The sequence below is a fragment of the Medicago truncatula genome, chromosome 1 (genome assembly GCF_003473485.1).
Source record: "Medicago truncatula cultivar Jemalong A17 chromosome 1, MtrunA17r5.0-ANR, whole genome shotgun sequence".
NCBI classification, from domain to species: Eukaryota; Viridiplantae; Streptophyta; class Magnoliopsida; order Fabales; family Fabaceae; genus Medicago; species Medicago truncatula.
The window spans coordinates 14,115,930-14,174,191 of NC_053042.1; the positions used below are offsets into that span (position 1 = coordinate 14,115,930).

General features: G+C 33.7%; 3 protein-coding genes and 1 pseudogene across 6 annotated transcripts in view; 1 reads left to right on the top strand and 3 right to left on the bottom strand.

Annotated features, from left to right (window-relative positions):
- Positions 1 to 766, top strand: part of LOC25482819 (uncharacterized) — a 4,340-nt gene extending 3,574 nt beyond the window's left edge. Inside the window, exon 3 of the mRNA XM_013611417.3 lies at positions 1 to 766. This exon is cut by the window's left edge and continues 612 nt beyond it. Within this exon, the coding sequence (XP_013466871.1) occupies positions 1 to 127 (127 nt within the window). The 3' untranslated portion in view covers positions 128 to 766.
- A 2,252-nt stretch (positions 767 to 3,018) lies between these two features.
- LOC25482820 (ENHANCER OF AG-4 protein 2) lies at positions 3,019 to 16,202 on the bottom strand. 4 transcript variants are annotated; one of them, XM_024782543.2, is made up of 12 exons: positions 15,777 to 16,201; positions 14,793 to 14,869; positions 11,158 to 13,689; positions 10,560 to 11,061; positions 9,871 to 9,979; positions 9,581 to 9,702; positions 7,071 to 7,258; positions 4,661 to 5,267; positions 4,349 to 4,574; positions 3,958 to 4,050; positions 3,730 to 3,839; positions 3,019 to 3,434 (listed from the first exon to the last, which is right to left on the bottom strand). In XM_024782543.2, exons 1-11 carry the CDS (start codon positions 15,885 to 15,887, stop codon positions 3,769 to 3,771), a joined length of 4,638 nt encoding a protein of 1,545 aa, XP_024638311.1. In that variant the 5' UTR covers positions 15,888 to 16,201; the 3' UTR covers positions 3,019 to 3,434; positions 3,730 to 3,768. The 4 variants fall into 4 exon arrangements, with proteins under 4 accessions (XP_024638311.1, XP_024638255.1, XP_024638285.1 ...); XM_024782487.2 differs by having other exon boundaries at positions 4,163 to 4,574; positions 15,777 to 16,200; XM_024782517.2 differs by having other exon boundaries at positions 3,726 to 3,839; positions 4,163 to 4,574; positions 15,777 to 16,200.
- A 7,727-nt stretch (positions 16,203 to 23,929) lies between these two features.
- LOC25482823 (myosin-6-like) lies at positions 23,930 to 47,808 on the bottom strand (annotated as a pseudogene).
- Positions 47,809 to 52,332: 4,524 nt separating this feature from the next.
- On the bottom strand, positions 52,333 to 54,243 carry LOC25482825 (uncharacterized protein At5g23160). Its single transcript, XM_013611423.3, has 2 exons — positions 53,713 to 54,243; positions 52,333 to 52,923 (listed from the first exon to the last, which is right to left on the bottom strand). The coding sequence occupies exons 1-2, from the start codon at positions 54,061 to 54,063 to the stop codon at positions 52,510 to 52,512; spliced, it is 765 nt and encodes a 254-aa protein (XP_013466877.1). The 5' UTR covers positions 54,064 to 54,243; the 3' UTR covers positions 52,333 to 52,509.
- Positions 54,244 to 58,262: the final 4,019 nt, after the last annotated feature.

A 58,262-nucleotide genomic window follows, 5' to 3' on the forward strand; every position in this document is an offset into this window, starting at 1 on the left:
GCCATCCAAAATGTGGAATTTGAAACCAGATTTACAGGCCCTTTCAACTGCAGCCATTAAAAAACCAATCTTTGATGGCTTACCTAAGCCACTAACTGGTAGAAGGAATAAAGCTGCACTTGATTAATATATAATAATTTATCAAATCAATTTTGATCCTTTTTTTGTGAGTAAAGGAATCATTAGCTGCCACATCAATGGGTAGGTTGGAAAAGTAAAACAGTGTACAAGAGAAAAAAATATCAAACATCATATTCTCTCTTTGAATAGGGCAATGTTTTTATGCCAGAAAATACTTCCAATTAATTTATTTTTAAAACAGTCTTGGGTGACCTTGTTGTGGTCATAAATGTAGGACTGGGGGACCTTGAACATTATATCATTCAACCATTTTTTTGTATGGTCATAGTGATACTTTTAGGAAATAGATTCCCTGTGTTAAGCAATCAATCATTGTAGCTTTGCCTCGGTTGTTGATAAAGATCATATGATTGAGATTTTGAGTTCTTAATTTTCCAAGATCACAATGTAAGTCATCTGATCTCTATCTAACAACTTAGATTGATCAATAACACAAGGAAATTCCAACCCTTGGTAGTTGGGATCCATTCTTTTAGGGGTTTGGTCACCTTAGACCTTATGGTGACAAGTAAATGTACTAGTTTGAAATGTGTCTAGAACTTGGCGAAAACAAGTTACATGTATTGATATGTATTTGTGTAGTGGTATCTCTTTGCAATTTCACTTCTCAAATCTTATTTTTGAATTTGATTAATGAGGTACTTCATGAAGTTTTCTACTGTTTTATTGTGCTCATCGAACTGCTTTAACTTACATGGTTGCAGTTATGATATTATTTTTGACGAACCAAAACCATAAGATATAACATTTTTTAGGGTTTAAAGTATAAGCATAGTAAATTACCAGCACTATTTATGCAGACATTGGTTTGAGATTAACTAATGAGAAATGATATTTGTACAACCAATTTGTGACAACTTCTGTACAACTTTCTCTCTCATACTCACATGATGGTCTTATCCTCTCTCTTCCTTTTTCTCTCTCCATTGTTTTTGACCAATAAGAAGAGAGAAAAACAAGGTTGTCACTAAAGTTGTTATGGAATGGATGTACAAATATCATTGCTCTTAACTAATCGTTTGTTGTCTCTAAATATATTAACTTTTATTTAATTCCACTAAAAAATTTCATCAAATAATGATATCTTTAAACTTTCTTGTCTTCAAATTTGAGAAAATTTTGATTCCACTACTAAAATCGCTGATCTGGCAGATACACGTTAATTAAATAAGACAAGTTTTTTTTTTTTTTAGAATAAACAAGTTAAAATAATTTGTACCAATAACAAACAAAAAAATTAAAATAATGAATTCAGAATTGAATGTGATATAGATGACAGAAAGTTAATATCAGAGAAAATAACAAATCGTTTCTACTTCATATTTCTTATGTGAAAATACAGACTCCAAGTCTCCAACATTGACATAATAACATGCATTTCAACATTAAAAATGTGCAGTACTGTGGGGCCCAAGGACAATCAAATTCATGACATGTCTATGCCTATCCTATCTACAAGTACTTTTTGCCTCAAAATAAATGGACCGGAAAAAGAAAGGTGCGATGAGCAATAAATAGCAGTTCAATCTCCAAGTACTTAAATCAAGAAAAGAGAAGGAAAATAGCTACTTGAATTGGAAATTACTTAGAATACTTACGACTTACGAGTATACTACTGGAATCTATATGGTAGCTAGTAGGTAATTATCTAGAATATCTTATAGAGCTCAGAATTCTGTTGTCACATCAACTCTCTGTGATATCAGTGTTTGAACTACTACATAAATAAGACATTTCGTTTTCTTTGCATTATCTTTGTTAGATTACCTCTCAGTCTCACTCAGGTCTCTACTCTAGTTTGTAAAAGAGTTGTCTTAGGTTGAACCATAAAGGCACATGTTAAAGGAAATAAAATAGAAATTTTGTATTGGAAAAAGCAATTTTGACTTTAAAAAAGTTGATTGAATGCACAATCTTTAGGAATATTATTAGGGCACATGTTAGCATTTGTCATTGTAAAATTAGACTTGCTGCTGATGTTGTACATTCTTGAGAATTAGATTCCAGGCAGCTACAATGTTTAGGAAGGAGGGGAAATACAATGGGACAGGAAGCAGACAAGTTCAACATCTAGAATCCAAAAAACGAGGAGGGAAACAAATAGTAAAATTACCAGAGTGAGGCGTGAGCTAAAATGTATGAACCTGAGGCCTGATAGTGTTGCATTGAGCTTAATATACTCCATATATTCAGCATTTGACAGTATTCAGTGACATCATTTGACAGATTATTTTGACTGTCATTCTCAAACTCAGTATGTTTTTCACCAATTGAAAATCGGGAGCATGCCACATCAGCTGATTTCTAAGAGAACATAGGATGCATGGCCTTTTCACAATGACAGTATTACTCTGAATAAATAAATAAAATAATGTCAAAACAACTGAACACTAGAAAAAAATCATCAGAGTGTTCATGACCTCTTGAGAGAAGCTGAGATTTAACAGTTAAATTAGAAAATAGAACTCATAGGCTGTCTCGCATGAAACCTAGTTTCCTGCCTGGTTTAATGTTTGACACCATAAGCGGAAAATATTGAATTATTTACACTGTATATTAATGCAAGTAAATAACCACAACTGTATGGCCTCTGTACAAAAGGTGAGTTGCCCTCTACATTAATTTTCATATAACCAGAGCTCTATCGAACAGCCAAAAATAATGTTCATTTTCTTGCTTCCTCCTTACAATTACCTTTCTAGCAACTTTTAGGACAAAGTATAATACATTTAACCTAGTATTAACGTCTACCTCAGTAATCCAATCAGCTACAAGGATCAAGGAAAGCTCAGACAAAATTTAAAATCTTTAACGTAAGAACTCCAATGCAGTTTAGATGTAAGGTCCTCTACAATGGCATTTGCATGGAGCATAGGAGAAAGAGGTAAAAGCACGAATGTATAACTAATTTTATTTATGCAGCAAGGATTCAGCAGTATGAGAAGAACTCAGTTAAACACAATTTTAACCCTATCTGACATCAGTAACATCAACATTCAATTATTGTATTCTAAACTGTAGAGTATAAACTGATTTCTATATATAGATCATTTGTAATAATTACAAGAGGTGAGAGAAACGGGTAAACTAAAAATGTCAAAACTAGGACCTAAACTTGGGATCCGATGTTCTTTGGGATTTGTCGTCAGGAAAAATTAAATATACACACAGTCCTGCTAAAAGCCTCCACAAGTTTTCAAAATTTTCTTTGGGGGTAGTCATACGCACTACACAAGTGAATTAACTTCAGTCCACATTATGTAACTTCATTTGTTGATCCACCAGCAACAGCACTGAAAGATTAAAAGCAGTTACAATTCAGTACTAAAAGAGAATCTTGAAATACGATTTTTTTTCAAAATAAAAATTACCATAAGTATTGAACAAAACAAATTACAAAAGCACACTTGACCACTTTACACTTCAGGTATGTGTAACAACCTAAATCCTTCTAATTATTATAAAAAAAATAAAAAATAATATGACTCCGTGCAGAGGCAAGTTTAATGACCATTGAATCAAAATCAATTTCACTTTGATGTAAACATAACAAATAAGCTATGAATAATAACCAATATCCTTACACACCAATATTGCAGATGAGTTGGAAAAAAAATCCAATCAACATCAGGTAGGCCTCCAACAATTAAGTGCAGGAATGTCTGGTCTAAAGGGGAACATCTGAGGAACACCATATCCTGATGAAGGAAACAAGATTTTGATGCATAAATATAGACTCTTAACATGTGGAATTTCAAAGGGAACTATTCAACTAAGAACTAGGAAATAAACAAATTGTAAAATTGGAGAAAGTACCTGACTTTGAAGGAGGAACAGGTATACTGACGTTCGCATGCTGAAAACCTATGTTGCTCATTGGTGGTCTTTCAAGTGGTGGCCGAAAATAATCTGTCATCGCCACCATCAAAACAAACATTCAGAATTAACTCAAACAACACAAATATGTGCGGAGGATTTATCCCTCTCCATAAACAATGCTGATTGTTTATTTTAAACTCACTTGTTGACATCCTCCACTGCTCATTGGCAACAAATTGCCTCTGGCCATCTGGAACGGATGTCAATACGTGCGGTGGACAGAAAGAATGTGGATGCTGCTGAACTAAAGGATTTGGATATAAATACTGATTAGATGGATTTTGGGGTGGGGTGGGATGCACGTTTCTTGGAGCAAAGCGAGGATTACCGATCTGAAACTCCTGATTAGGTTTAGGAATTTGAGAATTTAGATGCATATCGCTCTGTCCATATTCCAACTTCCTTGTAGGGTTTAAAGCAGAAGAATCCTGAGAACTGCAACCTGCCATTGGAGGAAAGCAAGCAGACGGCTGTGGCAATATTTCATTCTTCACAACAGAGCTATTTTGACCTCCAGGAAAAGAATTTCCAGCCATTTGAACTATTTGGATGCCCTGTATAGAGGACTCCATTTTTCAAAACCAGTAATGCAAACAAATAAAAAACAAACCATAGAGAACCATAAGCAAAAACATCTTACACTATTTGTGCCATTAGAGTTATGAAGCTGCTGATAACCTGATAGCGGCGATGACTGGTGTGATGATTGAGATGGCAGGATAGAAATTGAAGGCTGAGCTGTTCCAGATGATTGAGGAATCAACGATGGTGTAGGACAAGGCGGTGGTAAAGGAGGTGGGGGTTGTAGCAATGAGGGTGGCGGAGGTGGGGGAAGAGATGTAGATAATGGAGGTGGTGGAGGTGAAGAAGGCAAAGGTGGGGGAGTAGGAGGCGAATCAAGTGGTAATGGAGGAGAACCCTCACGAATAACATGATCCTCTCCAGAAACGTTCAATGCTGGATCCAAACTCCTATCTGAGCCCTGAAATTGAAAATCCATTTCAGAGGTACTGTTCAACAATACAGGCTTTTCATCCTTTGGATGACCTGAAACATCCTCCATTTCTAGCTCACCATCCACATCTTCCAAAATACAGTGTCGCTTGTCACTTGGGGTAACGGTAGAAGTCTCTGAATCCACCAGAGTGCGAGTAGGATCAGCTGGAGACGCATTATTAGAAAAATCATCGTCCTCTACGAATATATGCGAAGATAACAAGCCAGCCAGCTGAATTGTTGAAGCATTACTGAAACACAATAGCCAGATATATCAGAATCTGAAATAGTTTTTGAAATTGAAAAGAAGTAAAAATGGAACTAGAACTTTAAACAAATAGCCAGTTGTGTTTTCATAAAATGAAGAATTTCATATTGCTAATTGAAATCCCAGACAAATGATATAGAAAAATGCAAAGCGAGACAAAGATAAATAATTTCCATCGACAATTTCTTTTCCACTGTCACAACTTGATCCATACACTATTTTCTCCCATTTCAGTTTTCAAATACTTCATCAGAATTAATTACTGAGCAAAATTGACCAATAGTATGATGACTGTAATATGTGAACTTGTGTTACAAAGTCAGAATGCAATGGTTTTTCAATACCTGTTGGAAAATAAATTCAATTCCAACTAAGATTCTTCTTTCTATAGCAGTATCCATAAAAAAGAGATCACCTCTTACTCCTTTTCAACATTCCGTTTTTGTAATAGAGAAGAGGAGAAAATACTTATACTTGACCATTAATGATAGGAACAATAATTCAGAGGCTCAACCTCTAAGAGTTTATGTTGGGAAAAATATTAGAAATAGGAATAAGCAGTGGTTTGTATTAGTTGTTCTCTTTTTCTTTTGTTTTCTGTTTTAAAGACACACTGAGAAGAGATCCTCCCCACTACTGGTGACTCACAGCAACTAAACAAAAAGTCAAACACTCTTCTATCAGGGGGGAGGAGAGTCTCTTTATAGACATTCTCTACAAGGAAATAAGGGACCGTTCTTATCAAGAGAACTGTATCAATAAAGAGTAACAAGATGCCAATTTTTTCATTTTCTCCATGATCCAATATGCAAAAATGATGCAAAGCAGTTCACATAGTATTACCAGAAGCTTCAAAATGGTAGAAGCCGCAGTAATGCAGGTTACTAGAATATGATTCAACTTTGTCCGGCAACAATTGTTAGGAGCCCAAGAATTGAATTCGAAAGAAAGAAAACTTTCATGAAGAAATATGATAAAATGGGAGAGAATCTCTCCTTCAAGGGTTTCCCCTTCACAACAGAGACTACTATATTCACAATGACAAATATTCAATGATAGTACTCTCTAACATTTATGTTCTCATTTTTATATACATACTCTCTAACGAATCCAAATAGCAACTAGCTAACTTCTATAACAACTCATAACTACAATCCAAATAACAAAAAACTAACTTCGCTAACTACTTTAACTTCTCTAACATCTAATATTCTATACCCCAACACCTTACAAGTTTTCAGTTTGACAATCACTCAAGAAAGGAAAAATATGGTATAATATAATTAGTACATAAGTCAAACTAGATAAAAATTGCTCCGCTTTTACAAATCAATTTTAAAATAAAAAAAAATGATTTGAATTGAGATTAATTTTGAATTTGTAAAGATTAATGAATCTAGTTTAAACATTAAATTTTTAACCATGATTTGAATTGGCTGAATTTCCATCCAATTACTTTACTGTATTTGAATTGACATAACATTTACCAAAATGACAGACATGTTTCTTCCTCAAGTATTTTATTACATTACTAACTCTTGCATATTATATTCTTTTTGTTTTCACTCTATACTCTCAACCTCATCTGTATATAATAATTCCAAAAGTTATGTTATGTTGTTTGCTGTATTTTTTTCTCATTTATGGATTCAGTCTATCATGGGTTAAAGATGGGCTGTATAGTATAAAAATGACAAGTGACTTATCAAAGGAAAACTTGAATAAAAATGAAAACAGGCACATTCACTTAAATTCTTAAAAAAATTGATGACCGCAATAATCACACCTTCCATACTCATCAACAAGCATGCCCTCCATTTCTCTAATTGGGTCATCCACAGATCGTTCTGCTCGAGAAAGACGCCGGAAAGAAAATCTACCAGCCATATCATCACCTGTAACTCCAATATCATTCATGTAACGGCGAAGAACCGATCCAGGAAAAATTTTCCTCTCAAGCCACAACCTTAAAACCTGCAATCCACCCAACATAAAAAATAAATAGGAAAACAGAAATGAAATATTCCACTGGCACACATCATGCTAACTTAAAAAAAGTGGCGTCATAAACACCCGTAATAATTACAAAATTAGTATCCACTACTATATATTACTCCCTCCATCTCAACTCATTAGTAGCATAATAAAGAAAAGATTGGACTATTGAAGTGTTCAATAATACTGCCAAGCAGACAACACTTCAGATTAACAGATTTGGTTTGCACTTTATTTTAATTCCATGGTTCTGTGTTAGGGGTTCATATGTAGGGTTGAATGTTCTAATCTAAATAATTGTTAGCAAAAGACTCATCAACAGAATCAAAGCTGGACCAAACGAAGTTAGAGTCTCTCACCTTCAATTAGTGTATGACACAATTCTGTTTTGTGGGTGAAAATAGTGATAGCTATGTTGACCATTCATTATAATCTCGAGATAACCGAAACTACACCTGAGATTAACTGTTAAAAGTTTCTTGGCAGACACAAACAAGGACAATAATGCCCTTTTCACTGCTTCGAACGATGCCAAAAATTTTAGTGCTTTCTCGCTAATTTAGAAATTTTTGTAGTGATTCTCGAGGGTTTTTCCTTTTAGATTTCAATCATTAGAAAAACTCTAAAACATCTAAATAATCATAAAGAATCTAAGTTTTCTTTTTGTAGACATATCACACATCCAAGAGTTAGCACCGAGATGTATGCTTTTTGCAGATGATTCGGAGAGCCGAGTGCTTTTTCATTAAAATATAATTTGTATAGTTGATCCCTCTGGTGTGTGTTCACTTGTATGTCCTATTTTCAGTTTGACACACTTCCCAATTGTGATTAGAAAATGGTTCTTAAGCTCAAAGGAATTTTTTTACCTATCAACAATAATACCAGCAATGCTTTATAGTAGTGACTGTTCGACAGTAAAAGTTAAACAAGAGCATAAGCTAGGTGTTGCAGAGATGAAAATGTTGAGGTGGACGTGCACATGTGAGAAACGATATGACAATGAATAGAGGTTTATAAATAGCTGGTGTAGCACCTATTGAAAAAAACAAAATGACAAACTCATTAAGATGGTTGGCTTGTGAGGAAAGAAAAATAGTAGCCCTGGTAAGAAAGAGTTCTTAACCTGATAAACAGATATAGAAGACCAAGGAAAACTACAATAGAAATCATCTAAAATAACCTTGATCAAACTAGAAATTCTGGAAAACTGGTTTTGACAACATAGAAATTATTTGATCCAAGTAGCTAACTTTACCTAGGGGGAAACAGTTTTTGTTATTGTACACTTCCCAAGAATAAGAGGTTTCTTCACACACAGCCTTATGAAATCCAAAACTAACAGAGAGCAAATATTTTATCTCAACATTGTACCCAAAGAATTAATACGCATAGCATTTTTAAGATTCATAGACCCCGAGCAGCCCTTTCCACTGATATTTGTGTGATTTTCAACCTACACTTCAAATTAACAGCCCTTTTGTTTCTACATCACAAGAAAATATTTTCTTTCGGAAAACTTGTTCGGTGTGCTGGAACCTAGTTGCTTGCCCCTTCCTTCTGGAGTTGCTTCACTTTGATATGTTTTATTTTACGGGTTATGCAATTAACAGCGCAGTGTGCTTTAAAGTTTTAACGATTCTACTGTCTGTGCTGTTGGAGTAAAATCCAAGCATTTTTTAGCACCTCTAATATCTCTATTTTCAAATGGGGAGGACTGTACTTAAACCGTTATAGCTTCTATCTAGTGAAACGATGGCCGTTTCAAGGAAATTACCAATATTAATACTAGTGGAAAGACGGGCTCTAATGTGTCAATCTGTCCGCTTTTCTATTACGCTTAATTGTATATCTATTTTATCGCACTTGGTTATAAATTTTTTGGCCTATACCACAATCAAATAATTTTGGCAAATAAGATGAAAATAAGCTCCTGTTATAGTGTCCGATATTGTTCCTATTGCAGTGGAATTGTTCCCATGTCAATGATATTTAATTGATTTTTTTAATTAAAGATTTAAATAGTATTATAAAAAAGATAAAATTGTAGTTACAATAGTTTAAAATAGGAGTATAATTGGAAGAAAAAGTATTACACCAAAACTATGTTCTCTTTACATATAGTATAGAAGTATAGATATATATTATAGATGCAGAAAATTGAGACCCTTGTTGGAATCTCCATCCTTTGTTTCCCTTTTATTCCATTCTGATGTTTTGGAGTATGCTTATCATCATTTCATACGTCAATTCTTTTCTCTAAAATATAACTTATTTATCGCAAAAAGAACAAGAGCTGACCTTTAGACATTGGCGACGATTTTCACGATTTTCACGGGAACTAGTTCCACGGGGAACAGCAGCACCAAGAAGACGTGCCAATCCTCCTTGAACTGCAGGGATGTAAGAAGCGCCTGCAATGCCTGAAAATATATCCGCGATTAGAGTTGAAGATGCCATGAAGAAAACACTATTTGAGTTGAGATATGCAATTTAAGCAGAGAATAGAGAAGATGAAGAGCCAGAGAGAAAAACAAGTGACTTCATAATAAATGCTACGAAACAGCTTTCTATGAAGTAAATGCTCTCACCTTTATGATTATGTGAGCATTGGGTTATGGAATCAACCAGAAAGAACAAATCCACTTTACGATGAAAACTAGTTTCACTTTCTAGCTTTCGGATAAGAAGTTCAACAACCTGAACATATAGATCTTCCAGTAAGTCCAATACATGAAAATTAACAATAAAAGTAACGTAACTGAAAAATTTAATTGCAGAAGTATCATAGAAACTATATTCATATTACAATAATTTATCTATAAATATGACCAAAACAAAATGCCTTGCTATTCTGAAAGTCAGAATTAAATACAAAAGGACACAAGCAAACTAATAGTTGAAGTATGTAGTCTGAAGATCATGTGAAATACAACTAACACATACCACTATAAAACCATCAATTTCAATAGAACTTAGACACTTGTCTAAAAGCTGAGCTTATCCGTCTATCTACAGTACGACAATAATTGTTTTTAATATTTGAACTGGTTTCGCACTTAAACACTACTCATCAGATTTTTAAAAAAAAATTAAATGACATCAAAGAAGTATTCCAGTTGCAATTACCATTGTATTATTGCACACTAAAGTAGCTTTTAAATTAATTTATAAGGCAACTTTCAACCCATATGCTTGGAGTAGAATAGGAGGCAGAAAATCATATATGCAATTAATAATTTAAAGATAAGAGAAATAACCGTGATATAATGAAGCATACCTCATTGGCAATGCCATATTTAGCACAATCAAAGGCAAGACGTGTTGCGCGCCCAATACTTTCCTTGGTCCTTGACAACGTCTCGATCATTCCTTCAAATGCATCACGGGCCATAGCAGCCTCAGTACCACTACTCAGAGATCCCCCAACAGCCCTTTGTCCTGAACCAACTCTTATCTCCTCATTTTTTTCAGCATCAAGTTGATTCTGAGAAGTGGAGTGATACCCATTGTTTAATGGAGAAGCTAATGTTGGGTGCTCATAAACTTCCTTCATATCTGCCTGGCCACTATTGTTAGATACAGACAGAAATGGCTGCGCCATAGAGGGGCTAGGTGTTCCCACTTGAGCATAATGAAGGTCAAAAGGATGACACTGATATTGCGCTACTAGTCTCCTTTTTGCCTGGGCAACTGCAATAAGATGCTTCATAGTGTTGGCATTTTCTGGAGTCCCAGAACCAACATATAGGCTACTTTTTTCTTCTGTGCCCAACTCTAATCTATAATAACGTAAACATGTTATAAAGAAAGAAAAATAATCAGTAAATAATTCAAAGAAGAAGGAAAAACAGACACCGAATCAAAATCATATGTACCTATCAACATGAAAAACATCAAGTTCCTTTAAATTTTCTGTTGCAGTATGAACTTCAACCGACTGCGGTGATGTCTTTGGTGTAGTTTTGGACCTTTCAACATAAGACGTAGGCTTCTTTTTATGAGTTATAACTTGACTCTGCAAAGTGTTGGTGCTAATTAAACTCTTTGAAGACCCATTATCAGCCTTCTTTTGAGTAGTATTACTGACTTTAGGCAAAGCTTTGGAAGATTTATGTCGCTCAGCATTTGATTTTGTTGTGGGAAGAGACTTAGGGAAATTTACTGGAGAGATTGAGCTTAATTTTTCCACATTCGAAGGAAAACGCTTTCTATTTAATTGCTCAGGACTGTGAGGTGAATTGACAGCAACAACTTCATCAGCATTCTCTTTTTGAGGATGCCTTGTAGGCAAAGAGACATTACATAATTTAGTTAAATGTCCTTTCAAATGGCTATCCTCAGGTGTACCAGGTTTTTCCTTATTCAGCTGAGAAACATCGGCATTCTCTAACAACGGATCATTGCTCTTCACAGCCTCTGAAACAAGAGAGGGTGATCTAATAGTTTTAGAAGCTCCTCCATGAACAGGAGTCTTGGATTCATCATCATCATCCTCCCCAAGGCAAACAGCTCTGCGTTTCCTCTGTAGTTGTTTAACTGCAAGATTATCTGCATCCCCTTTCAGTCTAGTAGAACTCATTTCTGCATGTTGATCAGAAGAAAGATTAGCAGAATGAGGCAAAGCTTTCCGTTCTTGACTATGATGTTTTGTACCAGTCAGCACTTCACAAACAGAATCATTGGAATCTACTTTAGCAGTCTGAGCCCTAGATGACAACCCTTTCTCTGTTTTCAAACTTGAAGAAGACCTTTTCAACTCTGTTTTTTTCAATGCCTTGTTACCTATAACAGTAGAAACAGGTGAAGCACTCTTCATATCTTCAGGGAGAGAATTTAAAGGTTTGTTGTCTTTGACATCCATACGCTTTAACTTCTCAGTAGCAAATAAAGTTTCATTTGTTCCCAAATTACCCTTTCCTTGAACTTGGGTCTTGCTTTTCTTAGAAGAATTCTTTCTATCAGCCTCCTCAGAATCAACAGGAAAGACTTGCAAAGAACTCCTCATATCTTTAGAGAGAGAATTTGAAGCTTTGTTGTCTTTGACATCCATGCGCTTTAACTTCTTGGTAGCATGTAAAGTTTCGTTTGTTTCCAGATTACGCTTTCCTTGAACTTGGGTCTTGCTTTTCTTAAAAGAATTCTTTCTATCAGCCTCCTCAGAATCAACAGTTAAGACAGGTGAGACACTCTTCATATCTTCAGGGAGAGAATTTAAAGGTTCGTTGTCTTTGACATCCATACGCTTTAACTTCTCAGTAGCATGTAAAGTTTCATTTGTTCCCAAATTACCCTTTCCTTGAACTTGGGTCTTGTTTTTCTTAAAAGAATTCTTTCTATCAGCCTCCTCAGAATCAATGGGGAAGACAGGTGAAGCACTCTTCATATCTTCAGAGAGAGAATTTAACGTTTTTCTGTCTTTGACATCTATACTCTTGAGCTTCTTGGTGGCATGTAAAGTTTCATTCAGTCCCCAATTATTCTTTCCTTGAACTTGGGTCTTGTTTTTCTTGAAAGAATTTGTTCTATCAGCCTCCTCAGAATCAACAAAACTCTCCTGCAACTCATTTTTTACCTTAAGGCTTGTTTTAGCTTTCAGCAAGTTCTTATCTTTATTTCCGCTGTTAATACCTGGATCTGATTTAGGAGCATCTTCAGAATCGACAGAGAAAGCATTTTTCCCCCTTTTCCCATCTTTCATTGTCTCTCTAGACCTGAAAAGATTAGCATGGCCTGCAGATTTTTCACCCTTTGAAAATGCTATATCAAATCCACTTATTTCTTTATCAGCTGCAACTTCGCTTCTCTTCCTTGAGCTAGTAACAAGCTTTCTTGCCTTGTTCCCATCAGTAGAAACACTCTGTGCATTATCATCATGCTTGAAGTCGTTAACTTTGCAAAAATCCTTAATATCAGAAACTTCATTCTTTCGACATGATTTATCCTCAAGGCCTGATTTGATATTGTGCTTGTTTAGTTCTGTACCAATGGATGATTTACTTTCCAACACAGGTGACAAAACAGGAGATGAACCGTCAGTTGCACGGCCAGATGTAGAAGGCTTTTCATCCTGGCAATCAGTTTCTCCACATCTTTGTTCATGGTGCTCCAAATTTGAGCCAACATCTTCCATAACAGTCTTCGCTTTTTCTACATTTGATACCACAGCATCAGTAACATCCTTTACATCATCCACTACCCCATCAAAAGAAGGGGCCTCTGACCCAACACGTGCATCATCAGTGTCATCTGTCAAACCACCAGCTCTCTGTTTCTCTAACTCATCATATTCTGCGCAGATTTCCCTCACAGCTTGGGTAAAGCACTTCGTCTTACCATGCAACCGAGCAATCGTCTTAGTTTTGACCTCGTTGGTGAATTCCTGAATATCAGCAGGGAGGACAAAAGCTCTGGGAAGGAAAAGATTGTACCAAGGGTGCAATGTAAGAAGATGAAATGAAAAACAGTTGATCTAATGAATGAAAAAACAAAGGAAAAGAAGAAAAGACATAGATCACAAAATCATATTACTTGTATTTAGAAAAAGAATGTCAAATTACTTGAAATTTACTCGTTGATACCATCATAGTCGTCAGCTCAGGACTTAAATTTTGAATCACAGCAAAAGAGGGTTACCAAGTTCTCTAAAATTGAGTGGCATTTATGGTTGACAGTAATCAACTAACAAATATGCTAAGAAACACTTCACTTTTACAGGGAAGAAAATAATGAATAGGATTCCTTCTACTAATAACATTTGGATAACACAACAAATCCACCAAATCAAAAAATGTCCATCACGGAAAAATGATAATAATGACAAAATTCATGTTTTATTAATCCAAAAATAAGATGAGGTATTACTCCACTAGTTACCAAACAGCTGGAATATCCTTTGAATGATAAAAACAATTATTTTTTTCTTTCTTAGGACAATATATCAAAGTTCCAAAATTATTAATTTCTAACCAGGATAAGGAATCATAAACCGTATTCGTTACTTGAATAAAAAATTTTATAGTTGAATTACTAGACACTAAGCAACTTCATAGTATCAGCCAGTCCTTCAGGATCACTAAAGAACTGGCCAACATCCATGGAACTACTTGCAACCTAGCCATTATCAGTTACTAAAAGAGTTTATAAGTTTCATTGAATTACATGACAACTAGCTATTCACACACTGTTAATGCAAGGTTTTAAATTGCAGTGACTACGGCAACCGCATGAATGTTGCAAATCGCAGAAAATTGGAATTTGTTTAAAATATATTACACAACGGTGTTATAGCACCGTTCTAACCGCAATTTGACAACAGTTCCTACTAGCGCATCACGGAACAATAGTGATTTGTTCAAATTCCGCTATAGCACCCCTATAGCCGCTATTTAACAACACTGAACTGCATTAGGCCGTAGTTGCAGTCAGTATCAGCCATAACAGAATCGCAGTTTAATACCTTGTGGTAAGCACTAAATACTACAATTAAAACAGGAAAGAGAAAGAGAGTTACATTTCTTCGGTCCCATAAAATTGAACAAAAAATTTCTTCGGATCAGGTTTTTTTTCCCAATCTTCAGGCCTGCTTATCTAAACACAAAAAAATCAACAAAATCAGAATCCCAACATTAAAAAAACAATAAAAAAATGAAACACTTCAATTAATTGGTTAACCATCTAGCAATGAGAATAATCACCAAAATAAATAAAAAGAAATGGAACATAAACAATCAAGCTTTAGTCGGATACATAGATGAAACAACGTCATAATGTTCTATCATATACCATATTTCTATCCAACTCATTAATCTCTAGACTTTTTTCTTAATAGTTTTTCTAGGTCTTCCTCTGCCTCTAGTGATCTGACTATGTTCCATATGATCTACTCTCCTTACTACAGAATCTACACTTCTTCTCTCTACATGTCCAAACCACCTTACCCTAGTTTCCACCGTCTTTTCTACTATAGGTACTACCCCCAAACCTCTCTACTAATGTTATGAATCAAAATATTTCTAAATAATAAATGAAAATAAATGCTCCTATGAATATACAGGTCTTCTCTCTACATGTTCAAACCACCTAACCCTAGTTTCCACCATCTTTTCTACTATAGGTGCTGCCCCAAATCTCTCTAATAATGTTATGAATCAAAATATTTCTAAATAATGAATCAAAATAAATGCTCCTATGAATCAAAGATTCAAAATAATGAAAAATATTCAAAAGATCAATCAGATTTCCAAAAATCCTAACAATGTTAAACTTCAATTCGTCTTCAATTCATAATGCACCAACATAAAAGGAATAAAATCACTACAAACAAATACAAAACCCTACATATAGAAAATTTCAAAAACCTCATCAAATTCATAACTCCTACAACACATAATTCAAATATTCAAACGATAACCGAATCAAACATCACATTAACAAAACGATTCACGAAGATTCAAACGAAAACAACGTAAACGAGTTAGGATTGAGGAAAACGTACTTTTGCAGGCCAAGCGGGGAAACCTTTAACCTTAGCGAGAACGAGATCGCCGAGGGTCAAGTGCGCATTGGCCTTGGCTTTATTTGCTCCACGTCGGCGCCATGGAGCCATATCGGCAACGATGCCACGGCGAAGGAATGGAAAACCCTAGAAATTATTGCGGCGGGGATCGCCGGTGAGGAATGTTCGTCGGAAGCGGTTAGAGAAGCGGAAACAGTTACGGCATTGGCAATGGCGGAGGAGAGAGAGGGAGATTCTAGAGAGAGAGAGAGAGAATGGGAGAGAGAGTGTGAGAGAATCGGTGAGGCGGTGAAATGGAAGATTTTGTTTGCGATTTTGAGAGTGGCTGGTTTCGGAAAGGAGTATGATATATGAATGGAATGATATTGAAACACAATGAATGAGTTTTTTTTTTTTTTTTTTTTTTTTGTATATTTTTTTCCTCAGAGATATATTTTGATTTTGATTTTGATTTTCTTTTTCAACTTCTTCTGTACGCTTTTTGCATGTGATGATAATGTAGGAAGGGAGTTGCTGTTAGCACACCTCATTTTGTTGAAACACTTTTTGTTGTTTCATTTTTTTTTAAATAAACTTTTTTGTGATAGAAGAATGGAACTAATTAGATTTAAATTTAAATATATAATTTAGATATCAGTAGAATTTATATGAAACTTAATCATCTCACTTCTGAAATTTCTCAAAAACATATCTCATTTGCCTTTTCGACGGCAGCTAAGTTTCGTTGGAAATATTTTAGAGCAGTTCAATAACTTTTTAAATTTGTTTAACTGATCGTAAAAGTGTCACGGTAGTTAACTATCACGGGAAGTTGAACGGTAGTTAATTATTGTTGGACCAACGACAGTTAAATAAAAGAGCAATTTGAGAAGTGAGGTGACTTACATTGCTAAAAAATATACCTTAGTCGCATTTAACTATCATTTGGCTTTCTGACAGCAGTTAAGTGTCGTTTGACACTTTTTAGAGCGGTTCAATCACTTTTAAAATTGATTTAACCGATCGTAAAAGTGTCAGCGTTAGTTAACTGCCACTGAAAGCCGAACGATAGTTAATTATCGCTGGACCAACGAAGGTAAAAGAAAATAGCAATTTGAGAAGTGAGATGAGCAATTTCAAATTTATATAGTTAATTGGATTTCCTTTAGCCTTTAAACCCGTTAGGTTATAATCCATTATCGTTGGTATATGTATTGCTTTTGTGATAAGTGCTCAAAGGTAATATATTTCATGTGTTAAATTATGCATTTTAGTAACTTGTCCTACAAGTTATCTGAGGAAAAGCTACCAATTATTGTACTTTTACTATTTGTGCTTTACATGCCTGATTCTACTCAATTTGTGCAGGAAATGACAAGCAAGGACCAAGAAAGAAGCTTCTAAGCAAAAGCCAAATTGTTTGAAGCAACTGCAGCTCGCTTAAGCGAGCAAGTTCCGTAGAGAAGCTCGTCAGCACGCTTCTGCCACGCTTCCCGTCCGCTCCTGAATATCAGTAGATTCGCTTGAAGCGACTTCAGCTCTCTCAAGCGAATACAACGTCGAGAGCAAAAGAAAATTCTCTCCTAGTACGCTTCTGGCTCGCTTTTGAAGAAATGCCAATTCGCTTAAAGCGACAGCAACTCCCTTTAAGCGACCAGGTTCTAGAGAGCACAAGAACGGCTCGCTTCTGACGCGCTTTAAGCGAGGTTCATCAATCTCAGTGGATAAGGACAAGTGGCAACCTTCCAATGGCCAACAAATGATTTCTTGGCCATTCGCTTAAAGTGACTTCAGCTTGCTTAAGCGAATGTGCTCGAATTCTGCCCATATAAATAGTTTTCTCTTCTCTTTCCTAGTTATCTTTTTCTGTTTTATTGCAATTTTCTGGTTTTAGAGAGAAATAGGGCGTTTATAAAGAGAGAAACACAAGGAAGGGTGTTAGGAGTAGATTCTTCCTAAGATTTGTTGAGACGTCATGAATCTTAGCATGAAATCTTCATTTTTCTTTCATCCTTTGCAAAGTTTTCATAGACATATGTAGCTACATTTACCCTTGTGGGTTTTTAGGTATTCAAACAAGCTATTATGTATTACTTGATCATTTAATATATGGTTCTAGCTTATTTATTCAATATTGTTATTATTGTATTTAATACTTTATTTAAGATTTGAAATGTTATTGAAAAATACTTTTGGGTCTAGGGTTAGAATAATAATCTATCAAAGTTTTGATTCTAGAGATTGGATTTAAGTTTTGATAATCACTTTGTAATCAAGAACTTAAGGCTATCGTATCATTTAATAGATTGAGACATCATCGATTAAATGATACGATTGAACTCATGAAATTATTTAGGCATAAATAATGATTGAAATCATGACATTATTTAGACATGAATAATGTTGTTGAGTGATTGTGATAATATCGTTTAAAAAGCTAGAATCCGTTATTTGGTCAAGAGATTGCAGTTGTTACGTTTGGTTGATTAACTCTAACCCCAAACGAAATGACTCTATCTCTTCTCTATTTATTTTTATGTCAAATAGTCACTATACGTTTACACAAACAAACATTTTAAACCAAATACTTAAGATGATAATTGTCGTTGAAATGCATATGGTATACGCTAGTTCCTGTTGAAACAATCCTAATATACTCACGTGTAAATAGGAATATGAAATGTAAAAATCTTACATCACTTTGACACACCTTGCAGCAGATCCTAATATAATCATGTGTAAATAGGAATATGAAATGTAAAAATCTTACATCACTTTGACACACCTTGCAGAAAAACCAAAATGGATAAAAAAATTGTTTACTGGGATTCTTGTTGTTGAAGATTGATGAAGATGATATGAAGATGAAAAAGAGGAGAAGAAGATGAAGAAAACCTAACATTTTTGAATTAAAACTAACAGAAATGACCAAAATGTGTAACGGAGAGAAGTTAAGGGACCAAAATAAATCGAATTTTAATTAAGGGACCGAAAATGCACTTTAGCCTTTTGAAAACTATGTTATCTTAAACTTCATTAATCTTTTCGAGTGGCTTCTAAGGCGAGGGTCTCATCAAATCTCTCGATATGAGTAGGGAGTAAAATGACAAGTAATGTAGTGGATCTACATTTTAAATGGTTGACTAGCAAAGTATAAAAGAGACTAAAACAATAACTGTATTGACTAATTTACAAGAGAAATTAATTATATTTGCACAACCGTTTGTTGAACATCTTTTCGATTAACATTTTCTTTCCACTTGGTTTCTCCTTGAGGTCTTAGGTTCGATTCTCTCCGGTATCAATTTAGGGGACTAATTTAGCTTCTTAAAAAAAAAGTATAGAGATATATTTCTCATAAAATGATTGTAGATACATCATTTCTCATTTCACAATCGATGTTGTTGTTGCTGCTGCTGCTGGGTGTTGTGATTTGTGTTAATGTTTAAATTAGGTAAACTTTATTTTGTTGACTCACAATACAGTAGAGATGGACTTATTTTAAGGGTCTGCTTGGTAGTCAGGATAAGAGAGATAGTATGATAATTGTATCATGTCATGTCTCAATTAAGTGATTGATGAGAATTCATGATATGACAAGTTAATTATGAAACTTAACAAGATTGGATTAATCATCCTTCAGGAAAAGGACGAAGTTGGATTTGATTTGGATAGAACTCATTCTCAATTTGTTAACAGAGATGGAAGAAGCAAATCAACACGCAACCAATAATTCTCACGGCTGCGAACAAAATTGATATCTTTTAGCTCCCATGGAAGAAGTAAATACCTATCCTAAATTGTATATTGTAGTCTTGAACTTAAGGGAGAATATGCTTCTCTGTTGTGTGAGCACCACTAACGACCGTAACTTAGAAGGGAGCTCTGTGTCATCTCAAGAAATAAATAAGGGAGGTCAATGTTCATTTTTAAACTAGAGGGGATCTATGCGTTATTTAAAAAAACTTTAAGGGAGGTCAATGTAATTATCCCTTAAAATAAAATAAAAGAAGTCGGTTAATATGGTTATGAATTTTATTTTATTTATTTTTGTTATTTTTATGTGTCAATACTTTTTATATTGGATGAATTCATAGTTGGATAGTTTTTTAAAATTTCAAAACATAAAATACTCCGAAAATGGCCTAAATTAGCATTGGTATGCAGGTTCCGCCTACTTTCAAAACATACACGTGGGCGAAAAAACAACTACTTACAACCAGTTTGTGGAACTTTCAAATCTCCATCCAGAAGGCTGTTAGTAACAATTCATTTTTTTTTCATTAGTTAGATGTAATTTAGTCAGGGCCGGCCCATAGCCCGTCGAGGCTGGGCGACGACACCGGGCCTCCAATTTTTTGGGGCCCAAAATATTTTTTTTTTATATGTAAGACACAAAAATAATGATTATATATCTATTAAAAGCAAATTTATTCAATTTGTACAGCTTGCTTTAGTGGTGTGACCATTTTTTGTTGAGTGTGAGGTCATGTGTTCAAGACCCACCAAAGTGTGATTTTTAATTTATTTTTTTGGGGCCCAGATTTTTTTTTTTTTTTTGCATCCCTTATAAAATTAAAACCGGGCCTATGAATTTGTTAAGACGGCCCTGAATTTAGTAAACAATTAAAGACTCTTGAAATTTTTGAATTGCCAACATGTTAATTGGGTGCAATTTTGTAGAAGTATTGTACATGGCATCCTAAATATGATGCTAAGATTCGCCAAATTTTTGAAATCAAAGGAGAAGCTAGATTCAGAGGTATGATGTTGGCAAGAGAGGAAAAACTATGCAGAAAATTCCGAATGCAAGCCAAAGTACATCTCTGAGCCAATATGGAATCAATTAATACATTATTGGGCATCCGATAAAAATTTTAAGAATTTACCAATGGCAAACATTGCAAATCGTGCTTCAACGCAAGGTAGCTCCATTCATACTACTGGATCTATATCTATGGGTGAGAAGGGACGTAGGATGGTAAGACACGTGATATTTTCTCATTAATTTGTGAAGTTATGGAAAAAATGTAGGAGAATGAAACAGGAGTCACACTTGCAGCGGAGGAGGTATTTGCTATTTGCCATATTAGAAAAGAAAAGAAATGGGTTGATAGTAGAGCTGAGCATGCCTATGTAAGTAGCTATTTAACATTACATATTTATCTATAATTTAGTTATGATAATACCCACTTAAAAAAAAGGATGGAGCAAATATGGTGTGGGGTACTTCACACCAAGATGATACCGGAACCTACTACTTCGCGGGATGAATTAATAGTGCAAGTATCAGAGGTTATGAGCAAGATCAGAGACGAGATCGGCATGAGCCAAGAAGTCTGCCTTCCAAGGCACCAAGGGACACCAAGGGAAATGAGAAGGAAGGGACTAACGAAAGGACATACGAGCCACCAACGCACACCATTGATAACTGACAAACTTGTAGGTTATTACCTTGCACTTATCATCCATAGTCTGGGAAATAAAGTGATTGCATTGCCTAAGACATCTAATCAGTGACAATTTAGAAACTCGGGAGTTTATGCTTAATTAGTTATTTGGGGTTAGTTTTGTAGGACTTATCATTTGGTTTTTTTCTGAGGTAAGATTTGTTACTAATCTTGGGACCTGCTCTGCCAAAACCTCAACGCTTTGGTTTTTCCCTGTTCTTCCTTTTTAACCTTTCTTTCTTCTTTTACTCAGGCTTATCTTCTTCTTTCTTTCTCTATTCATTGACAATATTGTTTTGCGAAGGTTTTTCTTCAACACGTGTTTCTAGCTCTTTGCCTTCCGACATAGAATCACCTAACTTGGACTTCGCTCTCCTCCTTACATCTTTCTGCATTCAAATACAAATAGGTATCCCATGATGAGGACACCTTCTCAATAACTCCTTAAACCTTTCCCAAGCTTCAAAAAGAGTTTGGTTGAAAGAAGTTTTGATTTATGCCTAAACACACCACCTTTTTTCATTGTTTCGAAAATTTGATTGGGGGAGTTTTTTAACATTCCAAAATTATAGTTCTTGAGGAATGGAGTGGTGTTAATATCAACACCATTAGAATTTGTTTTAGCTTGAATACTACTTATTTTTTTCACCAACCATGCTCCAGCAAACATTTGACCATTCTCTGCATTTGAATATCTCTGAGCAAGTATTCAGAGATTCGTCTAAAATTCAGATTACACAATACAAACAAGTAATAAACCAAAACATCTCAAAATTCAGCATTTTAACTTTTCTGTCCATGCCATTCTGAAAATCACGAGATTCTATATATACGCAGCATGTCAGCATGCAACAAAATACTCAGAAAATGAAAATCCTAGATTAAATGTAGACTTAATTACTCTTTTGGTTCCTTAACTTATTTTTTTGTTTCGTTTTGGTCCCTTAATTATTAAAAGTTTCGGTTTGGTCCCTTAACTTACTTTTTGGTTTCGTTTTGGTCCCTTAACTATTAAAAGTTTCCTTTTGGTCCCTTAACTTATTTTTTGGTTTCGTTTTGGTCCCTTAACTCTTCCTCCGTCAACCACTTTGGTCCTTTATGTTAGGATGAATGTATTAGAGTTAAGGACCAAAATGAAATCAAAAAATAAGTTAAGTGACCAAATCGAAACCAAAAAATAAGTTAAGGGACCAAAATGAAACTTTTAATAGTTAAGGGACCAAAACAAAACCAAAAAATAAGTTAAGGGACCAAAACGAAACTTTTAATAGTTAAGGGACCAAAACGAAACCAAAAAATAAGTCAAAGGATCAAAAAAGTAATTAAGCCTTAAATGTATGTATTCTCAAATTCATTGACTACATAAGTGCTTAGTTAGCTTTTGATTCAAAAGGACAAAAAGAAATGAATCAAACATCAGCCCAAGAATGCCAAGTTGGATAAAGAACCAGCAAAATAGTTAATTAAACAACAATTAATCATTGCATGCAACTGATGATCTTCATAATATAAAAAAATGTTTCATACATAAGTCTCTCTAGTTGTAATCAAAATTGAATCACAAACACTTATTCATAAAAGACTTTTTGAAAATTGAGTGTATCCCAAAAATCCTATAAAACTCAAAAAAGTTATCAAGGATTTACTTACCAACTCACACAATTACAAACAATGGCGTACATTCCGATTAAGCAATCCTTGAAAAGATAGGTAAAGATCTTTGTTATCGTACCCAAATATCGTATCAACTTTTTCCAAAGTTTCCTAAAAGAGCACAAAACAATTGGAACAACTCATCAAGGCGAGGTCAAGATCTTCAATTAGGGTCGCGCAAAGACGTTGACGAAGCTTCACCAACTCATCAAGGCGAGCGTTAACTTGGTCTTTGAACGGAGAAGTTTATCTTCTTTTTTGTTGATTCAATTTCCCCTACGTTGCGATGCTTCTATGGATTTGATTCCACGGAGTTCAAGGATGCGTTGGACTATTGGGTTCACGGGATCATCGCTGGTTGTTGAAAACTCCATTATCAAACAAACACAAATTGGGTTTGGGTTATATTGATGGGGTTGCGTACGCAAGAAGTTTTACGTAAATAACAAACTTAATATTTATTTGATTGTGGTTGGTGTTTGGTGGTCACGCTGACCTTGAAATTTCAACAATAAAATCTATGACATGAATTCCTTTTACCAATATAAACATCTTTACTATTTTAAAAAAAAAATAATATAAACATCTTTACAACAACTAATTAAAAGGGAAAAAAAAGGCTGCATTCATTAATACTATTTGATTTTAAAGCAGTCACTTAGATATACAAATATATGTCATTGGCTTAATTGATAAGGAATTGACTCACCCGAAAGATCGTGTGTTTAACTCTTACCGTCAACATAAGAACATCTTTGATAGATGATGTATAAATATTTTTGTAAGTGCTCGTGAATCTTCATGTTTGTCCTCTAATGAGCTTTAGAGCCCAACTTACTTAAACTCATTTTTATATTAAAAATGGATCCTACGTTAAGTAGTGAAACTCACATAGACATCACAAATGAGAGAGTGAGAGTTAAAGGTTTTCCCAGCACTTCTCATACTAAGATCAATCATGTAAAAACCAAAAATCGATCAAGCTATGATAACTAAAAATCAATCATACAGCCATCAAGAGATTGTTTAGTCCTAATTTTTCCATCAAAATGAGACTAACCAGACCAGTTCTTAAATGTTTCAAGAGAATTTACAATGATGAAAAGGGATAAGTGTAACAAAACTCACTAACAAGAAAAACACAATCCAACAACAACTGCAGAAACTCAAAAGAAAGTACAAAATCTATGACACCTCCCAAACCAACATAGTGAAACCAAATTGCAAAAAAATTATCCGAAGAAACACGCAACTCTCTTCATCTTTTATAGCTAAGACGTTGATTTGATTTACAACATGGTGATTAATCAGCTGCATTGAGGACTAAGGTGAATAATCATGTAAAAATTGGAAGACTACATTCTCAAGTAGTTCTGCAGGAGGTTTTACTTTTGGAACTGTCTTATCTTTAGATGAATGAGAAATCTCTTCAACATTAATAGAAGCACTGCAGTTTCAAACATTCAAAGATGAAAAATTCAGTTTCCAAATTATATAAGGTGGTTTCTAGGATGGGAAAGTGTCTTGTATGTTCTACGATGGACCGATGGTAGAAAATTGTTCAAAATTCTAATGATCGGTGTCACTCTCCATATGTAGAAGTTCAAGGTAATACCCGTCCTCACAATTGAGACAACGATCCAATCGGTGTTGGTTAGGCAAAAAACAAGGAAAACAAATATTAATGCCTCAAAACTCAAATTGTATTTGTTTTCTCTTGGTTTTGTTGAATCAACACCGATCAGGTCACTGTCTTGGCCGTATAGACATGGATGATCCTAAACTTCTACTTAAAAGTAACGACGTTGATAATCATCAAAATTTTAAACACTTTTCACCAAATTCTTGGTTTTGTTAAAAATACTTATTTCTCGTGTCTGAATTTATATGTGTGTAGCACATGATCTTTACCTCGAATTGTCTTCTAACATGTAGGATTTTTCATCATCACCTGAATCATCTGTCATTAGCAGCTTTAACCTAGAAGTGACCTGCACACGCATATAACAGAAATTTCAATAATGAAATATTCATAGATAATAAGATTATTTTTTTACATATATAATGTTTTGCAACTTACATCTGATGATACACTTTTAGCTTTGTCATTTTCATCCGAGTATAATGTACATATTCTATAAAGCTGTTGAGAACTTAGGACCTGAATTCAGCATATATAGATGTTAGAGAAACTTCGTATTGAAGATTCAAGTCTTTATTTGATTTATAATGAGTTCATATTTAGAATTATCTTACAAGTATGCTAATGTATTTTAAACTTTAGCTTACACCTGCTATATATCATTTACTCAAATTAGAGGAAAACACTTACAGGGCATATGTCATTTGTAAGATCATCATAGGATAGTTCATCCTTCTCTTGAGCAACCTGGCAAAATTATTGCAACCAAAGTAAGACGGGAGAGAAATGCATGGTAAAATATTTAGAGATTTTTTTTATTGCATTCTAAGATTGTTTAGGAGAGCTCCGTTTTCAACTTATTTCTATAAACTCTTCAGGATAACTTATGAACACAATATAGCTTATGAAGAAAAATATCCAAACAAAAGAAGATTAACTAAACAACACCCTATGATATATATATATATATATATATATCTATGAAGAAAAAGAGGTTGCAGCTGAAGTGATAGGCATACCAAGAATCTAACTGCTTGTTTTGAATAGTTGAGTTCATCCAAAGATGAGCCAATATACTGCAACAGAAACAGTTATTTGCTAAATAAAAACTAAATCATTGTTCACATAATGCCTTTGACTTCAATAAAACTTTAAAAGTTAGAAAAGTGTAACGAAAGCACATACCTCTTCCGTTACTTCAGTACACCATAGTTCTAGTTCAGCTAACCCTGATTTTACATATTCTCCATTGTTGAATGTGCAGCATTCTTTTTGCAATATAAGGCTGGAGAACATAGCATCACCGACAAATAAGTTGACCAAAATTCTTACAATACATCTTTAGGGTAAATATGTTTTTAGTCTGAATAAAATTTCATTTTTTTGTTTGTGGTCAATGTACTCACCTTTTGTAGTTTAGTAATTTGTCCGGACAGAAAAGTGGGTACAAAGACTAAAACCAATAGGGACTATAAGCATATTTAATCGTAAATATTTTCTCATAAAATAGGCCAAGAGAAACAAGACACTTACCTGTTAAATATTTCTGCGTCGATGTATTGAAAAGTCTGATTAAATACTTTTTGAATTAGAACGGGAGGCACCTGAGATAAAAAACGAAAAATCAGTTTTCTCTATAACAAAGAAAAGGACTGAAAAACAGAAGTGATGTAAATGTACTGATTCACTGAATTATCAAACCTTCACATACATAATTTTCTTTCAGAATCTTGAAATATCTATTAAGGCATTCAATAATGTTGAGCCATGAACGAGTTGTTTCGCTGTTATCGTTTCCTGTTTGGTGCTCCTGAAGTCATAAAATAACATGTAAGTGGAATAATCATAATGAGTAATGGCACTGACATTGTCAAGAAGACATAGATGCAGAAGACATATTCAAGCAACAAGCCAACTACGGTTTCCATTTTTTTGTTTAAAAAAAGAGATAAAAAAAATTAATATTTTGCCGCATATTGCTATCATACACATGGAAATGCATAAAAGGCATACTTGATGATGAAATATACAATCACCATACCTTGATGCAAGAAGAAAGAAGAGGGGACAAATCATTCTTCATATTTTCTCGAAGGATTCCATATATCTTTTCTACAAAAGCTGCAAGCTGTTGCTTGAAAAGCAAAGCTGGATATTTTGCATCAACTTGTTGTACAACATCAAATGCACTACTGGAAAGACTACGGGATCAGCGGGAACTCTGCCAAACACCATTGTATTTTATATTTGAGATTATTGTCATTATATGTAACTACAATCTTTGATTAAAATATGAGGCATAAATTATTTATGATGGATATACCATTAGCTTTTTTAACAAAAATCATACATTAGTTTAAAACATCCATTTAATATGGAATGCATGGATTATGCTTAATACTATTAAAGGGAAAACATGTTTTCCCCCTCTTAAATTGACACAAAAATTGGACAAAATAATGAAAATTTCATTTTAGATCAACATAAAAATATCCAAGAACAAAGTGTGTCGTAGAAATATTATTGAATTACCAAATGGACTTTCTTTATTTTATATACCAATTCATACATACACTTCCTATGAATTAAAATCCTTCAAGTATTGATAATATAATATGAAAACTTGTAGACACATCAATGCAATGACGACTAAAGATCCTCTCCATTTCTCAAAAAGACATGGAGAACTTCATTTCTAAAACTTTTGGCACATATAAAGACCTATATTTCTAGTTGTGACATGTATTTTGTACAATCGGACTTTTATACATTGAAAACATTAATAGTCAAACACCCTACAACGGACGAAGTAGAATCCATAAACTAAATAGTCAAACATACAAATGATATATTAATATGCAATTGGCCGAAAAGTTCACATGAAACTTATGTACAACACATGTTAAATTAGATAGGTATAATTAAACTTAGCACCTGAGCCATCCTCCCAAAAAAACCTGTTGGAGTTGGTAGTTTTCGCTCTGGTACTCTTAGACACCGTTGAAGGTGGAAAAACAAAGCAGATGTATTGGACAACCAATAAGCCATGCTGCTGATATTATCCTGATCCTGCAAAAATGTCATATGTGGATACCATGTCAGGCCTTATGAAAGTAATCATATAGAATGTAATAAGGACACAAAAATAGAGAATCTCATATAGATACGAAAAATAGTTTGAGTGAACAAGAAGTTACCTCTATTGCATTACCGATCAATATAATATAACGATCAAATATACTTGTCTTTTGTAATTCAAAAACTTTCCAATGTAGCAAACAATTATAAAGGGTAAATGCTGCAACAGGTTTCCCTTCAGAGAATCCAAGATCTTTTGTCACACATTTGAAAAGAGCCTCTACACTCTCCTACACCCAAAGAAAGAAAAAGAATGATAATTGTGCTAAATGCTTTGGTACTATATAAAAATCAACAATTGTTTTGATAGTGCATACTGGATTTCTCTCCATATGAGATCTTCTCACAGATAGTGTTTTCGCTGGTGCCTACAGAAAATAGACTTTTCTTCAAATTCATGACAAAAGGATAAATATAATTTTTTTTCTCTCTTGATAAATACATAAGTAATGTAAATTACAAGAGAAGGATAAAGCCTTTCAATTCTGAAGACCCTTTATTACCTGATGATGACCATTTTCCAAGGGCTGTAGTAGAAAGAGGAGAAAAAGAAATTATTATAAATCTCCAATTAGGGTAAAAGGATGATATTACTCTGAGACTGTTGAGACATAGAATTGTTTATTCACATTACTCATTAATTGTTTTAATTGATGTTTTCCAAATTTTCCTCAATTATATGAAGAAACAGTTAAGACTATAATTACTTAAGACTAGACTTAAACAAATAGTTATTCAATTGAGGATAATTAAGAAAAAACATCAATTAAAAGTAATTGGTTGTGAATAGACAATTAAGAGTACTAAAAGTCTCATTTTATAAACAATGTTTTTATATTTACCGGAACTGGACCACGTGGGAACTTTTTCATGAATGATGAAGCCGACAGCGGTTGACTCCGACGATATTGGTTCGCAGCTTCCATATCAGAAAGTTTTTCTTCAAGCCTGGTATGTAATAATGGAACCATATGAAATCAATTAAAACAAAAAATATGCATTTAATGCAATCTTGCAAATAGCATACACAAAATCTGATATAAGAACCTCTGCATATTTGTCTTTAGCTCGATCATTCTTGATTCTGTCTCTATAATTTGATTCATACGCTCCTCACTAATCCTGCTACTCTCTTCATATTTTTTCTCTGTATCATCAATTTTCTTTACTAATGAATTAACTAGATCCTGCAAAGTATCAGAAGTAGTAACAATTATGGGTATTACAATAGAACTAGAAAAATAAATTTCATATGAATGTTAAGCGAAACCTACCAAAAGATTCGTGCATTACATGAAACCAAACAATGCATGTTCTTCATATGTAGCCCTCAACCATGTAGCTAAAAAATGACATACATATAATTGTTCACTTCTGCTCTCGTGTCAAGTAGTGAAATATGTTCAAAATATGCCAACCCTCTTTTATCTAGATATCGAACCACTTAACGCCTAAATAAACTTACAGAATGCAGGACCACTTCACCCCTTGCAATTTTATCCAAGTTGAATAGGAATAGGATGAATAACCAAAAGGGGGAAAACATTTACTTACAAAACTATTCTCTTGTTCTTCATTAAGCTTTATAGGTCTCTGAAAAAACATGCAAATATTAGACACATTCAAAATTAACTACATAATAGTGTACATTGAATGGATAGTGTTCCAATAGTTGTGAGAATGAGAACAATTTAAACTATGGCATGATGAGTACAAAAGTGTCCTAGCCACGAACACCGAAGATTTCTTTCTTCCAATACATCGTTACGAGACAAAATTCCAAATGCTGTTATAGAAGGATCTGACATGCATTATACCTTCGGCTTCTCCGTCTGGCAAGAATAATAATCATCCGATTTAGAAATAATCTTCTCCATCCTCTCTCTCATCGAATAAGGATCTACACCACCAACAAAAGAAGTTAAAAATAAAATAAAAATAAAAAACTATATTATCTACCAAAAAAAAATATAAAAAACTATATTATCTACCAAGAGCATTGGGGTAATAAGGGTCCTGTTGCTTAACCCTCAACTTCGCACGCTGATAGAATTGCATCGCATCTTCCTCAAGCGCCTCCCCTTCAATGGTGGAATCTTCAAGTCCCGAAACCGAAATAAGGTTCATATCTAAATCCTTCTCAGTTAGCTGATCCATTGCTTCATCATCAAGACAATTAAAAGGAAAATAACGTAGACGCTGAAGCATCATTTGAAAAGAATCATAAGCAAACCAAAGCAAAGTCGGAATAACATCAACAAAATTGTTCTGTACTAGATGTGTATCCTTAGCTTTCTTGGGTGCGAAGTATGTATCACATGGGATTTCGGCACTCTCAGACAGGGTTTCAGAATTATCATATTCAGAATTCTCAGATAATGTTTCGGAATTCTCAGATAAGGTCTGGGCGAGGCCGAGATCTTCATTTGGGGTTGTGCAAAGACGTTGACGAAGCTTCACCAACTCATCAAGGCGAGCGTTAACCAAGGTTTTCGAATGGAGAAGTTTTTGTTCTTTTTTGTTGATTCGATTTCCCCTACGTTGCGATGCTTCTATGGATTTGATTCGGTTAGATTTCTCACGGAGTTCAAGGATGCGTTGGACGATTGGGTTCACAAGATTGTCGTTGGTTGTTGAAACCTCCATTATCAACAACCATTGAGTTTGTGTTATATTGATGTGGTGCAAGTGTTTATATAGGGTGAAAATTGATGGGGTTGCATACACAGAAGTTTTGCGGTGAATCTATAGATAATAATAAAGCAATGTTAGTTTTTTGGCAAGTATGACATTTGTCACTTAACTAGAGTATTTAGCTATTTTAAACTTGCTATTAATAGTAAGATTATATTGTTTATTTTTTAATTTATTTAGCTATTTTATTGATCAAATTTGTTGAAAGTTTTTAATGCAAGGCGTGTTTTCAATGTAAGTGTTCAACATGCAATGGATAAATGGAAGGGAGAACAATAAATAGAAAAACTCTTCCATTTCAACAGAAACCATGCACCCCTTTCAGATTTATTTTCCTAACTGTTCACTTCTACAACAAACCTTTCATTTTCCCTTTTAAACTTTTCATTATAATCCCTGTGCCTCTCACACTCCTTAGCCTTCTTCAAGGCACATTTTCTTCTTTGCATTTTTGGTGGATGGAGAAAGAGAGGGAGACATTACGATTTACGAAAGTCATATTTCCTCCGGTTTCTCTGGTACTGCTTACAGTTCTTCAGTTTCCAGTGGCTTATTCAACTCTTGCAATAGAAAGGTTATATCTTTACTTCTTAAATTTTATGTTTCTATTGATACTACTGCTCTTCCTCTACAATAATTTTTTATTTTTTTTTTCATTTAACTGTTCCGTCTATTTTCCCCCCATAACCTTTTCTTCTATTTTTGTTCTATTATTACCTTTTTTTTCATGAACATGGAGGATGAAGCAGCAGCCAGGAGAGCACACACATGGTTTTGCCAAAACAGGTGATGTTTTTCTAACATGTATTTTCCACTTTGTCTTCAACATGGCATATACCCATTTAGTTGACCTCCCTTTTTTTTGTTTATTATTTATTTTTTAATCAAGCTTATTTGTTCATTTATATTGAGGTATGAAAGGAAAGTTATTTGTTCATGAATCTGATGGAAAAGTGAAGTTAGAAGTTAGTTTATTGTTTGGTGATGTGAATGAGCTTAGAGCCGCACTTAGAGATTTTTGTTATACAAGAGGGATTTGAGATCAAGAAAATTAAAAATGAGAAGTCTCGAGTAACTGCTATATGTGCTTCAGATGGTTGTTGTTGGCGCATTCATGCCTCCCCTACACTAGATGGAAAAACATATAAGATTAAGACATATAACCATGTGCATTCTTGCATAGGAATATCAAAGAACTCGAATGTCACATATAACCCAAATGCAAATGATTAGCCAAGTCATTCACGAAATACATGAAACTTCAAGCCAAGTGCAAATGAGTAGCCAAATCACTTGTGAAAATGAATAGATATTTCATGGAACAAGGAGAATGAAGCTTATTTTGAGAAATATATTGTTCATTTACAAGCTAATACTTTTGAGTGATTTGTATTCAATTTTGGGGTGATTTGTAATCTAAATTGTCCGGTGACAGATTTTTTATAACGTGGCCTACACTAATATTTCGTTGACAAATTTGTAATCTGATGCAGTTTAGTCCTAATTTTTCCAAATTTGAGTGATTGGCATACACCATGAGATTGTTTAGTCCTAATTTTTCCATCAAAACGAGATCATACCAGACCGGTTTTTAAATGCATGAAGAGTATTTACAATGATAAATACTAACAAGAAAAACACAATCCAACAATAGCTGCAGAAACTCAAAAGAAAGAACAAAATTTATGAAACCTCCCAAACCAACATAGTGAAACCAAATCGCAAAAAATGATCCGGGGAAACCCATGACTCTCTTCATCTTTACAGCTAAGACGTTGATTTGATTTATGTCGATTCAAATACAAGCTATACACTTATTTTCTGTTGTTTTAAGAGCATTATCTCATTCGATGAACCTATGACTAATGCGCCACACAATTCAAATATTACAAAGGATGATGCCTTTACATGAATGTCAAATTCTCACCTTAGCATTTGATTTGATGGTATAATATGCCTCTTTCAAGTTTCAACAACAATCTATGGGATCAATTCCTATCATTTATCAACATGATTTTACAAATGTTACTTTTCTCCCATGTTATTTATACAAAGATTTGTGTCCCAAGTGAACACCCATATAACATCATCTAATGAAAATTGAAAATTAAGGTTAAAAGAAAATGTAAACAAGAATTAGGAAACCTACCCTGCCCTTTGCTATTATATAACCAATACAAATACAAATATGGATGCCACTGATAAAAGAAAAAGAAGAAAAAAATGGGAGTGGGGTGGATTTACAACATGGCGATTAATCAGCTGCATTGAGGACTAAGGTGCATAATCATGTAAAAATTGGAAGGCTACATTCTCAAGTAGTTCTGCAGGAGGTGTTACTTTTGGAACTGTCTTATCTTTATGAGAAATCTCTTCAACATTAATAGGAAACCTGCAGTTTCAAATATTGAAAGATTAAAACTTAAGTTTCCAATTAAAATAAGGTGGCTTCTAAGATGAGGTAGTGTCTCATATGGTCTATGGCGGACCGTTGCATCAAAATTGTTCAAAATTCTAATGATATGTGCCACTCTCCATATGTAGAAGTTCATGGTATTACTCGTCCTCACAATTGAGACAATGATCCATTCAGTGTCGGTTCGGTAAAAAACAAGGAAACCAAATATTAAAGCCTCAAAACTCAAATTGTATCTGTTTTCTCTTGTTTTTGTTAAATCACACCAATCAGGGCACTGTCTTGGCCGTATAGACATCGAGGACCTTAAACATCTACTTTTGGTCATCATCAAAGTTTTAAACAATTTTCAAGTATATATTGGTCAAAGTTTTAAAATAAACTAATTTCTCGTGTCTGCATTTATATGCGTTTATCACATGAAGTTTACCTCGAATTGTCTTCCAACATGTAGGATTGTTCATCATCACCTGTATCGTCTGTCATTAGCAGCTTTAACCTAGAAGTGACCTGCACAAATAAATAATAGAAATTAAAATAATGAAATATTCATAGATAACAAGATTTTTTTTTGCTAATTAATGTTCTGCAACTTACATCTGACGATACACTTTTGGCGTTGTCATTTTCATCTGAGTATAATGTACATATTCTATAAAGCTGTTGAGAACTTAGGACCTGAATTCAGCATATATAGATGTTAGAGAAACTTCGTATTGAAGATTCAAGTCTTTATTTGATTTATAATGAGTTCATATTTAGAATTATCTTACAAGTATGCTAATGTATTTTAAACTTTAGCTTACACCTGCTATATATCATTTAATCAAATTAGAGGAAAACACTTACAGGGCATATGTCATTGGTAAGATCATCATAGGATAGTTCATCCTTCTTTTCAGAAACCTGGATATATTATTGGAACCAAATTAATATGGGAGAGATGCATATTTAGGATATTTCTTGTATTGCATTCTAAATTTTATGGTATACTAGTAAAGATCAGGTTCTCTTGAGAAAATATTTTTTGAGAAACCGAAGTGTGAAATTCCGTCACATGTCATTAGAGAGAAGATTTTTCTTAGAATAGATACAATATATTACTCATTTATGCATAAAGTAATGACAAAAATACCAACCATTCATATGCTAAAACAACGATAATAAACTTAGATCAAACTCTTATAAGACTTTCTTGGGTTGACTTATTTAAACTTATCTACTGACATAAGCATGTTTGGGAGAGCTCCGTTTTCTACATAAACACTTAATTAAGCTATTTTTCCACTGAATTAATCATATCCAAAGTGCCATACCAAAGGGGAAAGAAAAATATGATGAAAAATAGCCAAACAAAAGAAGATTACCTAAACACCACTGTATGATATATATCTATAAATAAAAAGAGTTTGCAGCAGAAGTGATAGGCATACCAAGAAACTAACTGCTTGTTTTGAATAGTTGAGTTCATCCAAAGATGGGCCAATATACTGCAACAAAAACAGTTATTTGTTAAATAAAAACTAAATCATTGGTCACATAATGCCTTTGACTTCAATAAATCTTTGAAAGTTAGAAAAGTGTAACGAAATACATACTTCCTCCGTTGCTTCAGTACACCAAACTTCTAGTTCAGCTAACCCTGATTTTACATATTCTCCATTGTTGAATGTGCAGCATTCTTTTTGCAATATAAGGCTGGCAAACATAGCATTACCAACAAACAATTCAACCTAGATTCTCACGATACATCTTTAGGTTAAATATGTTTTAGTCCGAATAAATTTTTCTTTTTTTGTTTGTCGTCAATGTACTCACTTTTCGTAGTTTATAATTTGTCTGGACAGAAAAGTGGGTACAAAGGATAAAACCAATAGGGACTAAAAGCATATTTAACCCTTGATATGTTTCCATAAAATAGGCCAAGTGAAACAAGACACTTACCTGTTAAATATTTCTGCATTGATGTATTGAAAAGTCTGATTAAATACCTTTCGAATTAAAACGGGAGGCACCTGAGATAAACAAAAAAAATCAGTTTTCTCTGTAACGAAGAAAAGGACTGAAAAACAGAAGTGATGTAAATATACTGATTAACTGAACTATCAAACCTTCACATACATAATTTTCTTTTAGAATCTTGAAATATCTATTAAGGCATTCAATAATGTTGAGCCATGAACCAGTTGGTTCGCTGTTATCGTTTCCAGTTTGGTGCTCCTGAAGTCATAAAATAACATGTAAGTGGAGTAAGCATAGTGAGTAATGACACTGACATTGTCAACAAGACACAGATGCAGAAAACATGTTCAAGCACCAAGCCAACTACAGTTTCCATTTTTTGCAGCATATTGCTATCATACACATGGAAATGCATAAAAGGCATACTTGATGATGAAAGATACAATCATCATACCTTGATGCAAGAAGAAAGAAGAGGGGACAAATCATTCTTCATATTTTCTCGAAGGATTCCATATATCTTTTCTACAAAAGCTGCAAGCTGTTGCTTGAAAAGCAAAGCTGGATATTTTGCCTCTACTTGTTGTACTACATCGATTCCACTACTGGAAAGACTACTGGATGAGCGGAAACTCTGCGAAACACCGTTGTATTTTATATTTGAGATTAATGTCATAGAAATATCATTGAATTACCAAATGGACTTTCTTGAGTTTATATACCAATTCATCCATGCATTTCCTATGAATTAAAATCCTTCAAGTATTGATAATATAGTATGAAAACTTGTAGACTCATCAATGCAATGACGATTATAGATCCTCTCCATTTCTCAAAAAGACATGGAGAACTTCATTGCTAAAACTTTTGGTACATATAAAGACCTATATTTCAAGAAACTGTGACATGTATTTTGTACAATTGGACCTTTATACATTGGAAACATTAACAATGGAGTCGTCCATTTCTCAAAAGAAACAAAGAGTATCCATACCCTACAACGACAAAGTATTACCCATAGACTAAATAGTCAAACATACAAATAAGATGTTAATATGCAACTGGCCCAAAAGTTCACATGCAACTTATGTACAACACCATGTTAAATTAGATAGGTATAATTAAATTTAGCACCTGAGCCATCCTCCCAAAAAACCCTGTTGGAGTTGGTGGTTTTCGCGCTGGTGCTCTTAGACATCGTTGAAGATGGAAAAACAAAGCAGATGTATTGGATAACCAATAAGCCATGCTGCTGATATTATCCCGATCCTGCAAAAATGTCGTATGTAGATACCATGTCAGTCCTTATGAAAGTGATCATATAGAATGTAATAAGGACACAAAAATAGAGAATCTAAGACTTTTAATTCTCATGTTTATTATAGCTAAACTTCAGTCTACACTTTTCAAACAAATCCCGAAGTTTGATATACTTCGATCTCATATAGATGCGAAAAATAGTTTGAGTGAACAAGAAGTTACCTCTATTGCATTACCGATCAACATAATATAATGATCAAATATACTTGTCTTATCTAGTTCAAAAACTTTCCAATGTAGCAAACAATTAAAAAGGGTAAATGCTGCAACAGGTTTCCCTTCAGAGAATCCAAGATCTTTTGTCACACATTTGAAAAGAGTCTCTACACTCTCCTACACCCAAAGAAAGAAAAAGAATGATAATTGTGCTAAATACTTTGGTACTATATAAAAATCAACAATTGTTTTGATAGTTCATACTGGATTTCTCTCCACATGAGATCTTCTCACAGATAGTGTTTTCACTGGTGCCTACAGAAAATAGACTTTTCTTTAAATTCATGAAAAAAGGATAAACATATTTTTTTTTTCTCTTGATAAATTCATAATATAAATTACAAGAGAAGTAAAAGCCTTTCAATTCTGAAGAACCTTTATTACCTGATGATGACCATTTTCCAAGGGCTGTAGTAGAAAGAGGAGAAAAATAAATTAATATAATTCTCCAATTACGGCAAAAAGGATGATATTACTTTGAGACCGTTGAGACATTGAATTGTTTATTCACATTACTCATTACTTTGAAGAAATAGTTAAGACTATAATTACTTAAGACTCGACTTAAACGAATAGTTATTCAATTCAGGATAATTTTAAAAAAAACGTCAATTAAAAGTAATTGGTTGTGAATAGACAATTAAGAATACTAAAAGTCTCCCTTAGTAAACAATGTTTTTATATTTACCGGAGCACCACCAAGTAGGGACTTTTTCATGGATGTTGAAGTCGACAGCGCTTTACTCCGAATGTATTGGTTCTCAGCTTCCATATCAGAAAGTTTTTCTTCAAGCCTGGTATGTAAGAATGGAACCATATCAAATCAATTAAAACACAAAATATGCATTTAATGCAATCTTGCAATAGCATACACAAAATCTGTTATAAGAACCTCTGCATATTTGTCTTTAGCTCAATCATTCTTGATTCTGTGTCTATAACTTGACTCATACGCTCCTCACTAATCCTGCTAGTGTCTTCATATTTTTTCTCTGTCTCACCAATTTTTCTTTCCAATGAATTAACCAGATCCTGAAAAGTATCCGAAGTAATAATAATTATGGATATTACAATAAAACTAGAAAAATAAATTTCAAACACTTGACATAATTAATACCTCAAAACGTTCTTTTTCTTCCGTAAGCTTATTAATCACTTCATTTTCAGTAAAATTAGCAGGAAGCTCCAGTTTAGTTTTCTTTTCCAATGAATTAACCTGCTCCTGTAATGCACCAAAAGTAACAATGATTTCGGATACTATTAACACATATGATTTCATAAATGGTAAGTTTTACACTCTCTATGTAATGTTTACCTTGAGTTTTTCATTTTCTTCGGTAAGTTTATTAACTAGTTCGTTGTCCGTAACATTATCAGGAAGCTCCAGTTTAGTTTTCTTTTCCAATGAATTAACCTGCTCCTGTAATGCACCAAAAGTAACAATGATTTCGGATACTATTAATAACATATCATTTCATAAATGATAAGTTTTACAATCAATTTCTATGTATTGTTTACCTTGAGTTTTTCATTTTCTTCGGTAAGTTTATTAACCAGTTCGTTGTCCGTAACATTATCAGGAAGCTCCAGTTTAGTTTTCTTTTCCAATGAACTAACAAGCTCCTGTAAGCACCAAAAGTAACAATGATTTCGGATACTATTAACACACATCATTTCATAAATGATAAGTTTCACAAACACTTTCTATGTATTGTTTACCTTGAGTTTTTCATTTTCTTCGGCAAGTTTATTAATCAGTTCGTTGTCCGTAACATTATCAGGAAGCTCCAGTTTAGTTTTCTTTTCCAATGAACTAACAAGCTCCTGTAAGCACCAAAAGTAACAATGATTTCATATACTATTAACACACATCATTTCATAAATGATAAGTTTTACAAACATTTTCTATGTATTGTTTACCTTGAGTTTTTCATTTTCTTCGGCAAGTTTATTAATCAGTTCGTTGTCTGTAACATTATCAGGAAGCTCCAGTTTAGTTTTCTTTTCCAATGAATTAACAAGCTCCTGCAAATCACCAAAAGTAACAACAATTTTGAATACTGTGACACAGCTGGATTTGGATCATAACAATTCATGAAGTCAGCACATCAGTGTCCGCTGGTTTGAGATCAGACGATACAGATTTTGATTTTTGTAAAACCTAGAATAGCTCTTGTAATCTGGACAGTCTGATCTCAAGCTAACAACAACCGATCTGATGACTGTGTAAATGCATGGAATTGCCGAGTGCGGACAATCCAAATCTTTACACAGCTAGAGATATAAATTTTCCGAAGACTTTCTGTGTAATGGTTACCTTGAGTTGTTCATTTTCTGCAGTAAGCTTATTGACCAATTCATTGTCAACAACATGATTTTCCTGTATAATTGGAGTTTGCTCAGCTACATTCTTTGCAGCGTCACGTTCCTGAATGAGTTGCGCCTTGGTTTCTTCGAATTGCCGCTCCATCTCTTGCAAAGCACATTGTAATTTTTCATTTTCCTGTGTCTCGGCTTCCTCAATATCACAATGAACCCAAACAGTTAAAATGTCAGTAAAATAGTATAATCAAAACAATACTTTTAGAGGTAAAAAAGTACCAAATAGGCATTAGTATACTTGATGAACTTAATTTCATAATTCAGCATTTTCATTTACTATGAATAAATACATTACCCTCATTCTCTTCTCTGATTCTAGACACAAATTTAGTTCCTCAACTTGCTTTTCTAGATTAATTTTCGCGGCTTCTAGGGCCTTGGCTTCCTTAGCAGCCTGCAGGAATGTAATATTTAAATATTTTCAATAATGAAAATAAAAAAAATATGATAATATTCACATTTTGGGAAATTTATATAGCACTACAAGTTTGACATATTGGAGGGAGAAAGTAACACTCTTTTCATGAAATCATTTTCATAGATACAATTTGTTATTAGTTAGTGCTAACTGGTCTACTACATGAGATAAATAATTATTCTATCTAAAATGAAGCAGTATAATAGTTGTGATATAAAGAATTTCTCCAAAACTTGAAAAGGGAAAAACATTCAAATACATAACTCTAACAGTTGCCATAAAGAAAACTTTTTATATCGCAAAATAAAGAAAAAAAACTGCAGCTTGCTAGTGTATGAAAAATTAAGACATGTAAACAAGAGGAGAAGATGAAACACCATTCTAAGCTTTCGAAGTTCCCTTCGCGCATTTGTTCTCCTCCACGAACATTGTACAGAAATTGATGCTTTCTTTAGCTTTTGGTAATAATTACGAGCTAAATAACTTCTGTAGTCACTCTATTATTGGAAGAAAAAAAAAACTCTGATTAGTTTAAGCATACTTTATGTATAACAATTCACCAAATAAAATTGAGACATCTAATTAGCAAAGACAGTGAATTTTGAAAGGTCGCCGGAATTTTAGTCCCTGTAACTTCAAATCCTTTAAACTTGATACTGCAATTTGAAATCATTTTTAGTTTGGTCCCGCAGTTGATTTTTTTTGCTGAAGTGACATTATTGATGAATTGCCACTGATGACTGTGTTTTGTACTCGTTGACTCATCTAACTTTGTAGTGAAATTTTTTTCCCTTCCACTACGAAATTAGATCAGCCAGCAAGTGCAAAACACAGTCATCAGTGACACGTCATAAAAAATGGGCCACCTCACCAAAAAATTCAACTGAGGGATCAAATTGAAAATGATTTGAAATTGCAATGTCTAATTAAAGGGACTAAGCAATATAAATAACAAAAGGAACAAGAGCAGATTTTAGTCCTAATTATGAAGAAAATCTGACCTATCCTACCTGAATAACAGTTGCAGCTCGTGCCCGTCTCCTGAATCTGAGCTCATTTCTAGCAGTCATACCTCGCATGCCAGCTTGAATGCAAACAGCTTTGGCATAGGTAGTTTTATAAGCAGTTCTAGAAATATACATACGGCATTGTTTCTGGATTATCAAAGACGCGGCTTCCCTTCTCATGCCTTCATACCGATGCCTTGCAATTTGTCCTATGTTAAGTTCATAACATATGTAAAACTACATGACTTAGAAAATATATAATCAAAATTATTAATAAAACAACTATAAACAGTCTTGAAGGATTCACATAATTGATACCTCTTACTGCCCTTTGTAGTTCTATGGCAGAGAATCGCAATAATTTGTACTGTCTCTCACAAATGTATGTGCGACCTTTTTTCTGGATAATGATTGCGGATCTCCCTAGGACCTCGGCACGACATGCATCTAGTTCTGCCATTTGACCTGCTCTCAGAAACACTTTTGTCTTTCCAATCTGCAGCAAAAAGAAGATGAGTAGAATTCTTTCTTTTTATGCAATTAGTAGAAAGCTTTAATATTTCATGCTTCTTTTGTGGTGTTACTTAAATCAATTGAAAAAGAAAAAAAAATCCAAACAGCATTTTATTCCAATCCATATTATCATACAAAATGTGTACAATTTATTTTAGCAACATCATCTATGATTCATGCAATCAGCTATAACTGAGATTAACATAAATTCCAGGATGAGAAGAATTAGTACCTGATAATCTTTAAGGTTTGCTCTGTCTAGAAGCCTCTTGCAAGAAGTAATCTCATCGGGGCTGCAGATATATTTTATTATTAATCGTTTTCAAATACTGTTGTCATTTGAACGACTAAAATGGAACAACATTTGCGGCAATAATCCAAGTGGTTAACACAATTTAAATAGGTGGTTAATGATACTCAGTACGATCATATTCATCTATATGACCAGAAAAAGAAAATACGTGAAGAGGATGAAAATACCATTTTAGAACCTTAGGTTCCAATATACTAAACCGCTGAACAAATTCATCAAAGCTCTTTCTAGTTGGATATCCAGCACAACTTATCCTAATTGCCTCCATTACTCCCTGTAAATGACATCCACAAAGATTGAAGTCACTTGAGACAAAATCACTCATGTCATACTAGAGAACAAGGACAAAATTGCATTAAACTCACTCCACATCGAAGCTGCTGTAACACATCGTTGTTCTCAAATATCCCTGGCTTAAGAAGATTATTTGGCTTTACGCAACGAATATAGTGTGGCTCAGTGGCATTCAATGTTTCAAGCAAAGATTGCAGTTGTTGCTTCATATCATAAAGATTAAGAATAAAAATGATTACTCGTTATATACAAACAAATCATATAATTTGCAAATAAATTAATGTTCAAAGAAAACATACCTTAAACTGAGCAGCTATAGAAGAGAACTTTGTTGATTTAGTAGTTTCCTCAGGTAAAGGTGGGAAAAGTCCTGAAACAAAAGAGCACTTGGAAGCACATAGTAGCGCAGCATGCTCTGGAACAACATAGTCTTTGTTTTTATCGAGGAAAAGATCGGTTTGATAAGTGACCTGAAATTGAGAATCACCATATATATATACTAAGCTTTTAACTTCATATTTGATAAGTGACTAAAATACATTTCACTTACATCACCGGCATAGTGATTGATAGTGAAGTCAGTTCGTGACAACTTTGGCTTGCTGAAGCGTTTATTGTCCTTAAGTGTTTGATATAGCTTTTCAGCAAATGTTTCATGCGTTGATCTTGGAAACATACTACAAACAATAAGCAGGACCATATATAAAATAATGGCTATAAAACAATGTTATTGCTCAAAAGTATATATGCATTTTCTGATGTCACTTTACATAATGCAAAATGACATAAACAAGCCATTGCATAAAAGAATGACAAAATACAAATATTTGAACTATTAAATCATACCAGGCCTCATCCAGAAGAGCGATAACACCGCCAGGTTTCTGATTTCATAACAAACATCAATTATCAACATAAGATAGAAGCTAGTATTATATAGAGTTCAAACATATATGAAGTTATATTACAGGCTAGCACCTTACTGATCTTTTTCATTATTTTGTCAGAAAATCTAGGTACTTTAAGCATTGACAAAATAATCTAGTTAAAAGCATTTATTTGAATCGGAGTTTTGAGAGAAAAGTGCATCATTGTATGATAATGTATTATACTAAGTTACAATCAACTTCAATCAGTGATAATCTATGTAGCACTTGCAATTCATATTGAAGACATATGTTTGGTGTCCAACATCGACACATATTGTTACATTTAATCATTTTGTTTTCTAAAATTATCACCGATGTCGATGTGTCAGTGTCATGTTCAGTGTTTGTGTCAGTGCTTCACTGGTGATGAAAACATTGAGAAATAGATAAAAAAATACACTTAATACAAGAATGGGATGGTAAACTGATAGAACTTTACTAAAATAACAAAATGAACGGTGGGAGAATCACACCTTCTCTATGAGATCAAGAACATCTTGATTATCAACAAACTCGATATAACTCCAATCAATCTCTTCCTTTGTATATTCCTCTTGCTCCATTTTGAAGACATGCTGCACAATAAAATAATGAAATGTTAATTGAATCTATGGAAATTAATTACCAGATAATAATATTCAACAAACATGGAGATAGTGAAAGAATCAAACCTGGTTGAAATGTTGTTGTAACTTCTCATTTGTCAAATTGATACAAAATTGCTCAAAGCTGAACAGGACCGATGAAATTACACAGGAGAGTTCGAAAAGTTAGTAATTGTTAGACCAATAACTCAGGTTCGAAAGCAAGTAGATACGAAAAACAAAAACAAAGAAGACACGAGATTTGATCACAAGGAGTTCGACAAGTTGTGCCTAAGTCTCCGACTGCAGATCGGTTGCATTACCTTTCTATTAATCAAGCTTAGGGCATACAGATTACAACTTATGTTTAAATACTACGGTCTAGTTTACAACAGTTACGTAATCACAAAAGAAAAACCAGTCCAAGAAAATACATTAAGAATCCAGCTCATAAACTTTTTCATGAAATTTCATATAAAAAAAATAAGCAAAGGGGTGATTAAGCACCTGTTTGTCTTGAAACTCTCAAATCCATATATATCTAGAACCCCAATTAAGTTCTTTGAAGTTGGATCTTGCCCAATAGAGTTGTTAATCTTGTCTACAATCCTGAATCAACAAACATTTTCATCAATTGAATTGCATTAGCCAATGCATATTAAAATGAGGTTTTATAACAACATATTAAACTAATTTATTTTTATCATAAACTTCACATAAATTATTACCAGTCAAAAAGCCTTGAATAAACTATTTTAGCCAATGCATCTCTACTTAGAGCTGCAGAATTTGGATCAAGCCATTTTGTTATAGCTTCCCCACGAGTCACCATAACACGTTTGCAAAATGAGTCTTCAAGAGACTTTTCATCACACCTACCATAACAAAAATAAAAGTATAGATTTTTTAGTTTTGAAGAGTAGCCTGCAGAGGTGAAAACTGGTTTTGAATTAACAGAATTTGGATAAATGCGAGTTGAATGTAAAATGTTTATGTTTAGATGCATTCAAATAAAAGTGATTTTTATGATTTCATGTCGTTTGGATATTTTAGATCAAAATTGCTTTTGAGTGTCTAATTAACAAAAATACTGTATATACAAAAATTGAAATGATTTAACTTCAACGAAAGCTACAAATAGTTGTTTCAGTTTAAAAATCGATTATGGAACCCTAATTGCATGAGATACAACCTAGCACAAACACTTCTGACCAAAAGCATGTTCAGTGTTTGACACATGTTGGTGACACCAACACGACACCGTTACATGTGATTGATCACAATCAGTTAATTCATTTTTCCAAATTATTATTTGTGTGGACCTGTCAGTGTCGAATCCGATGTCTGTATTTATGTCCATGCTTCATATGATAAACAAATATAGAGTACATTAACTTACATCAAAAGTTCAGCTGCAGTTTTCAAATGGAAATGAGATTTTTCATCTTTAGGTGTAGAGGAATCCATCCCTTCATCAACTGCCTTAATAAATTCAATATTTCCTAAATGAAGTACAGCTGCTACTATTCGAAATATAGCATCCTGATAAGAGATTGATATCATATAACAAATTCTTGTAATGAATAAGGATTGAAAAGAAAATGAAAAATTTAATAGAGAATTTTAATTTAATGAATGAATGATACCTGTTCATCAGAACTGATTCCAACAACATCCATGGCTCTCCTTGTTGCAAGATACTCTTTAGCATCATCCAATGCATCAAGTTCAATGCAATTTGATTGATTGAGATAATGAAAGTTTCTTGGATTTCCCAATTTGAACTTATCAACATCCTAGACATGAAAAAATCTCAAATAAAAATAAATTTACATCAAAAGGCTCATTATATCATGAATTTTTGAAGTATGACATGACACCGACCAACAAACTATAAATTTAAAGGCAACTTGTGAAGCTAAACTACATTTAGAGAACGTTCATAGACTAAGTAATGATTTATTTTTTATGAAACTCGATATCCGGTCAAAAGACAGGCTAATCCAGGAGAGCAATCCCACTGTTTGCTAGCGGGGCCAAATTGAAGTCAAAAGAAAGTCTTATATCAACTGGTCCCAACACAGGAATGCATGGAGGATTCGAAATTGAGATCAAGAGAGGAACACACTTGTAATTCCCAAGCCTTACACCACCACACCAACCCTTCAGGATTGAACTACTAAAATGATTTATTTATTTTTTGGAAACTCAGTATCTAACTCAAGGACTAACTAATCCAAGGGTTCAATCCCACCATCCACTTGGGAGGCATTTAAAGTCAGCGAAACTATCTACTAGCCCACCGATGGAGGCTTGTTTAAAAGAGGTGGAAGTCTAACTGTGGAGGCTTACACCGATGCTGATTATGCACTGGTTTTGTGGGGTTATATAAGACCCAACCACACAATTTCTAACATGTATCGAAGCATATCGATCGGGCCACCCACATTTATATACAGGCACCAAACACAATAGTGAGTTCCACGTTAGATATATAGGATCATTGATAAAAGTTTATAAAAAGAAGACAATCTTCACCTTACAATCCTTTTGTGAGAATGAGTTAGACCTAATCTCAACACTTGTTTTACGGAGTGGAGTGATAAGAAGGTCGAGAGTTCAAGCATAATGCTAACATTTAACGAGGTAGAGAGTTTGATACACACTTTGAATTTTTTTTTGCTCACTTAGTTCACGCTTGTAGGCAAAAATTCCATGTTTTTGGTTAAGTTTGAATTATAGGCTTTGGCTTTGGGATTACATTTTTTTTTAATGTGTAAATGATTGGTCTTCTTGATTTATTCCTCTTGATAGTATTTCATCTGGTTTTGATGGGTATAGAGTACTCTTTTTGGTATAGGCTTATATCTTGTGTTAGTTTTGAGCTGAACATGTTTCTAATGATTTTAACATGTTGCAAGTAGATACTATTTGTTGAGAGGGCAATTTCTTGCTTGGTCAAATACAAGTTCATATGAATAGATTTGCCTCCACATGAGCGTGTTTTTTTTTTTAAACTCGGTATCCGGTCCAAGGATCGACTAATTTGAGGGGTCGTATTTCATTGTGCATTTGTGGTGGTCCCATTTAAATGTAAAGCAAATCTTTGTATCGACTAGGCCATCAAAATTGGCACCTGGAGGAATTGAACCTGAGACCTTGATAGGAGCACTCTCCAAGGTCCCAAACCATCAACACTAGACCAAACCCAAGTGGAAGTTTATCCTTTTTCAGAAGTGATTTTAAAAATCTAGAGGTTAGTAAATGTGATTCCAAATTATGGAGCTTGATACTATAAAGATTAGTAAATAATCCGCACCCCTGTGGCCCATGATCCTGAGAGTTATGATAAACTCTGCTTACATTGCAAATATGCAACTTAAATTTTTTATATACAATTTCGCACACCCCCAATTAAGCATCTATTGCATATCATAATAGTGACACACATTAATTTCTAAAGAGTAAAATCATATTTTCTATCCATTATAAAGGAAGAATTGAGTATGTACCTCTTGTGGTGCAGCACAAAGCATATAAAAGCAATGATAATTTCTCTCAGGATCAGAAACTTGACAAACACGTGATCGTTCCAGCAAATAAGTTCTGATAGCAGCTCCTGATATTCTCCCCTTTTGATCGAACTGAATCTCCACAAACTTACCAAAACGACTGAAATTATATACTATGTAAGATTAGGACAGACTTTAAAACAATTAAGAGAAACAAGTGTATGGTAGAGATTACAAAGATTATAAAAAATGAATACCTTGAATTATTATTCCTAACAGTTTTTGCATTTCCAAATGCTTCTAAAACAGGATTGGACTGCATAAGTGCATATGATTAGCATAGTGAGTAATAATAACATCTGAAATTATTATCGGTGTTTACATGTCAGTGTCGTGTCCAGTGTGAGTGTCTTTGTGTGTGCTTTATAGACATTTGGCTTTCTTACCTCAAGAACTTGTTGCTCCACAGACCGTCCCTCAGTTGCTGCTCTTCCTCCCAAATAGGCAAGGTAATGCATAAGCATCTTTGTACTTTCTGTTTTACCGGCTCCACTTTCTCCACTAACCAAAATAGCTTGGCTTTTTTCTTCATTTATCATCTTCCTGCATATACAAATCTCTATTGGTAACTGCTCTCATATCTTATTCATAATGTTGGTAATGAATTTCAGATGTTCACCAAAGCTAATACAGATTGAAGACGGATTACATAGAAAATTTAGAGTAATACTTAAAGCCTTTATGCAAGAAGTAAAAACATAATTTTTCTTCAAGTCGAATTTGGTATTTCAACTTCATTTCTTTTTCTATGAACTATATTAACTATTGATGTGGAACTATAACTATCCTAAATTAAAGAATAGTTGAAAGTGACGGCAAAGCGACAAAACTGAGAGCAAGCAACAAGATACCTATATGCATAACCTGCAATTGCAAAAGGATGTGGACTCTGCTCACCAAAATCCGCACCTTTATACTTTGCCATTGTTTCGTTTGCATACAAATGAGGTAACCTTTGGAAAGGGTTCACTGCTATCAATATGTTTCCTGTGTAAGTCTGCAAGCAAAACACCGTCACCAAAAATTTAAGGCTTTATTAAAATGATTGCTACAGCAAAACAAAGCACATCCTCCGAAAAACAGGAGTGTGATCTTACATATATTTCATTGATGGTGTAACGAATTTGCAAATTTTGAAGTACACCCGGTTCATGCATATATGAAAGTCTTGTCATATCTTCCACGCCATCAGTTGGAAATTCAGGATCTTTGGGATAGATATTAGCTGATTTGCTAACAACCTGCAATACCGACATATAGATTTTTAAGTTTGATACTTATAACATGAACTATGAATCACGGAGACACGAATACCAGACAATATATTGGCGATAAACATAGGTTCCAAGAGGCTTGCTTACCTTTTTACCAGATTCATAGCTAATGGTGATCTCATCATCTTTAGATTCAAGGATTTCTCCATCTATCCAGGCTTCATCAGGGTCCTCGACCCAAACGTGAGATCCAACAAAATAAGTGAGTTGACCAGCCTGTACATTAATCCAATAGGAAATAAGTGCTTCTATCATCACATGTAGAATCTAGTTTGAGGTTATATTGGCATCACCATAATAAATTTTTTACATAAAAAAGACTATAATAATTACATTTAACAATAATATAGTGTATTCTACTTAGTTAACCCCCTTTAAACTGTAGAACATTGTCATCAATAAACAGAATAGAAACATATGAGACGGATTTTCAATTCATAGTTTCAGTTCAAAATGGGCAAGTACATGTTTAATGATCCAAGTTTAACAAATGTGCTTTTTCATATTAAATATATCCAAGAGTGAAACCATGTCTACTTTCCACTACTAGAAAAACGTCATTATTTTGCTACGAACACCAAAATAAAACCAATTGGCCAAAAACTTCTAAGAGAAACTTGCACATACTAAAGAGACTACAAAGTGAATAGGAACTACTTATTTAACACAAAGTGAAACCTAATTGAATAAAAAGATCTAAATACTATTTGAAGATAATTACCATTGTTAGATGATATATTATGCACCAATTCAGCTGCTCAAACCTGAAATTCCATCAATAGAATCTACCAACCAACTTGAAATATTCAATCTTCAAGCTTTTTTCTGACTCAATCAACCTCCAAGCTTAAATAATGTTGCAATGAGTAATTTTCTTGCTGATGATAACTTCTCAATATCTTAACTAAAATAAACTTGCCAATAATGTTGGAAGGTAAATGTGAAATATATACGAATAGCCGTGGGAAAATGTCGTTGCAGAAGAGGCTTCGCAATCACACAAGAAGAAGAATTTCCAACCTTATGCTAACCCCTCCTCTGCAACTATCTCCCCTGAATTATTTCCTTCTTTATTTGTTTCTAAGGCAGAATAATAATCTTCTTCTTGTTTTTGTACGTTCCCCAAAAATGTATGTGTTATACCATAATGACATGATACGTTATTATCAACATGGTCATGTTCATGTCACTCTACAACGTTGTTAAAACCATTCCATGCAAACCCTTTTGTTGTTGATATCCAAAATCTTCATCATCATGAAATAACATTTCTTGTGAATTGAAATTCTTAAAACATCATGCCTTGTCTTGTTGTTGATGATCCTACGACGATGAATGAAACCAAACAAAGAAAATCTAGAAAAAATCTATACCTTTTTTCAATAAAAACTTGCCTTCATCATCATGAATGTTCCTACCAGTTTGGTAGTTTTTTAACCATTGAATTGAATCTGAATAATTTTTTGATAGAAAAGAAAAATTGTTTTTTTTTTTTTTTGCAGAATTTAATTAACGGTTTAGAAAATGTTACTTTTTGACTAGTTGATGCAATGGTGGCATGTTAATTAACAGATATGAAGGAAAAACCGGAGATTCAACTAACTTTACTCACGTGCTGAAATCTATACACTCTTTTCTATTTTTATGCTTATGTTTTTCTATTATGTAATTTTTTGACAAAATATTTGCAATATTATTACTTATTATTATTATTATTATTATTATTATTATTATAAGAAATTTTGGTGGCACAGATAATATTTAAATGTATTAGGGCCAATATGTTAATTGGTCAAATTAAAATGATATATTTCATATAAGATTTAAGACTAATTAAGGATATAATTGTCAAGAGAGAGAATGAGAAGTAGAAAGCATGAGAGAGGCGGTGGACATCTTGTTTAATTATGTTCACTGCGCCGGTCATCTTTTTCGTCGATAGAGGACCCAAGCAGGGTGTCACAAATGGGGGGATGGGAGACATTGGTTTGACGTGAGACCGCGACGTCGGAGAGCGTTGCGACAGGTTGATCAAGGTTAGGACATGCAGAGGGAGAACACGCGACTAGGAGGCAAGAATGGCTCAAGATTGTGTCAGGACAGATATTATAGGGATGATTCTTCACCGGCTCCACACTTCTTAGAACGTGATCAGAGGCGGTCTAAGGCACCACGATTACGAAGGAGGGAGGAGGCAGGTCGCGCGGTTGCTGCTGTTTCACCTTCACTTTCTGTTTTACAAACTTTTCGGCTCAATTATCAATTTTTTATCTGAGGAAGGGATGTGAATTGTGTGGTATGCTTGAGGATGTGGTAGTTATATATATATATATGGAGAGGTTTATGGTATTGTTCGATTTTCGAAAAGTCCGAGATGTGAATACATTGTTCATAGCGTTAAATGATGTTAGGGAAGAAGGTTTGTGTTTGTGGGGATTTTAATGCAGTCCAGTGTGCGGAGGAGAGGCATTCTGGTAGGGAAGGTTCGCTGGTGTTGGATTTCACTTCATTTAACCATTTTATTGATTCTAATGTCTAGGTTGATTTACCATTGTGTGGCCATAAGTACACATGGTTTAAGGGGGACGACACTACTATGAGAAGGTTAGACAAAATTTTTCTCTCTAAGCAGTGGTGTTTGGCTTGGCCAAATTGTTTATAGGTTGCTCATTTAAGAGGGTTGTCGTATCTTTGTCTTTTACCGAGGAAGATTGAATCTCTAAAAGCTCGTTTATCTATTCTAGATTGTAAAGGGGAAGATGAGGTGTTGTCAGATGCTAATATAAAAGGAATGCATGGTATTACATCAGACATTCTTTCTTTGTCTCGTATTAATACTAGTATTTGTTGGCAACAGTCCAGGATGCTTTGGCTTAAGGAAGGTGGCGCAAATTCCAAATATTTCCATTTAGTTTTGTCTAGTCGTCGAAGAGGTAATGCCCTGAGCTAAATTTTGGTGGATGGTGTTTTGGTGGAGGGTGTTCAGCATATCCGTTATGTCGTTGTCTCGCATTTTTCCTCTCATTTTCAAGCGCAGAATGTGCATAAGCTTGTTGTGGATAATCTTCAACTCTGAACTTTGACTTGTGTCGAAGGTGGTGGTTTGATTAAGCCTTTTTCAAAGGAAGAAGTCAAATCAGCCGTGTGGGATTGTGACAGTTTTAAAATCCTGAGACCGGATGGTGTTAATTTTGGTTTCATCAAGAAGTTTTGGAATGACATTAAAAATGACATTTTGAGGTTTATTTCAGAGTTTTGTCGGAATGACAAGCTGACAAAAGGTATAAATAATACTTTTATCGCCCTTATTCCTAAAGTGGATTGCCTTAAAAATTAAATGATTTTAGGCCAATTTCTTTGGTGGGGAGTCTTTATAAAATTCTAGCTAAAGTGTTGGCAATAGATTGCGATTGGTTATAGGTAGTGTTATTTCAGAGTCTCAAACAATGCTTGTTAAAGATCGACAAATTTTGGATGGGATTCTAATTGCCAAGGAGGAGGTGGATGAAGCTCGTAAGTCTAAGAAGAAGTTATTGTTGTTTAAAATGGATTTTAAAAAAGCTTATGATTATGTGTACTCGGGGTATTTAGATGCAGTCATTGATAGAATGTCTTTTCCAACCTTGTGGCGGAAGTGGATTAAAAAGTGTGTCTGCGGCTACCACATATGTGTTAGTCAATGGGAGCCTCATAGAAGAATTTCCTTTAAAGAGGGGTTTAACACAAGGCGACCCCCTATCCCCTTTCCTTTTTTTGTTTGCAACAAAGGGTTTGAATGTGATGATGAAAACCATGGTGGAGCCTAATATCTTTACAGGGTATGAAGTTGGTTCTGTTAATTCAACTGTCATTTTTCATCTGCAATTTGTCAACGACACTTTACTTTTAGGGGTCAAAAGTTGGGCGAATGTTCGTGCTTTATGGGTTGTTCTTGTTCTGTTTGAGTTAATATCGGGTTTAAAGGTTAATTTTAATAAAAGTACGTTGGTTAGGGTGAACATTGCTGCTACTTGGTTGAGTGAGGCAGTCACGATTTTAGGATGAATAGTAATATATCTTATTTTTGCTTGTTAAAAAACAAAGAAAGATATAATTGTTAAGAAAAACATTGTGTAGATACCATAAGTGTTATTTCTACTTTTATGATTGGTAGAAATATAATAAATTAATAAAAGTTTGATAGTCAAGTCTCATTATGAAAGGGCATGTGACTATGATAAATAAATGGTCTCCAATCATAGATAGGAATAATCGATTGGCTAAACCTTTTTGTTTGTATAATTTGATTCACTACTCATGTTTATCTTTGAATGAATCAATTTACTAATGTTTTTTTTAATGAATAATGCTTTCAAATTGAATGAATAATTCATACACATTTTTAACTTTGACTGAATTGATTCGTTCATATTTTAAGTAGTTTTTAACATATTCATTCCTTCTAGTCCCACAAAATATATAAGTAATGACACAAAATTTCAAAGACATAAAATTTTATCACTCTCTCCTCCCATACACTCGTCTTCTTCACCTCTTTGAAAACTCTTAGCATTGTTTATGATTTGAGTTTTTTTAGTTACTTAGATTAAGTTGGAACTTTGTTAGTTAGAGCGAGATTTTCTCAGAGTTAAAAGGAGGACATGTTTCTCCTCATAACCAAAAGAAAATAGTTCAAAAGAGGAACAATAACTCAAAAAAGTGGTGGAACAAAAATAGTACAATATCATTATATTATTTTAGACAAAAACACAAAAATAATATAATATCATTAATTTACAATTTTTTTTTTGTTACATAGTATAATAGTACTATATAAACTAAATTTTAAGACAAAATTTCAAGCAGCCACCAACAGACGACATGATCAACAACCCACCTACTGGCCTACCTTAACCAAAATCACAAGAATCTTTTTTCCCTTTTTTTCCTTTTTTGAGTAACACAAGAATCTTCACATCATATATTACTACCTCGATTATTTCTCCCAAGAAGTCCTTCCATAATCACTTTTTTCTTATACTCCTCAGAATCAAAATCTACATCATTCTTTGACATTATTTTGGCACCATCTTCCTCATAATTTCCACCACCACTATTTCTAAAACGTGGTATAAAATACAACCATGCTGAAGTACATAGAATGGCACAAAAACGACCCCAAAATATCATTATGAGTAAGGTCACACCTAGTATGGACATTCCAACTATAGGATCATATGAACTTCGTACGTTTTTTAGGTTTTTTATTGTCGTTTGGTTTTGTGTTGTAGACGACAGCCTTTGTACTTGTCGTTTTGGTCGTGTTGGAGTAGCTCTACCTTGTACATGTGTGTCTTCTGTAATAATGTCATTAATTGGACCATGCCTTGTCTGAACCAAATATAAACAAACAAAATAAATAATATTTAAAACATTTAGACAAAAAAAATTAAAATATAGTATATAAAATATTTATTTTATCAAAATATTGATTTAATAAAAAAATCATGATGGAAAACAAAGATATCATTACAAAACATATACAAAAATATTTATTTTATCAAAATGTTGATTTAAAAAAAAAATCAAGATGGAAAAAAGATGTCATAATATTCTTGAAAATTTAATAAAAAATCATTAACCAAAGGTTTAATTTAATAGAAAAATAATTTATATATTTAATAATTATACTTATTATTGTTGAAAATTTTAATATTAATTAACTTTTAAAAAAAAAGAATTTCTTTGTACCAAAAGAAAAAAAGAATTTCTTGGTACATAAAATAATGAACTTAATTAAACAGCTAGCTAGTTGCAGAAATAATTAGTGTTGAGACAATTTAATATCAAAGTATAGTTCAGAGATAGACATACATTTAAGAAGGGTCGTTGCTAAAAAAAGAAGGGTCGTATTTATTTTTAATTTAAGGAAGGGTCGTATAAGATCTTAATCATCCCATTTTAGTAAATTTAATAATAACGACTCAAATTTACTACTTCAAGTGTGTGTGGTAATTTCTCTATAAAAAAAAAAAATAAAAAAAATCAAGTGTGGTAATTGGTTCTATCAAAAATGTGTGGTAGTTGGTTATGAATTTGCTACCATGTTAACGTATGAAATATTCATATATATCACCGTTCAGTGCTAATCTCCTCCTTTGATTGTATATAGATACATACCTGTGTTGGTGTATAATAAGGGGTGCCGGGGAGCACCACCGTAGACGGCGGAATTGACGGTGGAGGATTGGTTGGTAGAGTTTTTCTAGATTTATGATGAAGAGTTGAAAACTTTGACCGTGACTTTGAATAATGAGAGAATGAAGCTTCAAGCGGCACCGTTTTGGACGTTGACTTCATTTTCATTTTAATCCATCTCCATGAAAACCAACTACTTTTCTTTTGCTTTGGTATAGGATTAACTTCTTTAATGGTTGATGAATCATTTGTTGAAGGTTTATTTGGCATGTGTGATCTAAAGCAACATAGAAAAATAGAGGTTTTAGGTTTTGAATTTTTGGTTTTGGCCATGGAAAAAGTTAGAGAAAGTGAGAGAGATGAACGATAGTATAGTAGTTCTAGCTAGGAAAAATGAGAGATGAACATGATTATTATGAAATTGATGGTGGAATTTTTAGAAGGGAAATATATGAACGGTTTAGTTCTTGATGGTGATGAAAGCATGATTAAAATATTTGAGGGGGTAGGGTATATGGGAAATTGTTTAAATGTTTTATTTTTATATAGAATGTGATTTAATTAAGTGTGGTTTATGGAAGACTTAGACTTTGTCATTTTAGTCTAATCTTCCCTACACGTTTACACCTTCCTCACGTTTCATCTGATTTATTTTCAGCATGGATGTTTTTCCTAGGTACTATTCTTTGGTGATGTCTATAAGGTACCATTCTTGTTCTAGTTTATACGTGCATGCCTTGTCGCGATGAACATGGATATGGAATTTCAACACAATCTTGAATATATATAAAAAAACATTACACCTTTTAAGCAAATTATTTTTGGAGAACAAGCACTTGAGTTTAAATAGTTAATAAGATTATTTAATCCAAACAAATTGTGTTAGAAAAATTTGAGCTTGATTCTTAAAAAAAAAACTGACCAAATTGTACTTATCTTTCGTCTAAACTCTAGATTAGTATAATCCATTTCGTATAAGAATTAGAGGGTTAACATGAAAAACTTATTTTGGAGAATTTTTTTAGTATTTTGAAGATAATTCAAAATTTAAATTTATTTAATATAGAAAGTTACCATTTAAATTTCTTCAAAAAAAAAAGTTACCATTTAAATGTTATAAAGAGTGCTCCGGAACATTCGTTAATATTTCTCAATATGTGTTTATTCGCATATATGTCTGGTTTGAAAATAAACTTCAACAAAAGTCTGTTAGTCGGTATAAATATTGCAGATTTTTGGTTATTCGAAGCAGCCTTTATTTTAAATTGTAAAGTTGGAAAGATTCCTTTTGTGTATCTGGGAACCTGTGTTGAAAACAATTAAATCTAGACTGTTGGGGTGACAAAGTCGTTTTCTCTCTTTTGGAGGTCGGTTGGTCCTTCTTAAGTCTGTCCTGACTGCATTACCTGTATATGCTCTTTCCTTCTTCAAGGCTCCGTCAGGTATAATCTCTGTCATTGAATCTATTTTTAATATTTTTTTTTTGGGAGGGAGTGAGGATAACAGGAAAATTTCCTGGGTTGCTTAGAGCTCGGTTTGCTTACGTATGGAGGTTTGGGGGTGAGGAAGTTGCAGGAATTTAATAGTGCTTTGTTAGGTAAATGGTGTTGGCGGATGTTGGTGGATAGAGGTGGTTTATGGTATAGGGTCCTGGTAGCTCGGTATGGTGAGACGGCTGGGCGGTTGGAGGTTGGGGGCAGGAGTGTTTCATCGTGGTGGCGAAAAATAGCAAAGATTAGGGATGGGGTAGGCGATGTAGAGGGGGGCTGGTTTGCAGAGAGGGTGTCGAAGAAAGTAGGAGATGGTTCTAGTACTTACTTTTGGTATGACAGGTGGCTTGGTGATGTTCCTTTTTGTATCAGGTTCCGTCGTCTTTTTAATTTAGTGTCTAATAAGTTGAGCACGGTAGCTGATATGGTTGTTGGAGAGGCGTGGAATTGGCGGCGTAGGTTAAGGGTGTGGGAGGAGGATATGCTAGAGGAGTGTAGGCTTTTAATTAATGGTGTCGTTTTGCAGTCTGATATTTCTGACAGGTGGCAATGGGACTCCGATTCTGATTACGGTTACACGGTGATAGATGCCTATCAACAACTTACAGCTCAGGTTCAACCTCCAGATGCTTCCATTGGCGACCTTATCTGGCATAATCAGGTGCCGCTTAAGGTTTCCATTTTTGCTTGGAGATTGTTACGGGATAGGTTGCCGACTAAGAATCACCTTCTCCGGCGTGGTATCATTGTTGGCGAGGCAGCATTGTGTGTTACTGGGTGTGGCATGGCAGAGTCTGTTTCTCATTTATTTCTACATTGTGCTACTTTTGGTACTTTATGGCATTTTGTCAGGTGTTGGATTGGAATGTCAGGTGCTGATCCCCTTAATATTGATGACCATTTCATTCAGTTCACTCATTCTACAGGTCACTCCCGGGCCCGTCAATCCTTCCTACAACTTATTTGGTTACTATGTGTTTGGTTGGTTTGGAATGAACGTAATAATAGACTTTATAATAATATCCAAACAACCATGGAACAACTAGTAAAAAAAGTTAAATATCACTCTTTGTGGTGGCTAAAAGCTAATAAGGCCAATTTTATGTACGGTACACAAAGATGGTGGTCGGACCCTTTATTATGTTTGGGTATCAACCGACCATCACATTGACTCTTCATTGTATGGTTGACTATTTCTAGGGGTGACACTTTTAATACATCTTGTACTTAGGTGTTTCACTGCCGTTGTTAATATATCTCATTTTTATGTCTTCAAAAAAAAAATATTTCTCAATAAATATTTCCCAATAGATAAATGGATGATAAAGTACGAAAGTGTTGACCGATTATAATATAAAGGGATTAAATAAAAAAAAATAAAAATAAAAAACAAGAAGAAGGTAAAAGCAAAAGTGTTACCTAAAATTAATTAAAAATGAATTATGTAATTTTGTCATCTCTTTTTCCTTTATACGATTTTCATAATGTACACAAAATGGTTAAATATGTCAATTATCGTAGGACGTGAGAGGGATCTAATTGGCAGTGAGTGAATATTTCAATTGAGGATTTCAAATCAAGTTTTTACTAATATTTATGATTATTAAAATTCATGTGTTTTGTGTGTATGATGATGTCGAATATTCAAGTATAGCCACCCTGTTTATTTTAAGGGATGGCCACCATGTTAGGATGCAGTCTATATTGTGTGTATATATTTTATTAATGGAGCCCCTTCTGGTTGGAAGAAAATAAGAAATACTTAATTTGTAAGGAAAATAAAAATAACTATTTTTTTTGTACTAAAAGAAGATATGGTTGATTGTATCCAATCTGTAAATTTTGCAATTTTTAAACTGTTCTCTCAAAAAATAAAAATAAAAACTAGAGGCATACCAAAATTGTGGGGGCAATTTTTTCTAGCTTGACCACGACACGTTTATTTTTAAATTAAAGAAAAACCTTGAATTGAAACATTCATTTTGTGCGTATGATAATGAAAGAGTAGCATATTGAGGCCAAATTGAGTTTTAAAATGATTCATTTAGTAGTGAATAATTAATAATATTTTAGTAAAACAAACTTTTTTATTTAATTTGTTTTAAGCTTTATAAAGGATCCAAACCTATTTATTGAATCATATTAATCAATCTTATGCACTAAGCTGTGATTTTGTCACTAAATATGTGATACATTGTCAGTATAGTATCTGAACGTACCAAAATCATTCACACACCCTCGAGTGTCTCTTTAATTAACCATTTTAGTCATAGAATGTGTTGGATCCTCAAATATTTTTGCATCAATAAAATTACAAACAAAAAAGACAATGGGGTTTATAATGAATATCTCTCTCTTATATGCTTCACAAATCCTAGTTGTCACCTCTTTCTTCTCTTGTCTACTGAATAGAGGTGATTTAGGGTCAATTTTGACCAAAAATCACCCATCCGATTTTTTTTCTTTTCTAATTGAATAAGTGATTTCCACATGTTTTTAGTCTTTTTTTCGTTTGTTATTGTGATTTTATTGTATCTGCACGACTCTATTTGTTTTGATTTACTATCTTTGTGTATTGTTTTTTATTTCCGTCTTAGTGCGGTGTTTATTTGATTTAGGTTGAAAGATTAGTTTTGAACAAGTGTAGATCCAATCAATGACATTTGCATCGTCAACGTTACATATATAGAGACATGCGTATTCCGTTCTGACTTTGTTATCAAATTCATCCTTTTTTGTTTTTAGTGACTTTGTAATGTATTTTATCGATATACTCTATCAATTTGAATGTGAATATCGCTTATTTTTGTAAAAAGACAATGGGATGTGTTTTTTTTTTTTTTTGTCAGGTAGCCTAGTGGCTAGAAATTCACTTTTAAAGTGAATAAGTGGGGTGTCCGGGATTCAAACCCCGGCCCCTGCATATAATAATGCATTGTCCCTGCCAACTGAGCTATGCTCACAGGAACGCGTTTTTTATTTTATTAAATTCATGAACTATAATATCATTGTCTCACATTCATAGATGAAAATAATCGTTTA

Excerpts from the sequence above, each read along its gene's own strand:
- LOC25482820 (XM_024782487.2), bottom strand. The coding sequence starts at position 15,887 with ATGGCTCCATGGCGCCGACGTGGAGCAAATAAAGCCAAGGCCAATGCG. Across the intron at positions 9,703-9,870 it reads ATGCTCACATAATCATAAAG|GCATTGCAGGCGCTTCTTAC; the intron begins GTGAGAGCATTT and ends ATATATTTTCAG. Across the intron at positions 4,051-4,162 it reads GCAGTGGAGGATGTCAACAA|ATTATTTTCGGCCACCACTT; the intron begins GTGAGTTTAAAA and ends TGGCGATGACAG.
- LOC25482825 (XM_013611423.3), bottom strand. The coding sequence starts at position 54,063 with ATGGCCAAAACCAAAAATTCAAAACCTAAAACCTCTATTTTTCTATGT. Across the intron at positions 52,924-53,712 it reads CTTATTATACACCAACACAG|ACAAGGCATGGTCCAATTAA; the intron begins GTATGTATCTAT and ends TATTTGGTTCAG.